The 58,399-nt window shown below is 44.7% G+C and overlaps 1 protein-coding gene and 1 long non-coding RNA gene across 4 annotated transcripts; one reads left to right on the top strand and one right to left on the bottom strand.

Moving 5' to 3' along the window:
• Positions 1-3,314: 3,314 nt before the first annotated feature.
• LOC130276794 (uncharacterized) lies at positions 3,315-28,517 on the bottom strand. 3 transcript variants are annotated; one of them, XR_008845247.1, is made up of 5 exons: positions 27,351-28,517; positions 24,434-24,767; positions 7,806-7,951; positions 6,946-7,107; positions 3,315-4,284 (listed from the first exon to the last, which is right to left on the bottom strand). It is a non-coding gene; the product is annotated as an uncharacterized LOC130276794 (long non-coding RNA). The 3 variants fall into 3 exon arrangements; XR_008845246.1 differs by lacking the exon at positions 3,315-4,284 and having other exon boundaries at positions 6,807-7,107; positions 26,971-28,517; XR_008845245.1 differs by lacking the exon at positions 3,315-4,284 and having other exon boundaries at positions 6,807-7,107; positions 27,351-28,516.
• A 569-nt stretch (positions 28,518-29,086) lies between these two features.
• Positions 29,087-39,362, top strand: ARL14EP (ADP ribosylation factor like GTPase 14 effector protein). Its single transcript, XM_056526669.1, has 2 exons — positions 29,087-29,235; positions 38,625-39,362. The coding sequence occupies exons 1-2, from the start codon at positions 29,165-29,167 to the stop codon at positions 38,848-38,850; spliced, it is 297 nt and encodes a 98-aa protein (XP_056382644.1). The 5' UTR covers positions 29,087-29,164; the 3' UTR covers positions 38,851-39,362.
• Positions 39,363-58,399: the final 19,037 nt, after the last annotated feature.

Below are 58,399 nucleotides of genomic sequence, written 5' to 3'. Positions count from 1 at the left end.
CTAAAAAAATAAAGATTTTGAACCCAATAGTGGTCTTCAACCTGTGGACCTCCAGATGTTGCAAAACTACAACTCCCAGCATGCCCGGACAGCCGTTGGCTGTCCGGGCATGCTGGGAGTTGTAGTTTTGCAACATCTGGAGGTCCCCAGATTGAAGACCACTGCATAGGAGGTAATACTCACGTGTCCCCGACGCTCCGGACCCGTCACCGCTGCCCTGGATGTTGCTCCATCGTTGTCTCCGTGTCCCTGTCGCTCCGGAACGTCTCTGCTGCCGGCCGGGTATCCTTGCTCTCCGTTGCCGCCATCACGTCGTTACGCACGCAGACGAACGTACGCAACGACGTGATGACGAGGAAGGAGAGCGCCGGCCATACAGGGGATCCCTGAATGGAGAAGACACCGAGGAGGCAGGTAAGGTCCCTCCTGGTGTCCTGTAAACACTAACCCAGCTATTCAGTCGAGCTGTTCGGGACCGCCGCGGTGAAATCGCAGCGGTCCCGAACCGCCCGACTGAACAGCCGGGTTAGTGCCACTTTCCCTTCAGATGCGGTGGTCAGCTTTGATTGCCGCGTCTGAAGGGTTAATACAGGGCATCACCGCGATAGGTGATGTCCTGTATTAGCCACGGGTCCTGGCCGTTGATGGCCGCAGGGACCGCCGCGATAGGGGTGTATTCGCCGTATAAGACGCACCGACTTTTTCGCCCCAGTTTTGGGGAAGAAAAAGTGCGTCTTATACGGCGAAAAATACGGTAATTCAGAAAAATATATTATTTTGCAATAAAATGTAAACATAATTAATATAGCTGTGCAACAAAATTAGAGGAAACACAGGCGCACATCCACCATTTGTATTTTGATCTACTTGCTTCTCAGCATAATTACAAAAACTAACAGGTTGTTAGTATACATTTTGATCAAAAAGTACAAGCCATGTCAAGCAATAAGTCTCTGGTGGGCCCAATACCATGTGCTACAAAGCTGGCCGAAGCAGTCCAAAGCCACAATACAGCTATGGATGCTGGAACACCACACCACCACTATAAAACATAATGAGGCACTACTATGTCATACAGATGTTTTTATCTGCAATATGTAAAATGAATACATCAAAATACAAGGAAATCCTGAAGTAAACCTGATGCCGACTGGAAAAGAATTGTACATTTTCCTATATGAGTCTAGATCTAAGTAAAACTAAGTATTTGTCAATGAATGAAACTATTGTTTTTGATTCATTCAAGCATTACATTTTTCAGAGCTTGAACAAAAATCGCAATGTCTGTGTTTGCAAAGCTGAGTCTGTGAAGAAAGTTCTCTGTGTGCCTCAGTCTAATGGTATGGTTACATGGCAGAATGTCCATGCGGAATTCTGCATGAACCTTCCGCACAGACTTTCCACAGCAGCAGAGTCCCAATGATTTCAATGGGATTCTGCTGCTCTGTTCACAATGGCAGAATTTCCATGACAGATGTGGCTGCTGCAGAAATTATGCCGTGTGAACAGAGCAGCAAATCCTAATTCTGTCATCCACAAAAACATTAAACATGCTCAATGATTTTGCAGATTCCGCAAGGAAATGCATTTCCATGCAGACATTTCATAGACAGCAGAGCGCTGGCAGAACATGCCAGCTCTCCGCTGTCTGTGGAATATCTGCACGGAAACTTTCTGTGTGGACATTCCACCATGTGAACATAGCCTAACAGTCTATGGGCACCTTATTTGTCCATAGTAATTTGCCGTAATTGGATGTTAAGATTCAGTGCCTCAGTTGACATGACATCACTGCTCAGATAACTGCCAGCATGGCAAGGAACATTGAAAAGATGCTTTTTTTATAACTAGCAGTGGTCTGGATCGGCTTGTAGGGTGTGGTTGCCAATGACATTTAAAGGGGGTATTCCGGGCAAAAACATCTTATCCCCTATCCAAAGGATAGGGGATAAGATGTCTGATCGCGGGGTCCTGCCACTGGGAACCCCAGCGATCTCTCCTGCAGCATCCGCATTCTATATCTTTTGACTGAAGAAATAGGATGCCATTGAGTTGCAATTATATAGAAGATAGTTTAAAAAGGCTAACAATTGAACCTTTATGATTTCAAAATGTATTTCCATAAAATTAAACAATAACTGCAAATTACTCCAGATCAAAAGTCACAACAAGTTAACTGTACAGTAATAAATATTTTTGTTTCATTTTGCTGACATTGTTTTTTTCAGGAGGCAAGCCTATACCTTCTGGAGTAACTTGGTCTAACAGCTTATGGCTCTGACAAAGAGCAATGGTCTTAAAGGGGTACTCCGGTGAAAACCTTTTTTCTTTTAAATCAACTGGTGGCAGAAAGATAAACATATTTGTAAATTACTTCTATTAAAAAATCTTGATCCTTCCTGTACTTATTAGCTGCTGAATACTATTGAGGAAATTATTTTCTTTTTGAATGCTCTCTGATGACATCACGAGCACAGTTCTCTCTGCTGACGTTATTATAATAATAATAACGCTTTATTTATTGTTGTCCTTAGTGGGATTTGAACCCAAGTCCCCAGTACTGTAAGGCAGCAGTGCTAACCACTGAGCCACCCTTAGCATACATCTGCTATTTTTAATAGAAGTAATTTATAAATATGGTTAACTTCTGCCACCATCTGCCACCAGTTGATTTAAAAGAAAAAAGGTTTTCACCGGAGTACCCCTTTAACTGTGTGTTGTCTCATTTGTCACAGTATTTATTTTAGCCCTGCCAGATGCAAACCTGGAGGACAGGAGCGCCAAAGTGAATTACAAAAAAGTACAAGATCGGTACAGAAGGCCAGCAGTGAGCAAGAACAAGCCAAGACTGACTGAGAGAACTTGTACTTAAAGGGGTACTCCGCCCCTAGACATCTTATCCCCTATCTAAAGGCTAGGGGGATAAGATGTCTGATCACAGGGGTCCCGCCGCTGGGGACCCCTGCGATCTCGGCTGTGGTACCCCAGACAACCGGTGCACGGAGCAAACTTCGTTTCATGCCGGATGACTGGTCATGTGGAGGCTTGTGATGCCGCGGCCCCTCCCCGCTCGTGACGTCATGGCCATGCCCCCTCAATGCAACTCTATGGGAGGGGGCGTGACATCCGTCATGCCCCCTCCCATAGACTTGCATTGAGGGGGCGTAGTCGTGACATCACAAGCCTCTGGCACTGCACTCGACACTCTAAACAAACCCGCGGGTGCAGCAGTGAGATTGTGGGGGTCTCCAGGGGTGGGACTACCGCAAATAGACATCTTATCCCCTATCCTTGGGTTGGGGACAAGATGTCTAGGGGCGGAGTACCCCTTTAATCTAAACCAGAGAAGATAGTCAACTACTATATGACCCTATATATGAAGGCAGTGAGAATGCTTGAATTGACCATCTAGTGCTGAAGGTTAGATAGTAGGTGTTGCAGTCAGTGGTTGCATGCAGGCCAGAAAGACAGGTATATAAAAATTATAGAACATTCTAGGCAGGGATGTTAGTAAAGACCACCATAAACTAATGACAGATGATTAGGATGAAGATGCAAATGAATTTTTGGTGCAAATGACCCAGAGTACAAGACAATAAATCAATAGAATGTGCGTTTCGTGATCCTGGCAATAGTTATGGTGGAAAAGCATAAAAAAACAACCACAAGTTTGTTCCTGGGATTCTTCAGTTTATACTGTTTCTTTTAGAATTTGTCCCCATGTTTCTTTTAGAATTCATCACCATACCACTGGACTAAAGTTGTCATATGTGGGTAATACCGACGACCAAGGGAGAAGACATAGTGAACAGCATTGATGAGTCCATATGTTTTATCAAGCACCAGTAAAACACTAACTTTCCTGTAATGTATCTCTCATTAAGTAGCCAGATGTGCTATATCACTTAAGTCAGCTTGGAATTAAGAATAGGGAGCTTGGAGCGGTACAAGGCGCTTACCCTCGACTGGACTCATTATCTGACTTGACGGATGGGAGTTCAAGGTCTGCGGCAATGCTAAATACTCTTCAGTCATGTTTAACAGGAGGAATTTGCATTTTGCACCAACCAACATCTGAATCCCTTCAGAATATGTGTAATCTCCAGAGAAACATTCAAAGCTCATTTACAGAGTTTAGAATAAACAAGAATTATTCAGGATGTACAACGTGCATGTCATTGATAAATGTCCAGGCCAACATAAGCCATGAAAGATGACGGTTATTTCCCAGGTAATGAACTGTGACTCTGCCTTCCAACGTGCATCCACATGAATCTTCTTTTACTATTTGCAACATGGGAAAAGATATTAGCGAAAACTGAAGTCTGATCCATTTTTAGTAACCAAGTTAGAAATATTTAACGTAATTTGATGGTTTTATTGGTGCAAGAGTTTACAATGCTATTAAGTTATATTAAATGGGCACTGTCAGATCCAAAAACTTTTTTATATGTTGCTACTGATAAAAATTAAAGACCTTTAGTAATATGGTTGTTAAAAAAATTCAAAATATGTAATAAAGAAAACAACCCCTGACAATCACACCACTAGAGGTCCCTATAACTACTGGGACACTAACCAGTCCTGCAGCAGCATCAGGCTTGTCCATGAGTCATAGACAAGGGATGACTCATGGACAAAGCTGCATGAGCAGACACACCAATCACCATCCACCACCACAAGGAAGGGACACGCCCCCTTCCCCTGAGAGGATTTCTAACACTGAGCTAATGAAAAGAGGTATTTTTTATAATATAGGTGATAGATAATTTTTTTTTTGTTTTTGTGGGATCTGACAGGTACGATTTAATGTCTTGGTGATAAAAAAAAAAAGGTATAATAGGAAACTGTTAACTAAAACTGTAAACTAAACTGTTGCTAAAGTAGAAACAGCTTGAAAGTCCTGAAAGGAATGTGTTCAACATACACTAGGCATATCATAGACTGGAAGATCTCATGGGCAGGATCCTCTTTTCTTACTTTGTGTCCCTTTATCAGCACAACATTTTTTGTGTTGTCTGGCCAACCTCTACCAGCCAACCATATTTGTCACTATCATATATGACGGCACATCTGTACGTTCTTGTATACAGAGGCACTGTCAGAGACACCGGATCTGCTGCTCTTTATGTGAGCAGGTGGCTTGGCTGCTTGATGCATGAGCCGAAGCTACTTCTGATCTCCAACAGAGCATATGATTGGTAGGAGCAGCACATACCAGTCACAAACAGGGAGCAGAACAGGCAGGTCTATGTGATGAGCAGCCAAAGCTCCCACACAAATACAGAGCAGCTGAACCTTTGTCTCACGCAGCATGTTTACATAGCAAGACATGCAGGACTACTGTCAGAGATGTTAGGACAAATGGGCAGTAACTATGACACAGCGGATGCTTTTCTATAAAACTACTAATTTTTTTTTTATTTAGTTTTTTGTTCTCCAATATCTTTGGGACCAGATGTATCGAGATGTAAGTGTGTAAGTTATGGAAGATCCTACTGATCTGTTTAAAAATTTGATAGAATAGAAATAAGCACACCACAATTGCAACAAGCATCGGCAACGCATTGCTGTGCAAGAATAGGCCACGACAGTTTTTTGATGAAATCCGCATTATGGCCACAATCAGGGTATGCTCCCATGGGTATGATTTGCTTGGAGAATTGCTACCTGCATTTGTGGATGGAAAATCTGCAAAAGGATACAGCAGCAGCAAATTGGAAGAGATTTGAACAAATCTTGTCCATACTCTGTAGAATTTTTCCACATTTAAACTGACCTGTGGTGTGGATTTTTAATACATACCTGTCATATTACAAAAAAAAAATACTAATAATAATGCCTCTAAACGTTACTCACTGGGTCATGCCAATGCTTTACGTGTCTTTTTATTTGTCTAGCTTCTGTATTTGGCTCATTTCTGCTGCTCACTCATTCTAGCATCCACAGTGTGTTCAAGGCAAGCACTGAGCCTGCCCTCACCATGCATTCACTACCTCCCTGAGTCTGCTGTGGGCCTGTTCATCCAATCACTGCAGGCTTCTCAGCAACCCCATCCTCTCTGTTTTCATGCTGCATTCTGATAGGTCAGGAGTAAGCACAGAGGAGTCCAGGGCTCAATCCAGCACAGAGCTAGTCCCACCCTCATTTACTGGTCCCAACCTGTACTTTAGCTGGGACAAAGATGATGCTGCAGCCCGTGTGAAGTGCACAACTGCGTCCTATGCAGTTCTGCATTCGCCCCTCCCCTCTGAACATACAGCGAGGGGAGGGAAGGCAGAGCTGGGCAGGACACAGCTTTGCATCTCTCTCAGCCCCATACACAGTTCTCTCCTCACACCTCCCTCAGGAGGAGAGGAGGGACGTAGATTTTCACAGCCCGACTCCTGGACATAGGTTTTCACAGCCTCCCTCCTGGACGTAGATTTTCACAGCTCCCTGGATGTAGATTTTCACAGACCCCTGGACATAGTTTTTCACAGCCCCCTGGATGTAGATTTTCACAGTCCCCTGGACATAGTTTTTCACAGCCCCCTGGATGTAGATTTTCACAGTGCCCTGGATGTAGATTTTCGCAGCCCCCAGGACATAGATATTCACAGCCCCCTGAACGTAGATTTTCACAGCTCCCTGGATGTAGATTTTTGCAGCCCCCTGGACTACGTCCAGGAGCGGGGCTGTGAAAATCTATATCCAGGAGCGGGGCTGTGAAAATCTATGTTCCTCCTGTCCTCTTGAGGGAGGTGTGAGGAGGGAACTATGTACAACATATAAAATTTTAATCATTACAATTTATGTTGCAGAAATGTCACAGATTTATTGTGTATTTTTCCTGTTAGAGTCTACAATAATACCAATATGTTGTGAATTTTTTAACCACATGAAACACAATATAGAGAACCTGTGGTCACTGATAAAAAAAAACATAAGATAATGCAACCTTACACAGCTTGGGGAAGGGAGAGTGGTTTAGGATGACATATCTTTCTATAGCATGTCAACTGGTATGGATTTTCTGGTGTGTTTCCATGCGGATTATGGGTCAGATTTTCTGTAGAATTACTTGGGAAAACACCGTAACCAGGCTTCCCTAGGTTCTTCTGTTTTCTGAATTCAGAGTAAAATAGTCCTCATTAAAAAAATTCTACCATTTAGCTGCTACTCAGTGAAACATAAGTTCTGCACATGGACATTCTGTTCTCTCAGAGTTAGAGATCAGGAGGGAAGGGGAGGAAGGTATACACCAGCTCACAGAGTGCACAGTGGAGGATAGCTCACATAGGCTGGAGAAAGACAGAAGAGCACAAAAAGGTAGTCTGAGGTGGATGATCGTATAGACGATTAAGTGAAGACATACAGAGTTCATAAAGCAAAATACAGAGGCTGTACAAGCAAAATTAATCATCATCTAAAAGGTCCAAGGTAAATATAGTCCGATTTAAGACGCATTGGGTCAAGTATTCCTACGTAATAGGAATGTAAAAATGCAGTTGCATTACAACCAAATGACAGTGGGCTAATCAAAGACCGTGATTTTATTAGGAATCCATTATTTTTCATCATCTGTTTTGATTTTAAAAGCCTTCATGTCTTTTATCCACAGTATTATTATTGGAGCAGTTTACAGGGCTCCGTCGTCTTAGTGACAGGTCCCTAATAAAGAAGCATTTCTAGTGCCTCCCACTTTGACATGAAATGTGCAATAAATTGGCCTTATTATATTTTAATTACAAGTCCTATAAGGACACTAAAAATCAGTGTACACTAAACCATTTTAACATGAACTGTAAGGATTAAAGTCTTACTTGTCTATTTTTAGCTTTGAAGTTGGTCTCCATGGTCACCATAAATCCTTTTCATATCTGTCTGTGAATTTACAAACCGCTATGTTTATTATCGCGTCGGTCATGGAAATCATCTTCTCCATATAGTGGCCATCTGGAATCTTCTGCTAATAAAGCAAAATGCCCATAAAAAGCTGTAATATCACAGATATGAGTCATTCATGTGCCTATTTTATATAGATTTTATGCATGTTATTTTATGCTTTACTCTTGATATACAAATAATAAGTAATTCCAATGAGTCATTTATGCGCTTATTTTATAAATATTTTATGCATGTTATTTTATGCTTTACTCTTGATATACAAATAATAAGCAATTTTATTACAGTATATGACCATTATGATTTATTGAAAGCATCTTAATAGGGTTTCTGTACACGTGCAGATTTAGATCAAGTTTTGTTCTCGTTTTATGAACCAATTTTCAAACCAAAACCAGGTGTGAATAATAAAGGGAGATTGTGTATACAGGACAGATAATACTGCCTCCTGGTTTTGGATTCCAAGGCTTATCACAAAACCTGATAAAAACCTGCATATGCGCGGGCAGCCTTATTGCAGCTATTTGTACTGATGTTATAAGTTACCTTTTCCACCTAAAACAATTAAAGTCTTCTCATCTTAGCGAAACCCAGAAATCATTAAATGGGCACTGTCAGATCCAAAAAATGTTATATGTTGCTACTGATGAAAATGAAAGACCTTTTGTAATAAGTAGGAAAACAGCCGTAGAGGAAAGTGAAGCTCACAACAAATTGGGGAAAAGATCGAGGTTAACTGTCAGGCACTATATACCCCAAGTGCCTAGTGGAGAATGTTCATAGGGTAAAAACAAGGAGGTGACAGTCCTCAAGTATTAACTTATAGGATATGCTGGGGGGTGGTGGCAAATGTCGGGAGTGGGGAGGGAATGATGAAACGGAGTGGATAAAGCAAATAGAAAAAAAGGAAAAGGAAAAGGGAGGCGTAAGCAATGCAGCACAAATACAGGAGAGGGGGGGGGCGGAAAGGTTGGAGAAGAAAAGGAAGCTAACCACTGGGACAGTAAAAACATCCCCTATCCCTGACTACAAGCATTGGACCTCTAACCTATCCAGCCATTCTAACCTATCCAGCCATTATCCGGCACCACTGACAAGCTAAGCAAGCGCTTCTCTCTACAACTGATACAGCAGAGCAGCGCCTTCCCGCTACAACGCACCCACCACTTTCACACATGGGGACTTCATATAACGCACTGTGAACGCTCGCTGACTACTGCTGTCTGCCTGACAGCTGCCGCATATAAGCTGGTAGTGCCGTAGTTTGAGCATCGGCTACAGGACATCACACCACATCAGATCGGGTGAGTGAGGACATAGTCCCCAGTCCATGTCATTCTCTCCCCAGGACACCAATGCATTATATAACTCTGCCTATGTCACATTGAGTTTACACCCACAGGAGGATTGATTTAGAGCACACAGTGCTCATCCAGTACATAGTACAGTTGATTGTTGGAACTTTACTTTCATATCCTTACAGGACCATTCCAGCTTTGGATTACTAGAAAATTGTTGTTTGACGACCACATATAAAATTCCTGGTTATATGCCAACCTCAATAATAGTCTTTCCCAGCATACATCAAAATTATAAGTGCCCCTTACACCTAACCCCACACCCCGTGGCTCACCACAATCTTTGGCGTCACAAACAGGATATGGGTGTGTGCCATATGCCACAAAGCCACAAGTCCTCCCCCCTAGTCTGAACTGTGTCTGAGAAAAATTGCATGCCGGTGCGAAAAAGTTTGTGCCAGAAAAGTGTACAGGACTGTTCTATATGCAATGTGTTTTACTAAAGGCGCTAGTGAGGGAGGTGAAAAGGAGTCCATTATCTGTTGTTGAAAGTAACTTTGGAGTAGTGAACATTATGTGCTGCAATATAAAGAAGCAATGTTACGCGCCAAAATGTCTGCTATTGTACCTGAAAGGGTTAATCTGCTGGTAGAGAAGCGTGCAAAAGGTCCCCGCCTTGAAGGTCCGCCCCTTGTTGCCGGGGGGTGGAAGAGGAGGATGCACCGCTGAGTCACTTCCGATCCCAAAAGATATATAACTAGTGTTCTGGGGAGAAGTGTGTAATGCCAAGGGACCCCAGTAGCCAAGGCATTGGGCAGAAAGCCTCCGGCAACCCAATCTGCCGGTGTCATGTCTTAGTCATATGTATAAAGTGTTGTTATATACATAGACAAATGTTATATGCATAGTCAAATGTCATAATATGCATAGTCATAGTCCATAAATCATGTTTATACTATAGTCATTGGTATGTTGTCATTGCTATAAATAGTCCTTATTATCCAATAATCCTAAGGTTATTCAGTTATACAATTTATCAGAGCATGTATGGACATTGATACAGAGTCTCTTTTGTATTATCAGTTTTTCACAACAACAGCCTGGAAATGGACGTTAATTGCAATGCCCCAGTACTGCATGTGGCCTGTGGCCGTTTCGCTCCTCAAGCCTTCCAGGACGGACGTTGAGGGTAACTTTACTTAAGTAAGGGGGTTTGTGATGTCCCAGTATGGGATATGTTCCTACAGTCCTGTCAGGTTGAGTCCCTGTATGTCCTCAGGGCTCTCCTGCAGTGTTCCCCCATAATGTGAATAGGTTGTATATTAAGTGCAAAGTACCTTTTGAAGTGGGTCACATGATTGTTAGTAACATGATAATGTTAGTCACATGTTTAAGTCATATGTTTGTTACCCAGAGAGCACCTGGTGACCAGGTGACCCGCAGTCGGCCTATGGGCTCCTTGCTCATCCCCCCCCCCCTTTATAAGAGGGGGAGGTTCTACAATCTCTCTCTTGTGTTTCACCTTCTGCTAAGGTCGAGTCCAGTCCAGATGTCTCAGGGTCAGTGTCCAGCACATCTGTAGGCCTCAACCTAAATTGCAACCACAAGACAGTCAAGTCATCTTTATCTGCTGTCATAATCTTCAGTCAAGTCAAGTCAATTGTAGTCAGCGTGGCCTGCACCTATGGTCTCTCAAGACACTGCAAGTCCCAGCAAGCTGCGAGGTCCCCTGTGTTACTAAACATCTCTCTGGTATCCTGGCCAAACTGTATAGACTGTACCATCTGTCTACCTCAGTAAAAGCTACCGTTAACCTTAACCTGGCCATGAACTATTATTTGCCCCTGCCTAACCTAGGACTAGCGGTACTACCTTCGGGTGGTTACATAGGCAAACTACATGGCTCACCACATAAGGAAAAAGGGAAGTGCCTAAAACTTACTATTTATTAGTATACATTAAAATTAACCCAAAATGAAAAGGTGTAATCCCATCCAGTGAAATAGATATAACATACTAATTAGTATATCACTGCTTTGCATAGAGTCATGATAGACATAGCTATGCTATAAGAGATGATAGTATTAATAAGCAATTATATAGAGTACTTATCTTGCATCCATATGATGGTATCTGTATACCTTACAGTACGGGGAATGGCGCCATGCGGGGAAACTATACCTGGTGTCATGCCACTGCAGGATCACAATGGATTAACACGGATATCCTGGCGGTATGATTGCCTTCCACATGCAATACAGGGTTGAGAGCTTCGCCTATATTGGAGCTACCTAGGACAAAGGCCTGCTATACTCTAGAAGTGACCTGTACTCACTGGACTGTGTCTATAGTGCCTCTCTGTCTGCTCTGGTTGTAGCCCTTTTCGATATGGGTGTCTCTCGTAACAAGACTAAGAAATCCAAATTGTATGCTGAGGCCTCTCCGCCAACATCTCCTCCTCTGATGATGGGTCCTCCCGCTCCTGTGGCCCTTCTCAGTGGAATCATGGTGCTCAGACCCCGTTTGCTACCAAGGTTTCTATCAGGTTTATATCACGGGACTGTCCTGGGAGTGACCCTCCTGATCTGCCTCTGTCACTGTTTGAAGGGTCTCTGTCTCTCCAGCAGCCACGTTCCCCTGACAGACCTGTCTATGATGCTACAGCTATGGATCATCGGTTCTCGGAGCTTTTGGCTGCCTTTACTTCCTGCCAATCTGTCATGGTAACTAAAGTTGATGAGTTGCGGCAGGAGTTTTTTATCTTGAGACATGAGACCCAAAAGATCCGCGAGTGCACTGAGGAAGTTGAACGCAGGGTTTCCACGGTGGAAGACATTCTGCATCCTCTGCCGGAGCGAGTTGATTCTCTGCAGCGTCAGGTCACAGGAGTCTTCAGTCGGATGAATGACATGGAGAAACGCTTAAAGGGGTACTCCAGTGGTTAAGATTTTTGGCTATATTGCATCTTCTTTTAACCCCTTAAGGACGCCGGGCGTATCCATATGCCCCCGTTTTAAAGTCCTTAAGGACTGAGGGCGTATGGATATCTATCAGCAGGCACCCTGTGCAAACCCCTGGGGGGGTCCCGGGACCCCCCTCCCCCCCATGTTGGTCAATTCAGACCAACGATTTGTGGCTTTTCCAGGTCAATCGGGTCTCTGGTGACCCGGTGACCCGGAAAAAAAGGATGAATGGGGCTGTCCGAGACAGCCCCATTCACCCTTACCCAGCAGGAGTGAGGTGGCACAGGTGCTGCCTCACGATCACGCGATTGATCTGTGGGAACGACCAATCAATCACGACCCTGCTGGGTGGCGATCGGGACGGCGAAGATGGCATCGGGATGGGCGTCGGCGGGGTCTCCTACCTTGCATTGGTCCGGCGGGGTCCCCTCGGGATCGGTTGCAGTGACAGGAGCAGCAGGATCGGCAGCAGCAGCGGTGGCGTCCCAGTGGAAGGCTCCAGCAGGAGGTGAGGCCTAATCACTTCCTGCTGTTGTTTAGCAACAAATCGCAGCATGCACAGGCAAAGGGCATGCTGGGAGTTGTAGTTTTGCAACAGCTGCAGTTCCAAATACAACTCCCAATACAACGCCCTTTGGTTGTCTGTGCATACAGGGGGTTGTAGTTTTGCAACAGCTGGAGGCACTTTTTTTCTATGAAAAAGTGTGCAGCCAGCTGTTGCAAAACTACAACTCCCAGCATGCAGAGACTACCAAAGGGCATGCTTCGGCTGTCAATGCATGCTGATTGTTGCAGTTTTGCAACAGCTGGACAAACATTGGTTGTGAAACTGAGTTTGTTGGCTAACTCAGTGTTTTGCAACCAGTGTGCCTCCAGCTGTTGCAAAAATACAACTTCAAGCATGCACTGAGACTGTACATGCTGGGAGTTCTAGTTTTGCAACAGCTGGAGGCACACCGGTTGCGAAACACTGAGTTAAGTAACAAACTCTGTGTTTTGCAACCAATGTGCCTCCATCTGTTGCATAACTACAACTCCCAGCATGTATGGTCTGTCAGTGCATGCTGGGAGTTGTAGTTTTGCAACAGCTGGAGGTTTGCCCCCCCCCCCCCCCCCCTGTGAATGTACAAGGTACATTCACACGGGCGGGTTTACAGCGAGTTCTGCTGCAAGTTTAAGATGAGGCAAATTTTCCGCCGCAGCTTAAACTCCCAGCGAGAAACTCATTGTAAACCTGCGCCTGTGTGAATGTATCCTAAAAACTAGGGATCGACTGATATCCCTTTTTTGGGGCCGATACCGATAATCTGTGGAGGTTAGGGCCGATAGCCGATAACTTATACCGATATTCTGGTATAAGTTATCGGCTATTTATCCCCCCACAACACCGCTGCAGATCATTGATTTAAAGCGGCGCTTTAAATCAATGAACTGCAGCGGCTTTTGCGGTGCCATAGACCGCCGCCGCCACCCGCTTCTCTCCCCCTGCCTGTCCGTGGGTCCTCCTGAATCCTATCACCACCACCACGACTGCTCCCCCCCACCGCCGCCACCCGCTTCTCTCCCCCTGCCTGTCTGTGGGTCCTCCTGAATCCTATCACCGCCACCACGACTGCCCCCCCCCACCGCCGCACCGCTCCGCGCCCCCTACCGCCCAACCGCACAGCGTCGCACCCCCCACCGCACTGCCCCGGCCCCATTGCCTCCCCCAAACCTAGTTTTATAATTACATGTTCCCGGGGTCCACTCTACATCTGGCTCCAGTGGCGTCCTCCTGAGCTGTCACTGTGCGCACTGACGGTGACGTTGCGTCACTCGTCATTGCGCACAGCGTAGCGCAGGACGCAGCAGGAGCCAGAAGTAGCGTGGACCCCGGGCCCCGAGAACAGGTCATTATAAAACCGGGGATGGGGGAGGCAATGGGGCCGGGGTGGTGCAGTGGGGGGGTGCGACGCGGTGCGGCGGGTGGGTGGGGGGACAGTCGCGGTGGGGGCGGTGCGGGGGGCGGGGCATTATCGGCAAGGTAATTGCCGATACCAATAATGGCCAAAATCGTGATTATCGGCCGATAATATCGACCAAACCGATAATCGGTCGATCCCTACTAAAAACACTAAACTAGCACATAATAAAGGGTAAAACACTACATATACACATACCCCTAGACCCCCCCCCCTCCAATAAAAAAATTAAAAAACGTATTGTACGGCAGTGTTTCCAAAACAGAGCCTCCAGCTGTTGAAAAACAACAACTCACAGTATTGCCGAGAGCCACTGGCTGTCAAGGCATGCTGGGAGTTTTGCAACAGCTGGAGACACCTTGTTTGGGAAACACTGTGGTGGATTCAAATACCCTATTTAGCGCATGGCGCTCTCTTCTCCCGTACTCGGGAGAAATTGCGTTACAAATTTTAGGGCGCTTTTTCTCCTTTTACCCCTTATGAAAAGGAAAAGTTGGGGTCTATACCAGCATGTTAGTGTAAAAAAACATTTTTTTTTTACACTAACATGCTGGTGTTGCCCCATACTTTTAATTTTCACAAGTGGTAAAAGGAAAAAAAGACCCCCAAAATTTGTAACACAATTTCTCCTGAGTACAGAACTACCCCATATTTGGGCATTAAGTGCTCTGCGAGCGCACAACATGGCTCAGAAGTGAGAGCGTGCCATGTACATTTGAGGTCTAAATTGGTGATTTGCACAGGGGTGGCTGATTTTACAGCGGTTCTGACATAAACACAAAACAATAATAAATAAATACCCAGATGTGACCCCATTTTGGAAACTACTCCCCTCACGGAATGTAATAAGGGGTCCAGTGAGCATTTACACCTCACAGGTGTCTGACAGATTTTTTGAACAATGGTCCGTGAAAATGAAAAATAAAATTTTTCATTTGCACAGCCCACTGTTCCAAAGATCTGTCAAACACCACGGGGGGCTTTGTAAACGCACATGGCCCCTGACTTCCATTCCAAACAAATTCTCTTGCCATAAGCTCAATAGCTCTCCTTCTCTTCTGAGCATTGTAGTTCACCCGCAGAATACTTTACATACATATATGGGGTATTTCCATACTCAGAAGAAATGGGGTTACAAATTTTGGGGGGCATTTTCTCCTATAACCCCTTTTAAAAATGTAAAAGTTGGGGGAAAACCAGCATTTTAGTGAAAAAAAATAAATAAATAAATTTACACATCCAACTTTAACAAAAAGTCGTCAAACGCCTGTGGGGTGTTGAGGCTCACTGGACCCCTTGTTACGTGCCTTGAGGGGTGTAGTTTCCAAAACGGTATGCCATGTGGGGTTTTCTGCTGTTCTAGCACCATAGGGGTTTCCTAAATGTGACATGCCCTAAAAAAACATTTCAGCAAAATTCACTCTCCAAAATCCCATTGTTGCTCCTTCCCTTCTGAGCCCTCTACTGCGCCCGCCGAACACTTGACATACACATATGAGGTATTTCCTTACTCGAGAGAAATTGGGTCACAAATTTTGGGGGACTTTTTCTCTTTTACCCCTTGTAAAATTTGAAAAACTGGATCTACAAGAACATGCAAGTGAAAAAAATTAAGATTTAGAATTTTCTCCTTTACCTTGCTGCTATTCCTGTGAAACACCTAAAGGGTTAACACACTTACTGAATGTCATTTTGAATACTTTGAGGGGTACAGTTTTTATAATGGGGTAATTTATGGGGTATTTCTAATATGAAGACCCCTCAAATCCACTTCGAAACTGAACTGGTCCCTGAAAAATTCCGATTTTAAAAATTTTGTGAAAAATTGGAAAATTGCTGCTGGACTTTGAAGCCCTCTGATGTCTTCCAAAAGTAAAAACATGTCAACTTTATGATGCAAATATAAAGTAGACATATTGTATTTGTGAATCAATATATAATTTATTTGGAATATTCATTTTCTTTACAAGCAGAGAGTTTCAAAGTTAGAAAAATGCAACGTTTTCTAAATTTTCATGAAATTTGGGGATTTTTCAGCTTTTGGCTGTCCGGGCATGCTGGTAGTAGTAGTTTTGCAACACCTGGAGGCACCCTGGTTGGGAAACAATGGTGCATGCCCTATAGAGGTGTGGTGAACTACAACCCCCAGGAGACTACAGAGGCAGCATGCTGGTGTTATACCACAGACTGAAAACTCCTGAATTACACATGCTGGGAGTTGTAGTCCCTTTTGTGTGTGTATGCCAGTGTATCCCAACCAGGGCTGATTATATGAGTGTGCTGTGTATAAGGGGGCGGACCCGGGAAAATAGTAGGATAGGTAAAGGGCGGAACAAAAAAAAAAAAAAAAAGGATCCGCCCCAAACCAGCAAGGCCTGTGGCATGCTGGGATTCGTAGTTTTCAGCACAGCAAGAAACTGGAAATAGAAGCAAAGATAGGAAAACAAAGTGGGGGATAAAAAGACAACAAAGAAGGGAAATAGAGTTGCCTAAACAACAAGAATATAAATGAAACAAAACAAATAGGGCAAGTCAAAAACGGGAAAACACATTGACCACCGGAGTACCCCTTTAAGGTGCATAACATATGCCTGGTGGGCCTCCCTGAGAGGGTGGAAGGGAATGACCCTGTGCTGTTTCTTGAGAGTTAGCTGTACGAAATTCTTCCTGTGGACACGTTTTCTCCTTACTTCTCCGTTGAGCTCCGGCTCTGACCCCTCCTCATGGTGGCCCTCCACATCCTTTTCTGGCCAAACCTCTCCACTTCAAGGACAGAGAGGCTATTCTCCGGGAAGTGTGGATCAAGGGCGAGGTCATCTGTGATGGAAGCAAGGTGTCCTTTTACCCTGATTTTTCTGTGGAGCTTCGCAAGCAGCAGGTGCAGTTTACGGAGGTCCGGACAAAGCTGCGTGCCAAGGGATACCACTACTCCATGGTGTATCCTGCTCGCCTGAGAGTGGTGGATGGATCCTCTATTAAGTTCTTCACTTCACCGACTGAGACTCTTCATTGGGTGGATGCGGCCCCTCCTGTCGGGCCACCGGATTGAATTGCCCTGGACAGCCTTGATAAAGACTGTTCTCCGTGAATGTTTTTAGAAAGAGGTTAGGGAGCTAGATTTTGTTTAGGGACTCCATAGGTTTTAGTTCCCTAAGGCCTCTCTGGTAGTTTTCCTTAGTTACCGGCCATTTTAGTGTATTGTGGGGGGGTGGGAGGGAGCTTTAGTAACCATAGTTGTAGCCTTTCGGCATTCTTTTAACGCCCCGTAGTAGTTGTATTTAGGGTCTAGGTCTGCAATGCGTTAGGATATAGTAGTTTGCTATATGTCCCGTTTAGTGTTAGACAGGGGTGTTCTTGGGATGTTTTTGCTATACTTGGTTGCCTTTGTTTCTCTATTCTATGTCTGTGCCCTGTTTGTCTTTCTGTTGGTTGTATGTGGTATGTATGGTCCTGGTGCCCTACCCTTCCCCGTCCTTGTCCTCCTGTGGGTTTTCCTGTGTGCATGCACTGCTAATTTTTATGAAGGGGACCCTAAAGGGGATTAGTTGGAATGTACAGGGGTCAATTCTAAGTATAAAAGTGCCTTATGTCTGGACTTTGTGAAACATCAGTCTCCTCACATAATTTGCTTACAGGAGACTCATATTACGAGTCAAAAGGTTCTTGCTCTTAAAAGGGCCTGGATAACGAGGGGCTACAATTCATCTTATTCTAATTATGCTAGGGGTATCTCTGTGTTAATCCCCAAGTCTCTGCCACTGGCATTCTCACAGGCGGCCTGTGACCATTTTGGGCGATATGTGATTTTACATTGTTCCTTGGATACTTTCTCCTTTGTTCTTGTCTCTGTTTATGTGCCTCCTCCTTCTATTCAGGTCTCAGTACTGGAGCTAGTTACTGACAAACTATTGTCTTTTCCCTCTGATCCTGTCCTTTTCATAGGTGATTTCAACGTAGCTCCTGATCCACTGCTCAATCGCACCACCGCTGCTGACCATGGTTCCTCATCCTTTAGCACCTGGCGTTTGGCGTTAGGCCTGACCGACCTCTGGAGGTGGAAGTACCGACTGCTTCTTCCTTTTCCTTCTACTCTGCGGCCCATAAGTAATTCTCTCGCATTGATCTTGCGCTGGCATCGGAGGACCTCCTCCCGATGGTAAGAGATGTTTCCTACATCACTAGGGGATCTCAGATCACTCCGCTGTATTGGTAGTTCTGTACTTAGGCCCTAGTCCCCCTTCCCGTATCTGGCACATGCACCCTGGTTGGCTGCAGGCAGGGGCAGTAGTGGAGGCTCTGGGAGTTACGCATTCTGATTATTGGGAGCATAATGCCAATTATCCTGATCCCCTGGTTCAATAAGATTCATACAAGGCCATGGTTAGAGGTGCCTTTATTGCGGGAGTGGCGGGCCGGAGGAAACTTAGGTCGGAAACGGAGGGTAAGCTGTTGCAGGTGGTGGGAGTTTTGGAGGCGGAATATGTTAGGAACCCCTCCCCTGTGAATGAGAGGGCATGGGCCAAAGCTCAGTTGGTCGTTCAGAAAGATAGGGTCCAGTTGCAGTTAGCGGATAGGGAGGCTGCCATATTTGCGTTCCGAGATAAAAATTGTAAACTGTTGGTGTATTTGGCGAGGGCTAGTTGCCCAGCTGCCTCTATTCCCTGTATTAACGGTAGTAATTGTGGTGGTAGACCCCCGGTTGGTCAACTCTGTCTTTTGTGACTTTTACTCCTCTTTGTATGCTGCCCCTTTTTTGCCAGTGGGAGATTTTGTTCTTTTTGCATGACTTGTCCCTTCCCACACTTAGTCGTGCCCAGACAGGGGCATTAGATGCCCCTCTTACAGTTGAAGAGGTGGAACAGGCAATACGTGCTCTTCCACATAGAAAGACCCCCGGTTTAGATGGGATGATAGGTGATTGGTATAGAATGAATGAGGAGCGACTGGCCCCTGTACTGCTTAGATTGTTTCACTCGATAGTCGCTGCTGATGCTCTTCTAGACTCTATGAGGGAGGCAATGATTGTTGTGCTCCCTAAGCCTGGAAAGGATCCGTTGCTACCCGATTCTTATAGACCTATTTCCCTTCTGAATGTTGATATTAAGATCTTGGCTAAAGTGTTGGATACTCAACTGTATGCGATCATTGAGGCTATCATTCATCCTGACCCAACTGGGTTTACGCTGAGTAGGGGCACTGATGTCAACGTGAAGCGCAACTCAACATAGCAGTGGTAGGGAAGACTTTCCAACTGGTGTGGTGGTTAGTCTGGATATTTACAAAGCCTTTGATTCGGTGTTGTGGCCTTATCTGTGGGAGGTCTTAGGTGCGTTTGGGTTCGGTCCCCGATTCTGTGCTTGGGTTCGTTTGCTATATGATAGTCCTAGGGCCTGTATTCGCACTAACTTGGATGTTTCTGCTCCCTTTCTCCTGGGTCGTGGAACATGGTAGAGGTGCCCATTATCTCCTTTCCTATTTGCGCTGGCGATGGAACCGATGGCAGCGGCCATACGCAGGGACCCTGCTATTTGTGGTATTCTTAGGGGTTGGATTGTAGAGAAGGTTTCCCTTTATGCGGATGACACCCTAGTATATTTAGCGGACACTGGGGGCTCACTACTTTCCCTTATTAATCTACTTTACCGGTTTAGTTCGATTTTGGGCTTGCAGATCAATTGGACTAAGTCATCCCCAATGGCCCTTTTCTCAGGAGTCCCCCTCCTCGCCTTTCTCCTGGCAGGGGTACAGGTGGTTTTCCGTTTTAGATATTTAGGGGTGGAGGTCACTGGGTCCCTAATGGATTATCTGCCCCTAAACTTGGAGCCGCTTTTACGTTCTACTGTGGAGCGGCTGACTGTCTGGTCCTTTATCTGCTTCATTTGGCTCCCATGATTTCCCCTAGGAAGTATTTTAACAAACTAAGTGGTGCTCTGGGATCCTTCTACTGGCAGGGAAAACCTCCCAGACTTGGTTGGGCTCTTCCACAGGCTCCTAAGCGGTATGGCGGCTTAGCTGCCCCTGATGTCTATATCTATTTTCTTGCCTCCCAATTGGTCTATGCAGCGTGGTGGATCAATCTTGATCTGTCAAACTCAGCAACAGCCTTGGCTGGAGCGATGATGGGTTCCTATGAAGCTCTTACTAACACACTCTACAGGTATCACTCTCGCTTTTCTTTTCCTATTCCTCTTCAGACTATAGCTGCAGTGTGGTCTGTGGTGTCGAGTAAATTCCCGCAGCCACTGGTATCTCCCAGGGCACCCTTGTGGGGGAATGTACATTTACCTCACCTGCATGGATTACAGGAGGCCAGGTTCTGGGGTTCTAATGGGTCAAATTTGTGATCCACTTGTTGGGAGAGGATCAGATTTTCTTATCCTTTTCGGACATGAAGGAATGTTTTGGCATCCCTATAAATGCCTTTTACGGGTTTCTTCAGCTTAGGCATGCAGTTCAGGTGCATTTTGGCTCCCTGACGTTTACTCCTGTTTTTCTGAAGTGGAGCTTCTCCTGGGCACCCCAGACCTCTCTAAGCCACTAACTCACTCTGGCCTATGCTCTCCCCCAAACTCTTGGGCCTAGCCCGTTCACTGAAGCATTTTATAAACGGGTGGCTGTTATTCCAGATTTGTCTGAGGATCAATGGAAATAGGTTGAAGGCTCTTATTACTTCACAGCAGTCAGTAGTAGAGATATGCTGATCCAATCTAGGTATGCTTTGAGGTTGTATTATACCCATGCTAAGCTGAAGCGCATTGGTGTCTCTCAGATTTGTGTTTCCATTGTTCTTGTGAAGTTGGTACCTTTTTGCATGCTGTGTGGGAGTGTCCCGTCATTGCTCTCTTCTGGAGGAAGGTGATGAGGTTTCTGGCTGATAATTTAGACTTCCCTTTCCTACTTACCCCTACGGTATGCCTGCTGGGAGTTATTAATGAGGTGGTCTTTAGTTCACATAGATGCCTATTGATTCGATTTTTGCTGTTCTGTGCCTGCAAAGTGGTAGTAATGACATGGAAGGATACCTCCTCCCCACCGCTGTCTCGTTGGCTCACTCTAGTCAACAAGTATGTCCCGTTATATCAGGCTCTTTATGTGAGTCGTAAGTGCCCTGACAAATCTGACAAGGTATGGGCCCCCTGGCTTTTGCTGGATGAGCTAGCCTGTCTCTGTAGTTTTCTAAGTGTACTGTGGTTCTTTGTGGGGGGGGGGGGGGGGGGTTACCGGGATGGATGTGTGCTTGTGGTGTGTAAGTATGTGTGTCTGTGTTGGGCTTTGTCCGTTTGGGTCTCATACTCTCCTTGCCTCTTAACAAGAGCTATTTTTCATATGTTATAATTTTGATTATGTGCTGGTGCTGGTCTCTGGGACCTTCAGGGTTTGTTGTATATGTTTTCTTTCGTTCCACACTGGTGGTGCTTGTTCATTATATTGCAAAATTTAAATAAATATTTTTTTTTTATAATTTTCTGGACATTTATTCTGATGCTTTACAATAAAAGGGGTTTTATATGTTTATTTGTATTTTTATCTTCTTATATGAATTTACTGTCTTGGTTTGTACATTGAGTGGGAGGTCGGCTGCACGGGCCCTGCGGCCTATCCACCCACTTGATATTCAGTTTAAATTTGAATAAATATTTTTTACTGTCCCAGTGGTTAGCTTCCTTTTCTTCTCCTATCTTTCTGCCCCCCCCCCCCCCTTGTCAATCTCTCCCTTCCCACCTTTTTTCTGTCTTTTTGCTGCCTTTCTTCTGCCCCCCCCCCCCCTTTTTTTTCTTTTTTCTTCATCCACTCCGTTTCATCATTCCCTTCCTATCCCCGACATTTGCCATCTCCTCATCCCAGTATATCGCATAAGTTAATACCTGAGGACTGTCATCCCCCCGTTTTTACCTTTTTTAATATGATTATTTAACATTTTTGAAATTTGTAATAAAGAAAACAATGAAAATCCCACCACTAGGGGTCCCCATGCCTACTCAAACATTAACCAGTTCTGCATCAGCATCAGGCTTGTCCATGAGTCATGAACAAGAGATGACTTGGACAAGGCTGCACAAGGGAGGGACAGGCCCCCTTCCCCTGAGAGGATTTCTTACACTGTGAGCTAATGAAAAGAGGTATTTTTATAATAAAAATAGGTGATAGAGGCGGTTGGAATGGGTACAGTGTAACATATTAAGTTTTTTTTTTTTTTGTGGGATCTGACAGGCATGCTTTAAAGGAGCTATCCAAGCAGGATGTAGGGCATACACCTGATATTTTCAATATTATGTTTTAAATAGTAAGGAAAGGAAAGGAAGAACAGAAGGAAAAAGTAAATGAGAAGGGAATGCAGGAGGTCAAAAATGAGAATGAAGATATAGATAAGACAACCTCAAAAAACATTTATATGCTACAGGTAGAGGCATAAGATGCCTGTCCCTACACCTACCTGGTTGCAGAGTCCTGCCAATGTCAGAGCAATGGCCATCCAGTAGTTTATAGCATACATGAACACAATAAGTGGGCAGGGTCATAAAATAGGGGGCCCTAGTTATCTGACACGTTTTAAGAGCCCCATGTATTGGAAGAGGCCTCCGGTATTGTTACATGACAGGAGCAGAAACTTCAGAAAGATCTTCCAAATATGAGACAGAGAATGCATTACCCTTTCCTCATGTTCAGGTGGCCTCATGGATCATTGGTGTCACAGGATATTTCACCAAAATGTTCCCCTTTTTTTCAGCTTTAAATGTGCTGAGAATTCTAATTATTAGTATGGGAAACAGAGATTTTCTAGGGTGATAATAACACTGATGTTATATAGGATAACTACCGGAAGATACTACAAGCATCTAAATGATATTGGAGACCACTTTTCAGGGGTTTATTTCAGAGGTCACTCTTTGGTCAAGGTCTCCAAAAAATGTATGCTTCCTGCATTTCTTTGATTAATCACCAATAAAGCAATACAATAAATAAATCAGTGACAAAAATAAGCATACACAAAAAATACTATCCTTGGGTAACTTACAATGTCAAGGGAAAAAAAACTGTGCATTTTTTCAATCAAGAAGTAAAATTGGAGTAAATCCCCACACACACAAATAGCCGGGTAGTTGGGATGTCCACCTTCCTGGAGCAGGAGGAGAGTTTTCCCATGTTGGAGAGGGTTTAAAGGGAAACTAAAGAGAAAACATATGTCACCAGATGAAGCAGAGAATAGTGATAAAGGATGGGTGGAACGTGCGGGAGATAGCGGTGTAAGTGTCACTAAAAGCACAATGGGAACGTCCCTATTGCTAGTTTTCATTAACACTAGACCCTCTTGTCAGTTTCCCTTTAAGTAATTTATACAGGAAACCTATGGAGAATGGATTGCGTTTAGCCATGACTGAAACTAGGTTTCAGCCAGAATGATTCGCAATACTAAACCTACATAGTGTCTAAGTTAAATATTGTGACTTACAATAAAAATTATTTTAAGATGGAAGAAATAAGTTCAGGGTCCACATAGAACAGAGATACTTATATTATTGGGGGCTCATTACATCTCTTGCTATTGTTTTTTGCTATTTTTGTCTTTCTTGATTTTTTGCCAATGACAATAGTCATACTGGGACCAATTTCGAAAAAGAAAACATGAGTAATAGAAGAAATATCACATTGCTAAATTATTTTTTCTTTGAGGTCTGCTTATCTCCATGATTCATTCTCTTTTTGTAGGCCACACAGGAATAACATAGAGGTCAAAATGTTAGCAAGAACCTGGGGGGACAGGATGGTAATGTGCTATCTAGGGGAGCAATGAGGTCCAAACATATACCCCAGAGATGCAGTCATGTGGCAGTTTCTCTGTCCTGTTCTTAAAGGGGTTCTCCGGTGCTTAAACATCTTATCCCCTATCCAAAGGATAGGGGATAAGATGCCTGATCGCGGGAGTCCCGCCGCTTGGGACCCCCGAGATCATGCACGCGGCACCCCGTTTGTAATCAGTCCCTGCTGGAGCGTGTTCGCTCCAGGACTGATTACCGGCGACTACAGGGCGGGCGGCGAGACGTCACGCCTGCGCCGACGTGTGACATCACGCTCCGCCCCGCAATGCAAGCCTACGGGAGGGGGCGTGATAGCTATCCTGGGGGGTCCCCAGCGGCAGGACTTCCGCGATCAGGCATCTTATCCCCTATCCTTTGGATAGGGGATAAGATGTTTAAGCACCGGAGAACCCCTTTAATGGTCTGATTATTATTGATAGACTGATCACTTGGTGGTTACTATTAGGAAAAACAGGGCATTATACTATATGGACAATTGTATTGTGACACCTACACATTATACTTACAGGAGCTTGTAGGACATCCTATTCTAACTCCATGGGAATTAATATGGAGCTGGTCCCCCCCCCCCTATGTAGTTATAAAAGTTTCCACTCTTCTGGGAAAATATACTAGAAGATTTTGGAGTCTGTGTGAATTTTTTCTCATTTATCCAGAAGACCATTTATGAAGTCAGATGTCGACGTTGGGGGTCTGGCCCGCATTTTTCATTTTGGTTGTTCCCAAAGGTGCTTGATGGGGTTAAAGTTCGGCATCTGTGAAGGCCAGTCATGTTTTACAACACCAAATTCAAAAACATGTTTTTATGGAACTTGCTTTGTGCATTGGAGCACAGTCATTCTGGAACAGTAAAGAAAATAAAAATATTTATCAACCCCCTTTTTTCAATTAAAAAAATATGTAAAAAAAAAAAAAAACTACATATTTAGTATTGCCGCATACATAAATTTCAAAATTATTAAAATGTAATGTTAGGTATACCGCACAGTGAACAGCGTAAACGGTGTTAAAGATACCAAATGCCAGAATTGCAGATTTTTGGTTCATTTTATTTTATTTTTTTATGAAAAGAGATCAAAAAGTTCCATCAAAAGAAAAATCAGACCAACAAAAACTGCAGATCACGGAAAAAAAACTCATACAGCCTTATATATGGAAAGATAAAAAAGTTATAGGGGTCAGAATATGACAATAAATAGTTTGACCTCTCATCAAAAAAACTTTTGATATATTATAGATTAATGTATGCAGAATAACTTCTTTCTATTTAATTTTCCACTTTGAAGAAATGACCACTAGGGGTCTCCCTACCAGTCATGGCAGCAAGCATTTCAGACTCATGCTGGAGTCCTAAACACTACGAGCTGCCAGTCTGCTTTGTTCACAAAGGAGAACACTCAGAGCTGTCAGCCTGCTTTGTTCACAGCCTGCTTGGCTGTGAACAAAGCAGGCTGGCAGTTCTGAGTGTTTAGGACTCCAGCATGAGTCAGAAATGCTTGCTGACAGGACTGATCGGGAAAAATACAATAGAAAGAAGTATATTTTTCATTAACATGCTATTGGAAAGTTATTCAACATTCATTCATCTAAAATATATCAAAAGTTTATTTGATGAGAGGTACCCTTTAACTCCTTCCTGACATGTGACAGATCAGGTTCGTCACGCAAAAACATGTTGTTGTCTACATGTGACGAACCTCATCCATCACACAGAGAAAGCGATCAAGGATCGCCTTCTCTGCACTTTCAATGACAGGATCCGTCTGTCGATGGGATCCCGCCGGAGCTGTCTCGGGAGCATTGAACCCATAAATGCTGTACTCACAGGCTTCCATACTTGCCAGACAGGAGGCCATCAGCTGGTCTCCTGCTGTCATGGCAACCATCAGGCCCCCACTATCAAATTGCAGGGTCGCCGATGGGGGACAAGGGGAGCCCCCTCTCTCTGTCAATCCTATAGATTCCATCATTAGTGATTACAGCATTTATGGGTTCAATGCTCCCGAGACAGCTGCGGCGGGATCCCATCGACAGACGGATCCTGTCATTGAAAGTGCAGAGAAGGCGATCCTTGATCGCTTTCTCTGCGTGATGAATGAGGTTCGTCACATGTAGGCAAGGACATGTTTTTGCGTGACGAACCTCATTCATTCTCTGCACTTTCAATGACAGGATCCGTCTGTCGATGGGATACCGCCGCAGCTGTCTCAGGAGCATTGAAAACCATAAATGCTGTAATCACTACTGATGGAATCTATAGGATTGACAGAGAGAGGGGGCTCCCCTTGTCCCCCATCGGCGACCCCGCAATGTGCTAGTTGCCATGACAGCAGGAGACCAGCTGATGGCCTCCTGTCTGGCAAGTATGGACCCTTTGAGTGCTAGTAATATTGACAGTTATGCTATGCTGCAGTACAGATGAAGTGCAGCATAGTATAACAGGTAAAAGGTAAAAAATATAAAAATAAAAATTTCCAATAAATATATTAAGTGTCAAAAAACTAAATAAAAAATGCCCCTTTTTTCAATAAAGCCCTGTATTATGGGGAAAAAAACATCATACATCATACAATGGCGTTGGACAAAAAATAAAAAGGATATGGCTGTCGGAACCACGGCAACACAAAAAGGGTAAAAAAGGAAAAACATAAAAAGCTATATAAATTGGGGATCGTACTGACCCACAGAATAAAGATAACAGAACTTTTACCACACTGTGTATGGGAAAAAAATAATTTGCCATAAATGTTATGGTAAAATGGAAAAATAAACGATTGTGCAGTACAATTGGTTGTGCAAAAATAAAAAATAAGTACAAGCCTCATATGGGGCTGTGGATAGAAAATAAGAGTTCTCTTAGAAGGTGAGGAGGAAGAAACATAAATGCAAAAATGAAAATTGGCTGGGGGTAAATGAAATTTACACGTTTTTGGGACACCTCGTTGTCAACTCCTTTCGAATTTGGAGCATCCCAGTGTTTTTGTTTTCTCGATAGATTTGATAAAGTTACATGAAATCGAATTTTTTTTTCACCATACAGTACTTGGGTTACGGGTCCTAAGGTTGCCATGGAAACGCCTTAGCAACACCTTGCAATCATGAAGACTTTCACAAAGCACAAACCGCCCCGTCCTTTCTACACCCCGGCTCCGCACTTCCGCGTCTCTATGGTCTTTGTTTTGCAGCTGCGTCACAGGAGGCGTCTTCCCTGTAAATGGCGGCAGCGCGGGATGCTGGCGTCAGTAATACGGGAATGCCGAGCAGGAAGACACAGGCGAAGTAAGTGCGGCCATAGAGGCGTGGAACATCGCGGAGGTTGCTGTGTGAGAGCGGGTATTGGAAGGGCGGGAGCTGGCTGTGCACATAGAGATACATGGGGGGCCATGACAGGTACCGGAGAGGGGCGCAGTAGAGGTTTATTACCCTGTACAGGACATATTGTAGCGGCCTGAATAGGAGCCGCCGCCATAGTCTCTGGTTCTAGTGTGAGCCTGGCCACCAATCACGTGACGGCCTTCATCTCCTAATAGAGCAGGAATGTGGTTGCACGTGATAGGAGACAGATCAGACCCTGTTATAGTGAGGACATTCATCATCGGTTTGTGCAATAGTTTACAGCTAAGAAGGACTTTACACTCGCATTATTTTTGTGTTGTTTCTGTGTTTTTAGAGTTTACCATTGCTTTGTCAGTTGTATTTTTGCACTTTGAGGGGGTGTGGTATAGTTTGCGCAATTTGATCAAATGCATAAAAAGTAAACTCCACGCCTAGGGGGTGCTGGATGTGTGTAGTTCATGTTTTGCCCCACCCCCATTGTCCATCCATTAAAATAAATAAATCTGCAATTATGTTGTGTGCAATTCCTAAAATAGTACCTGTCACACAATAAAATGAATGAAAAAAATGCAATGTTGTAGAGACTTTTTTTTTTATCTGTGGGGTCTAAGTGTCAGCGCCTGAATGATCCCGAGAGGGAGACAGGATAAGTGTGCATGGTACTCCCTGGTCAGTGTTTGGACATTAATGTTCCGAATGCTGTTTTCGCGCTGTGGGTGTCAGACACGACCATCACATCCCTTCCCATAGACTTGCATTGAGGGGGCATGGCCGACCTCTGCAGCGGTAAAACAGCGTTTGGAACATTTATTTCCGAACGCTCGCCAGTGGATTACATCTTTAACAAGCAAGGAGAGGAGTGTGTGGCTCTCGCTACTTGTTCTCATAATTGGTCGGGGCTAGATTTAACCCTGTATCAGGCTAGCATGGACAGACAGACTTCCCCCTTATTTTTATTTCATTCTGTCGTAAGGCGCAGGCACGGATGCAGACTTTCGCCGGATACTGCGCCACCAGTTGTGCCATATTTTTTTTTTTTTTTTACTGGCTTCTGGCCACTCGCACCACATTGCACCCCCAGAATCCCACCCCCTTCATACTCACCCGCCGACCAAGAGCCCCACAGATGCACTCAAACACACCCGAACCAAAACTACACCTTCCAGCGTGTTACACCGTAACCTAAACTGTAGAACTATAAAGTCTAACATGCTGGGAGTTGTAGTTTTAGTTCGGGTCAGCTGCAGAGCCATAGGCTGCATCAGGGCATGCTGGGTGTTGTAGTTACTAACTGTAATTCCCTGACACAGCCCATGGCTCTGCAGCTGACACAAACCAAAACTACAACTCCCAGCATGTTACACAATAACCTTAACTGTAATACTATACAGTGCAACATGCTACAACACCCACACAACCATAGGCTGCATCAGGGCATGCTGGGTGTTGTAGTTATCTAGTAACTAAATGCAACTTCCAGTATTTTCTGACACATAGATTAGAGTGAATAAAATGCACCTTATAAACTGGAGAAGCAGAACACAATCCCTCCCCTCCCCTGAGGGGGGAGATTTATCAAAACCTGTCCAGAGGAAAAGTTGCTGAGTTGCCCAAAGCAACCAATCAGATCGCTTCTTTCATTTTAGAAATGGCCTGTGAAAAATGAAAGAAGTGATCTGATTGGTTGCTTTGGGCAACTCAGCAACTTTTCCTCTGGACAGGTTTTGATAACACCAAGGTGTTTCTAGTACTGATCCTTGAGTGTGAACATCTCTCCTGCAGTTTGATAATGTAGTCATGTGGTGGTGGTGGTGGTGGTATTTATGTATAGTTCTTTCTTTCAGGGACGGGCTGCAAAGCCTTGAAGTCGCTGCAGTTTGCCAACCCAGGGCGGCAAACTGATGTTTACACCAGAAACCAGCACAAGAGAAAAGAGACGGCAGACAAAGACCTCAACAGCAGGGTCAGAGAGGTTTGTGTTTTGGGTTTTATGACTTTTAACATTCAATTCCTATTTGTACAGCTTATGTGTAAATGCTGGGCACTATAACTTTGAGTCCTGGCCTTAGTATAAGGTCAGGTTCAGACTACGAATTTCCGTCTGCAATTCCTCTTTGAAATTGCAGGCGGAAATTCCGCTTGCTAAAATGTCTAGTGTAGTGTGAATGGTTTCCGTCCACAAATTCAGACTTCGGAATTTGTGAACGGAAAATCCGCTTGGAAATTTTCCGCCTGAAGAAAGGGGTTGCTCTTTCTTCAGGCGGAAATCCGTACGGAACACATTGCAGTCTATTGGAGACTGCAGTGTCCACGCGGTCCTAGCGCCGACTGATTCAGTCAGCACTGGCCGCACTCGAAATCTCTGGGCGGAAATTTTCTGCCCGGAGATTCCGTAGTCTGAACCTAGCCTTACAGCGTTTGATAAATCATTTTGAATGTTAAAAGGCAAATCTGTGTTTGTCACCTCTGAACACTGTCACTGTATCCTTCAGTCACCAGAAGGTAGAAATCTTTTATGGGAACTATCAGGCAACTTGCTTAACACTATTGACTTTAATCAGAGTTGCGCAAATTGTGTAGCTCTCAGGGCTATGCTGTTTGCTTGGCTCCTGTTAAAGTCAATGGAAGTTACACAAAACGGCTGGAAAAATCCAACTGACAAGATCAGCACACAATCCAACATATTATCAGTGACGATCTCCATTATAGTCAATGGTGTCTTTCTTCTCCAAGTGTCCAGTCAAGAAGTGCTACTGTGTGCTTCACCCGGCTATAACTAATGAAAGATAATGGGGGAGATTTATCAAAACCTCTGCTGAGGAAAAGTTTGAGTTGCTCATAGCAGATCGCTTCTTTAATTTCTAGAGGCCTTTTCAAAAATGAAAGGAGCAATCTGGTTGCTATGGGCAACTCAGCAACTTTTCCTCTCGATAGGTTTTGATAAATCTCTTTTGACGTGTCTGTGCATCATGTCAAAAGTTAATTTAAATGAGTTAAACTTTAACACTGCTTGTTTCTTGTCACTTTTTTTTTTTCCAGCCCTCACATGGGTAATTTCTGTGTTGCAGTATTTTTTTCAGCAGATATAGCATATAGTTTTTTTAGCCAGGAGAAGTAACTTAGTAATAACACAATCTAGTAGTGCATATGCCAAAAGGTTTAGTACATAGATGGTGTTGGTTGCACTGTTCTGCAGTTGTGCGTAGCCTGATGTCATCTAGTAGCATTGGGGGGGGGGCACTTATTGTGCAGGAACATGTGAAGGGACTATGTACCATATACTGTGTGTACCTGTTGCAAGGGAACTCTACTCCCATTTTAACTTAACCTGTTCAGGACCCATGACGTATGCATACGTCTTCACACCCTGGGTCTTAAGGACCCATGACGTATGCATACGTCATGGCGTTTTCCGGTCTCTGCCGCTCGCCGGGCAGAGATCGGAACTGGATGCCTGCTGAAATCCTTCAGCAGGCATCCAGGGCAAACGCCGAGGGGGGCCATGTAGGCCCCCCATGTCGGCGATCGCCGCAAATCGCAAGGGAAATCGCCCTTGCGATCTGCGGCGATACCGGGCTGATCGGGTCTCTGGGACCCGACCGCCCGGTAATTTCGCATGATCCCGGCTGTCGCAGACAGCCAGGACCATGCTGGAGTATCGGAGCGAGGTGGCAAGCCTGCCACCTCCTCCGATCCCCTGCGATCTGTCGGTTAGTTAACCGACCAATCGCAGGAGGGGGGGCTGTTACTTCCTCCCGTCCTGCCCGGCCCCTGAAAGTCCGGAGAGGACGGGAGGAAGACCGGGGGACGGGGGAGTGCTGGGGACCGGCCCCGGTACTTACCTCGTCCCTGAAGACCCGGATCCAGACGATGAAGACGGCGGCGGCGGCGACAGGTGAGTAGATCTTCAGCCGCGGTCGGGCCCTTTACAGCAATGCACGTCGCCGTAAAGCGACATGCATTGCTGTAATAGGACCCTGTAAACTACAACTCCCAGCATGCCCAGACAGCCCTTGGCGTCTGGGCATGCTGGGAGTTGCAGTTTTGCAACATCTGGAGATACAGTTTGGAGACCACTGTGCCCTTCCAGATGTTGCAAAACTACACATCCTCAGCATGCCCTTACTGTCCAGGCATGCTGGGAGTTGTAGTTCTGTAACATCTGGCCCTTCAGATGTTGCAGAACTACAACTCCCAGCATGCCTGGACAGTTTTGGCATACTGGGAGTTGTAGTTTTGCAACATCTGGAAGGGCACAGATTGGGAACCACTGTATTAGTGGTCTGCAAACTGTAGTCCTCCAGATGTTGCAAAACTACAACTCCAAGCATGCTGGGAGTTGTAGTTCGGCAACATCTGGCTCTAAAGATGTTGCCGAACTACTACTCCCAGCATGCCTGAGAATGTTTGGGAGTTGTGGTTTTGCAACAGCTGGAGGCACACTGGTTGGGAAACATTGTTTCCTAACTCAGTGTTTCCCAACCCGTGTGCCTCCAGCTGTTGCAAAACCACAACTCCCAAACATTCTCAGGCATGCTGGGAGTTGTAGTTTTGCAACAGCTGGAGGTCCCCCCCCTATGAATGTACAGGGTACATTCACATGGGCAGGGGGCTTACAGTGAGTATCGGGCTGCAAGTTTGCGATGCAGCAAATTTTGCGCGGCAGCTCAAACTCGCTGTAATCCCCCCGCCCGTGTGACTGTACCCTAAAAACACTACACTACACGAACACAAAATAAAATAAAAAGTAAAAAACACTACATATACACATACCCCTACACAGCCCCCCGCCCCTCCCCAATAAAAATGAAAAACGTCTGGTAAGCCACTCTTTCCAAAATGGAGCCTCCAGCTGTTGCAAAACAACAACTCCCAGTATTGCCAGACAGCCGTTGACTGTCCAGGCATGCTGGGAGTTTTACAACAGCTGGAGGCACCCTGTTTGGGAATCACTGGCGTAGAATACCCCTATGTCCACCCCTATGCAAATCCCTAATTCAGGCCTCAAATGCACATTGCGCTCTCACTTTGGAGCCCTGTCGTATTTCAAGGCAACAGTTTAGGGCCACATATGGGGTATCGCCGTACTCGGGAGAAATTGCCTTACAAATCTTGGGGGTCTTTTTCTCCTTTCACCCCTTATGAAAAGGTGAAGTTGGGGTCTACACCAGCATGTTAGTGTAAAAAAAATAAACTTTTTACACTAACATGCTGGTGTTGCCCTATACTTTTCATTTTGACAAGAGGTAAAGGGGGAAAAAAGCCCCCCAAAATTTGTAACACAATTTCTCCCGACTACGGAGATACCCCATATGTGGGCGCAAAGTGCTCTGGGGGCGCACAACAAGGCCCAGAAGGGAGAGTGCGCCATGTACATTTGAGGTGATTTGCACAGGGGTGGCTGATTGTTACAGCGGTTTTGACAAACGCAAAAAAAACAAAACCCCACATGTGACCCCATTTCGGAAACTAGACCCCTCACGGAATGTAATGAGGGGTGCAGTGAGAATTTACACCCCACTGGTGTCTGACAGATCTTTGGAACAGTGGGCTGTGCAAATTAAAAATGTTGTACAGCCCACTGTTCCAAAGATTTGACAGACACCAGTGGGGGGTAAATGCTCATTTTATGCCTTGTTACGTTCCTCAAGGGGTCTAGTTTCCAAAATGGTATGCCATGTGGGTATTTTTTACTGTCCTGGCACCATAGGGGCTTCCTAAATGCGACATGCCCCCCGAGCAAAATTTGCTCTCAAAAAGCCAAATATGACTCCTTCTCTTCTGAGCATTGTAGTTCGCCCGTAGTGCACTTCAGGTCAACTTATGGGGTACCTCCATACTCAGAAGAGATGTGGTTACAAATTTTGGGGGGTATTTTCTGCTATTAACCCTTGTAAAAATGTGAAATTTGGGGGGAAACACACATTTTAGTGATTTTTTTTTTTATTTTTTTTTACGTATGCAAAAGTCGTGAAACCCCTGTGGGGTATTAAGGCTCACTTTATTTCTTGTTACGTTCCACAAGGGGTCTAGTTTCCAAAATGGTATGCCATGTGTTTTTTTTTGCTTTCCTGGCACCATAGGGGCTTCCTAAATGCGACATGCCCCCGAGCAAAATTTGCTCTCAAAAAGCCAAATATGACTCCTTCTCTTCTGAGCATTGTAGTTCACTCATAGTACACCTCAGGTCAACTTATGGGATACCTCCATACTCAGAAGAGATGGGGTTACAATGTTTGGGGGGTATTTTCTGCTATTAACCCTTGCAAAAATGTGAAATTTGTGGGGGAAACACACATTTTAGTGACATTTTATTTTTATTTTTTTACATATGCAAAAGTCGTGAAACCCATGTGGGGTATTAAGGCTCACTTTATTCCTTGTTACGTACCTCAAGGGGTCTAGTTTCCAAAATGGTATGCCATGTGGGGGATTTTTGCTGTTCTGGCACCATAGGGGCTTCCTAAATGCAACATGCCTCCCAAAAACCATTTCAAAAAAACGTACTCTCCAAAATCCCCTTGTCGCTCCTTCGCTTCTGAGCCCTCTACTGTGCCCGCCGAACACTTTACATAGACATATGAGGTATGTGCTTACTCGAGAGAAATTGGGCTACAAATATAAGTATACATTTTCTCCTTTTTCCCCTTGTAAAAATTCAAAAATTGGGTCTACAAGAACATGCGAGTGTAAAAAATGGAGATTGTGAATTTTCTCCTTCACTTTGCTGTTATTCCTGTGAAACACCTAAAGGGTTAAAACGCGGACTGAATGTCATTTTGAATACTCTGGGGGGTGCAGTTTTTATAATGGGGTAATTTGTGGGGTATTTCTAATATGAAGACCCTTCAAATCCACTTCAAACCTGAACTGGTCCATGAAAAATTGTGAGTTTGGAAATTTTGTGAAAAATTGGAAAATTGCTGCTGAACTTTGAAGCCCTCTGGTGACTTCCAAAAGTAAAAACACGTAAATTTTATGATGCAAACATAAAATAGACATATTGTATATGTGAATAAAAAAAAAATTATTTGGAATATCCATTTTCCTTACAAGCAGAGAGCTTCAAAGTTAAAAAAATGCAAAATTTTCAAATTTTTCATAAAATGTTGGGACTTTTCACCAAGAAAGGATGCAAGTTACCACAAAATTTTACCACTATGTTAAAGTAGAATATGTCACGAAAAAACAATCTCGGAATCAGAATGATAACTAAAAGCATTCCAGAGTTATTAATGTTTAAAGTGACTGGTCAGAATTGCAAAAAATGGCCGGGTCCTGAGGTGTAAAATGGCTGGGTCCTTAAGGGGTTAAAGGGGTACTCCGGTGAAAACCTTCTTTTTTTTTTTTTTTTTTTTTTTTTTTTTTCCTTTTAAATCAACTGGTGGCAGAAAGTTAAACCTATTTGTAAATTACTTCTATTAAAAAATCTTAATTCTTCCAGTACTTATTAGCTACTGAATACTACAGAGGAAATTCCTTTCTTTTTGGAACACTGATGACATCTCTGTCCATTTTAGCAACCATGCATAGCAGATGTATGCTAAGGGCAGCATGGTGGCTCAGTGGTTAGCACTGCTGCCTTGCAGTGCTGGGGACTTGGGTTCAAATCCCACTAAGGACAACAATAAATAAAGCAGTATTATTATTATTATTATTATAATAGCGTCAGCAGAGAGAACTGTGCTCGTGATGTCATCAGAGAGCATTCCAAAAAAAAGAATTTCCTCTGTAGTGTTCAGCAGCTAATAAGTACAGGAAGGATTAAGATCTTTTAATAGAAGTAATTTACAAATATGTTTAACTTTCTGCCACCAGTGGATTTAAAAGAAAAAAGGTTTTCACCGGAGTACACCTTTAACCTCTTAAGGAAACAGGACGTATGAGTACGTCCTGGGTCCCGGTCCTGCGATATAAAGCAGGGTCACACGGTGACCCCGCATCATATCATGGCGGGCCTGGCGTCATAGTTAACCCTTTAGCCGCGCGCTCAAAGCTGAGCCACGCGGCTAAAAGTGAAAGTAAAAAGTGACGGTTAGCTAAGGGAGCTGTTCGGGATCGCCGCGGCGGTATAATCGCAGTATCCCGAACAGCTGTAGCACAGGAGGAGGTCTTCTTACCTTCTCCTGCGCTGTCCAATCTCCGGATGAATGCTTCAAGCCTGAGATCCAGGCTTGAGCATTCAATCGCCGAAAACACTGATCCATTCCTATGGAGATGGATGAATCAGTGTTAAAGATCAGTTAATGCAATGTTATAGCCCCCTATAGGAGCTATAATATTGCATAAGAAAAGTGTAAAAAAAAAAAAGATAATTAACCCTTTCAATTATCCCTTCCCCTAATAAAAGTTTGAATCACCCGGCATTTCCAAGAATAAAAAAAACTCAGTGAAAATAAAAATAAACATGTGGTATCGCCGCGTGCGGAAATGTCCGAATTATAAAAATGCTGCTTTTTAAACCGCACGTTCAATGGCGTACGCGCAAAAAAATTCCAAAGTCCAAAATAGCGCATTTTTGATCACTTTTTATACCACTAAAAAGTGATCGAAAAGTCTGATCAGAACTAGGGATCGACCGATATCGTTTTTTTAGGGCCGATACCGATAATCGGTGCAGGTTACGGCAGATAGCCGATAACTGATATCGATATTCCGGTATAAGTTATCGGCTATTTAACCCCCTGCGACACCGCTGCAGATCATTGATTTAAAGCGGGCGCTTTAAATCAATGATCTGCAGTGGCTTTTGCGGGGCCATAGGCCGCCGACGCCACCCGCTTCTCTCCCCCTACCTGTCAGGGTGGTCCGGGCCATCCTTCCTTCCTTCCTTCCTGTAGTGTCCGGGGGAAGAGTGAACCGGTCCGGGCTGTCCTTCTTCTCCGGCGGTCATCTTCTCCACTCCGGGCAGGCTCCGGCCTAGTACGCTGCATAGACGCCGCTGCAAAGTGACGCCCGTGCGCAGAGACACACCTGACGTCACAGCGTAGCGGCGTCTATGCAGTGTACTAGGCCGGAGCCTGCCCGGAGTGGAGAAGATGACCGCCGGAGAAGGACGGCCCGGACCGATGCACCCTCCACCCGGAACGCCGCCGGACACTACAGGAAGGAAGGATGGATGGCCCGGACCACCCCCATTACGGATAAGTTTAATTTTTTTATTGACTCGGAGGGTGGGGGAGGGGCCCGACCGGTATAGCGGTATGGGCAAAAATCCATAACGGTATACCGCCCAGAATCACGGTGGGGGGGTGCGACGCGGTGCAGTGGGTCGGGGGGGGGGGCGGTGGGTCGGGGGGGTGGCGGTCGCTGTGCGGTGGGGGCAGTGCGGGGGCGTGGCATTATCGGCTTATCGGCAAGGTAATTGCCGATACCGATAATGCCCAAAATCGTGATTATTGGCCATACCGATAATCGGTTGATCCCTAATCAGAACAAAAATGGTACCGCTTAAAGCTTCAGATCACGGCACAAAAAATGAGCCCTCATAGCGCCCTGAACCCAGAAAAATAAAAAAGTTATAGGGGTCAGAAGATGACAATTTTAAACGTATAAATTTTCCTGCATGTATTCATGATTTTTTTTCTGAAGTGATACAAAATCAGACCTATATAAGTAGGGTATCATTTTAACCGTATGGACCTACAGAATAAAGATAAAGTATCATTTTTGCCGAAAAATTTATTGCGTAAAAACGGAAGCCCCCAAAACTTACAAAATAGTGTTTTTTCATCAATTTTGTCGCACATTGATTTTTTTTTTTTTCCCGTTTCACAGTAGATTTTTGGGTAAAATGACTGTCATTACAAAGAATTAGTGATGCAAAAAATAAGCCATCATATAGAATTTTAGGTGAAAATTTTAAAGTTATGATTTTTTTAAGTTAAGGAGGAAAAATTGAAAATGAGAACGCAAAAAGCCCGGGTCCTTAAGGGGTTAAGGACGAGAAAATAAAGTGTTTGATTTTCTCATCAATAGCATAATCCTGAGACCAACCTGGGACTTTCAATCCAGAGAAAAAAGATACAGCTCAGTTTCAGTGGCCTTTGATTAACGGGGAAGTGCAGGGTGGACCTATTTAGTCTCCCACAGCTTTACCTTCACACACACTCAGTAGGACTTTCTCTGTTTTAGCCCATATTCACATGGCTATAATATGGACACCAGTCCCAACCAATAGTCTAAGTGACCCAAACGGAAATAACTGATCTGTGATACTTTCAGTTTGGAACATTAGACCTTTGTTTGGACTGAAAGGTGTTTCCATATTAGGACTGAGTGAATTCAGATCTATGGAGGAACTGTATTAATGGCTTTATAAACAGGAACAGGTCCAGTTAGGAATATAAAATATTATAGAACTCCTGGAACTGGGCTTGTGTATGTAGAAATGGGAAATCTGGCGGCATAACAAGACTCTAATAAAAGTACTTCTCTAAGTCTATGTAAACCTGCAATTGGTGTCTGACCATGAATTCAGCAGCAGTATGCTCCCCAGATAATGTCCTACTTGATATACTTGTACAGAGCTGATTATTATTATTTATTTTTTACACATCTTTGCCCACATTTATTGGTGTCGGCAAAGCCATGCTATTGGGGCAACTTAGACCCCCTAGGCTACAGCCTTTGGACTCATACATGTGGATATGGAGTTATGCAGCCCGTTGTATGAAATGGGAGGTATATGCAGGTACTGTAACATGTCTGCATGCACTTAGATGGGGCAGGCCTTACTGTTTAGGCAGTGTAGGTTTTGTTCAGTACATATATTGTCTTTTGTTGGCTCTGTTACTTGTGCTATGTGCTTTGTTCTTAATCTCCGTGCAGTTGGGCGCAGTATTGTTTTACTCCACTAGATGGCAGTATAATATAAGATAAATGTTGCTCTCTGCAACTGGCTAGACAGTATTCGGTGTGTTAAAGAAGGTCTTTGCTTTTAAAAGGGGAAGATGGGGCTTCCTTTCCCAACTATTTTTATTGTAAATACAAAATGGCTGAAAAAATAAAGTTCTATCATGGAGATTAACAAATCTGTAAAAGTCCCATAGTTAAACTGTGTGGTTAAACTTGCTGTGGTATGTGATGTGCCAATCTTTATTATATCATAATAAACGGTGGCACTCGCCCAAGTCTCCTTTAAGTCTAGTGCTCATACACAAAGTGCGGACATCCAGTACACATGGTTTGTTCTTTGATTCCTCTCGGCATAGCACCACCGTTTATACCCAGTCCCATGTGCATATAAACAGTTCTGAACCTTGATCTGCTGCGCCAACTTACTTTTCCCTTCTATTTCGGATGGTTATTTATTCTGTAACTCCAGAGACTTATTATATGCTAATGTTTGTGTTTTTATAGACAGACTATACCATCAAAGAACAAAGTGTACAATAGCCATGGGATCCTTCTAGCAAATGGGATGGATCTGTGCGATTGTTTGGATGAAGATTGTATGGGCTGCTTCTATGCCTGCAGGAAATGCGGCTCCAACAAATGCGGTGTTGAGTGCAGGTGCGACCGCAAATGGCTTTATGAACAGATTGAAATAGAAGGCGGTGAAGTCATCCGAAATAAACATGCTTGACAGAGCTCTCTGCTTATAAAACATTTCTAGTAAACAACCTCAGAAGATATTCTTCTCGCTGATCTCTGCTTCCTACTGAAGACATTAAAAGATGTGGCAAGGTCTCTTCTATACAGACTGGGGGAATTCAGATGAATTCAGGCTTCTTGGCCATTGGCAGAGGGAGCCAACTATGAATTGTTCTTCATGAGTTTGCTTAAGCCATATAATTCCATCTGATCTTTGGAGTTCACAGGACTATTTTCTTTAAAACTTTGAAAAAAAATCTACAAAGTGTCATTTGAGTGTCTACATTGGCCAGTAGCAGGCAGTAGTACACGGCTATAAATGCACCACACTGCAACTTTGACAGTCACAAAGAAACAACTTGCGCTTGTCATAGTTTTTATTTATTTTTTTTAGCATAAAAAATGTCCCAAAGCTTGTCATCGGTTTTGTTTTAGTCCTGCAGTGCTGATATCTGTGGATTTGTTGCATAGTATGCAAAATAAATTCCTGATGTATAATCTTCATGATTTTTGTTTTTTTTTGTTTAATAAGGTAATAGTAAAGTGTTACAGAGCTTCATGTAGGGATTGTAGTTACTGGACAGAGGAGCAGTTCACAAATGGAGGATGTCATGCTATTAATTTTGCTATTGTATTTTCCAAGACATCTCACAAGTATTAGGATGCTTTTCAGCAATGTCACTTGATTTAACTTTTTATTTTTATTGTTTTTTTGTGCCTTTTTAATTGATCTTTCCTGTTTCTGTAATGAGCTGCCTGCGATAATTAATTAAAAAATCTGCAGCATTTGCACCATTGGTGGCCGTACCCTAATGTTTGTGTAATAATAAAAAAAAAAAAAAAAAAAAAAACTTTTGAAATGTCCTAGTTCTACCTGGGTAGTCTGTAGAAGGATTCCAACTTTTGAGCTATATCTGAAAGATTCTTAAGGTGCTATTCCCGTATGTCCCCTAGCAGCACGAAGGAACTTTTAACATGAAAAGTCAATTAAATGAATTCAAACATCCCCCCACATGGTACATACTCGAGTATAAGCCAACCCGAATATAAGCCGATGCCCCTAATTTCACCCCAAAAACCCAGGAAAAGTTATCGACTCGACTATAAGCCTACGGTGGGAAATGCATCATCCCCCCCCCCCCCCCCCCCCTGTCATCATCCAGACCCCCGTCATTAACAACCTCATCATCATCACCCTGTCTTCATCCCCCCCCTTCATCATCACTGCCTGTCATCTTCCCCATCCTGTCATCATCCCCTCATCATCCCCTTGTCATCACACTCCCCCTTCATCATCACCACATGTCGTCAGCCCCCCACCCCTTCATCATCACCACTTGTCAATGTCTGATACAGTGGTCTTCAACCTGCGGACCTCCAGATGTTTCAAAACTACAACTCCCGGTCAGCCCATCGGCTGTCCGAGCTTGCTGGGAGTTGTAGTTTTGAAACATCTGGAGGTCCGCAGGTTGAAGACCACTGCGGCCTTTGACATCATTCAGCCCCCCTCTCACCCCCTTTAGTTTTGTACTCACCTCCGTTTGGCGAGACGTTAGACGGTGGGGAGGGATAGTCGTTCCGGGCTGTATATCTTCACTGGGGGGAGCCGCCTCTTTGGGCCCGGGATAGAGACGTTGCCTTGACGACAACGCACAGGGACGTTACTCATGAACGTCACTGTGCGTCATCGTCAAGGCAACGTCTCTATTCCAGGGCCGGGCTCGAAGCGCAGAGAAAAGGGCCCCCCCCCAGCGAAGATGGGACAGCCCGGAACGACTATCCCTCCCCACCGGACAGTCCCTGCAGCACAGATGGCCCGGACCAGCTCACCCTAATGTCCCGCTGAGGGGAGGTGAGTACAGAACTAAAGGGGGAGAGAGAGGGGGGGGGGGTGCTGGATGATGTCGAAGGCCGCCGTGGTCTTCAACCTGCGGACATCCAGATGTTTCAAAACTACAACTCCCAGCAAGCCCGGACAGCCTCCGGGCTTGCTGGGAGTTGTAGTTTTGAAACATCTGGAGGTCCGCAGGTTGAAGACCACTGAGGGCGGAGAGTTCACTCGAGTATAAGCCGAGGGGGGTGTTTTCAGCACGAAAAATTGTGCTGAAAAACTCGGCTTATACTCGAGTATATACGGTATGTTTGGCCAACCACAAGGGCAGTAAGGTATTTCTTGTCTTTGAGTTAAAATTTGACATGTCTCTTTAAATGGTAATAACCTTAGAATGCTTTTTCTGAGCTGAGCGATTGAGATTGTTTTTTTTTTTTTTTTTTTTTCATGACATATTGTAATTTATATAAATGCTGCATTGTTGACACATGCAGCATTTTTTTTTTGAAAAACTCAAATATCGTGAAAAACTGCAACATTTCTGGTGGTTTTTATTTCATGGTGTTCACTGTGCGATAAGTGATGTCATGTTTATTCTGTGTGTTGGTACTAGAGATGAGCGAACTTACAGTAAATTTGATTCGTCACGAACTTCTCGGCTCTGCAGTTGATGACTTTTCCTGCATAAATTAGTTCAGCTTTCAGGTGCTCCGGTGGGCTGGAAAAGGTGGATACAGTCCTAGGAGACTTTCCTAGGAATGTATCCACCTTTTCCAGCCCACCGGAGCACCTGAAAGCTGAACTAATTTATGCAGGAAAAGTCATCAACTGCAGAGCCGAGAAGTTCGTGACGAATCAAATTTACTGTAAGTTCGCTCATCTCTAGTTGGTACCTTTATGGCGATACCCATTTTTATATAACTTTTTATGTCCTTTTTTTCCCTTTTCTGAGCAAAATTTTTTTTTCCCTTTTTCGACAGCCGGGAGTCCCGCCGGCAGGTATTACAGAGGTGCAGTAAGCTGCCTGCACTCTCCGCTCCTGAGCTATGCAGGTCTCTCCACAGCTGAGCGTGCGTCATAGCCGGGATCTGGATTAACACTTTAGATGCCGCGATCAACTTTGATCTAAAAGTCCTGAAGTTAACTGCCGGTTAGCTCAGGGATGCTGTTCCGGTTCCCAATAAAAATAAAATAAAATTGAATCACCCTTTTTTCCATTAAGCGTATTTTACGCTGCAGATCCGCTGCTGAAGGACTGCTACATGCAATGTGCCTTAAGTGTATTGCTGCTCCAAGCAGGCACATGTAAAGGCACCATGTAGCGGTCCTTCAGTGGCTGATCCGCAGCATAAAATACACTGTGGATCCACCTGTGTACCCTTAAGGAAATAAAAGTATCAGTAATTGGTATCGGCGAGTACTTAGTGTTTAAAAAAAAAAAAAAAAATACTTTGTACATTGATCATTTTTGGAATACATGCTACCTTTTTTTTTAATTTTTTATTTCTGCTATTTGTACCAAAATTGCCGACTTTTTTGCTCTTTTACGATGTTCACCGTGCGGGATAATTTACATTATAGCTTTATAGTACACTTCATTACGGACGTGGCAATACCTAGTATTAGGACTATGCAGTATGACCAAAAATGTATATCACGGTATTGTTCTAAATTATGGCGGTTTCACTGTATTTAATTGTATTTCGGGGGGGGGGGTCCTCAGTATAGTGTCAGGTGATTGGGGGTCCTCACCATGGTATCCAAGGTCTCGGTCAGGCTGCCCGGTAACTCTCAATGTCTCCTCAGTTTAGCTCGAGTTTCCCGTACCCGCCCAGAAGTCACGTGCCTGCCGGGAGTTGTAGTCACCTCCCAGCACCTCACAGTCAGTTCAGTGCGGCTCGGACTAAACTTCCCAGAGACGCTGTTCGGACGTCACGAGGGGTGGAGCTGTGACTTAACGATGCTCCGGCCCCTGTATTGCCCGTCATTACGTGCAGAGCGATCTCGCTCTGCGCCGTAATGATAGCGGGGTGCTGCAGGAGCGGACCCGACCTGTTGCCGGGGTCGGGTCCGCGCTGCTTCAGGCCTCCGGCGTGCGTCCCCTGCTTCGTTGCTATGCACTGCACGGCGTGGCGCACTGACGTCATGCGCCGCGCAGCACATAGCAACGACGCAGGGAACGCACGCCGGAGGCCTGAAGCAGCGCGGACCCGACCCCGGCAACAGGTAATTATGCCACCGGGGATGGGGGGAGGCAACGGGGCAGCGGCGCCGGCAATGGGTGCCGCTGCCCCTTCTCTCCCTCTGGCTGTCGGAGCCGCTTCTCTCCCCCTGGCTATCGGGGCCGGCACCGATAGTCAGGGGGACAGAACGGGCAGCGGTGCCGATAGCCAGGGGGAGAGAAGGGCCGGCAGCAGGGCTCTAGATCCCAGGAAAGGCAGGGGGAGAGAAGCAGGCAGCGACGGCCTCTCTCCCCCTGCCTTCCCTGGGGGTGTATAACACGCACATAGCCTTAAGGCTAAAAATTTTAGCCTAAAAAGTGCGTGTTATACAGTAATTTTTTAAAATTTTTTTAAAATAAAATGTGAAAAAAAAGCAGAATTTTTTTACTTTTTATTTTTTACGTTTATGCCATTCACCGTACTGGATCATTAACATTATATTTTGATAGTCCGGACATTTGCGCACGCGGCGATACCAAATATGTTAATAAAAAACATTTTTACGCTTTTTGGGGGTAAAATGGGAAAAACAGACAACTTAAATTTTTATTGAGGAAGGGGATTTTTAACTTTTTTTTTTACATTTTTCAACTTTATTTTTACACTTTTTTTATGTCTCTATAGGGGACTATCTATAGCAATTATTTGATTGCTAATACTGTTCAGTGCTATGCATAGGACATAGCACTGATCAGTATTATCGGTGATCTTCTGGTCTGCTTGATCTCAGACCAGAGCAGGAGACCCTGGGAGACGGCGGAGCCAGGTGAGGGGACCTCCGGCCGCCATGCTGGATGATCGGATCGCAGCGGCAATGCTGTGGGCGATCTGATCATCCATTCAAAATAACGCACTGCCGCAGATGCCGTGATCTGTTTTGATTACGGCATCTGATTACGGCGCGATCGCGGATGTCGGCCATTATGGCAGGTCCCCGGCTGCTGCTAGCAGATGGAACCTGCCGTGTATGACGAGAGCACCGTTCTGATGCTTGCGGTCATACACAGGACGTAAATGTACGTCCTGGTGTGCGAAGTCCCGCCAAACCAGGACGTACATTTACTTCCGTGGTCGTTAAGGGGTTAAATTCCCCCCATGGTACCGATAAAAATTACAGACCACGGCACAAAAAATGAGCCCTCATACCGCCCCGTATATGGAAAAATAAGTTATAGGGGTCCAAAGAGGGGAATTTTAAACATACTAATTTTGTTGCATGTAGTTATATGTTTTTTTTTTTTAAGTAGTAAAATAAAATAAAACCTACATAAATTGGGTATTCTTGCAACCGTACAGACCTACAGGATAAAGATATGGGGGGGAGATTTATCAAAACCTGTCCAGACAAAAAGTTGCCCATAGCAACCAATCCGATTGCTTCTTTCATTTTGCAGAGGTCTTGTTAAAAATGAGAGAAGCAATCTGGTTGCTAAGGGCAGCTGGTCAACTTTTCCTATCGCCCATGATGGCACCTTTGGAGAGACCGCCTCCTTCCCCAGGACAGGAAACAGGAACTGGAAACAGTTTGCATATAAGGAACATAGGAGCTGCTATTCCCCAGTTCTGTTTCCTGTCCTGCGGATGGTAACCGGGACGGGTCCCGTACTAACCGGGCAGTTTGTATGTGGACTGTAGGGGCCCTGGTCTAACTGAGACATACAGAGTACCTGCAAGCAGCTTAAAGTCCTTCGTATGGGGGCAGCCGCTAAGTCTGGGCGACCTCTCCCCGTCTTGCGCATGGCACGTGTCTCCCGGTCCCTCTCGCTCCCTCCGGCAACGGCATGCGGCCTCCTCTTGCGAGCGCAGCCTAGCGTTCGCGATCCAACGGCATTCGCTTCCAGGAAGAGGGGGGGCGGAGTCTGTGTACGCACGCACGTTGCGTGGCATGCGCACGTTCGCTTTCGCCGGGAGGAGAAAGGGGGCGCTACGGCCTATTCTAAAGTACCCAGAGAGAGAAGTCCTTGCGGCTTCTGACCGGGAAGGGAATCTGGCGGGGGATTTAAAAGGAGGGGCGCCCAGCCAGTCCAGTACCTCTCCAGGATCCAGGAGAGGTGCTTGCTCCAGGTCAGTGACTTGAGGAACAAGCGACCCGAATTGAAATGGAGCCTGCTGTGACAGCTGAACCGGTACTATGGTGGGGTAAGGGGACACCTGTCCCAAGAAGTCTTTTTTTGCAACCTTTTAATGGTAGTTTTTGTTCATTTGTTTTAGGCTAAGGAAACGCCTAGGAAGGCTAAATATAAAAGTAAAGAGTGTGTTCTTTGTAGAAAGAAGCTGGATCCAAATTATTTAAGTTCACATTGTGAAGCCTTTGTTAAAAGGATTGTGGAGGATGTGTCTCCGTCTTTCTCCAAAAGTATGCAGGAGGTAGTCAGAGAAGAGATTAAGGCCTGTATGTCTACTTGGTCATCTGTGCAGCCAGAGCCTAGTTATTCCACTATAGCCATCCATTCTTCTGTACCTGGTTGTTCAGAGCAAAGAGATTTTTTTTGAATTTGAAGAGGGTGATTTGGATGAAGAGTCAGAAATTTTGGAGGAAGTTCATAGCGGTGCTCTTTTTCCTACTGAAAATGTGGACGGTCTAGTCTGAGTGGTTAGATCTACCATGAAGCTTGATGATAGGATTGAGCCTTTATCTGTGCAAGATTGCATGTATGAAGGCCTTGCACCCCGCAAAATGATTGGTTTTCCAGTGCATGACTCTTTGACCTCTATTTTAAAGTCTGAATGGCAAACACCAGATAAGAGAGATGCTATAGTACCGAGCATTCTTAAGAGAAAATATCCTTTTCGAGGAAGAATTCACCGTCAATTGGGATAGGTCCCCTAGAATTGATCCACCTGTAGCTAAGATGTCTAAAAAAGCAGCCCTGTCTTTTGAGGATGCTGGCTCTCTAAGGGAGCCAATGGACAGAAGGGCTGATGGATTTCTTAAAAGAGCCTGGGAGGCAGCAGCAGGCTCCTTCAGACCAATTATTGCTACCACATCTGTGGCAAGATCTTTAAAGGTCTGGATTAATCAGCTGGAGGAGCAGATCAGGGATGGTGCTCCTAGAGACAAATTGCTTCAATCAATCCCTACCTTGGCAGCAGCGGCAGACTTTATATCAGATGCTTCTGCAGACACCCTAAGGCTATCCGCTAAAGCCTCGGCCTGTGCCAACTCTGCCAGACTGGCTATTTGGGTTAAAGAGTGGAAAGGAGGTGATCTTACCTCCAAATCTAAATTATGTGCTATACCCTGTGAAGGTTCCTTTCTTTTTGGTACTGATTTAGATCTAGTCTTAGAGAAAGCAGCGGATAGGAAGAAGGCCTTTCCCTTAATCCCTTCCTTCCCTATCCAGAACAAGATGCCCTTTCATGGAATAGGAAGGGTGGAATTTCGGAGAGGTTCATACAGGGCCAGGCAGTGGCGAGGCCAGAGAAGAAGCAGAGGTTTCATGTTCACTACCCCTGAAACCTCTAAGAAGTCCAGTCAGCAATGACTTAAGGTTCCCAGTGGGGGGCAGGTTGTCTCATTTTCTTCCCCAATGGGAGAAAATTTCTGCAAGCCACTGGGTTTTGTCCACAGTAAAAACCGGTTTACAAATTGTTTTTTCAGGTCTCCCGACTACCAGATTTGTTCCAACAGATCTCCGAAGGTTTCCAGAGAAACAGGCTGCCCTGGAGAAAGAAGTTTTCTCCTTGATTCAAAAGAGAGTTCTGGTTCAGGTTCCGGAAGAAGAGTGAGGTCTGGGATACTACTCCACGCTCTTCCTGGTAAGAAAGCCCAATGGCTCCTTCGGCACTATAATAAATCTCAAGCTATTGAATCGTTTCCTGAAGTACCACAAATTTTGGATGGAAACGATTCAATCAGCTATCCTGAACCAGAACTGTTTTATGGTCAGCTTGGACTTGAGGGACGCATATTATCATGTCCCGATTTTCCAAGGTCATCAAAAATATTTAAGGGTGGCAGTAGTCTTGGGAACCTGTCTGTTCCACCTCCAGTTTGTGGCGCTTCCCTTTGGCCTATCACAGGCTCCCCGAGTCTTCACCAAACTTATGGCCGTGGTGATGGCCCATGTAAGAGAACAAAATATAGTCATAGTTCCTTACTTAGACAATTTCCTTTTGGTGTCAGACTCGGAGGAGCTCTTGATTCGGCATGTTCTTCATACTCAAAAAATTCTGTTGAACCTAGGGTGGGAAGTGAATCTAGACAAATCCCACCTGGTCCCTTCTCAGGTATGCACATTCCTGGGGATAGGCCTGGATTCCACCTGTCAAATCTCCTTTCTTCCCCAATCCAAGGTGATTTTGGTCAGGCAGAAAGTGTCTCAGCTACTGAAACTAAAAGAGCTCCCCATAAGGGAGGCCATGTCTGTCCAGGGCCTGTTAACTTCGTGTATCCCAGCGGTTTTATGGGCTCAATACCATTCAAGGAGGCTACAGGGACAATCCTGAGCCAGTGGGATGGAGTCCCCCATTCATTAGACACTTACATGACCCCTTCAGCCCAAGTAAAGAGGTCCCTTCTCTGGCTGGTAAATCCGGTGAATCTAGAAAAGGGCATTTATTGGGTAAAAAAAGAACGAATTTTGCCTTACTACAGACGCAAGCCCCTGGGGGTGGGGAACCCACGGAGAATCCTTAATCCTTCAGGGTCAATGGAGTCAGGAGATTTCCAGGGAATCTCAGAACCTAAGGGAATTGAAGGCAGTCCTGTCCGCCATCTCTCAATCCATTCCTCTGCTTGGCAGAAAGGACCTAAAAATTCTGTCAGACAATTCCACAGTAGTTGCCTACTTAAATCATCAGGGGGTACCAGATCCCCTTCCCTCATGAGGACTTGTCATCACATCTTCAGACTGGCAGAGATGCATCTCAGCTCCTTGTTTGCTCTCCATCTAAAGGGGTCCCAAAATCAGGTGGCGGACTACCTCAGCAGACATCGCCTGAACCAAGGTGATTGGAAGTTAGATCAGACGATTTTTCTCCAGATTTGTCAACGTTGGGGTACTCACCGCATAGATCTGTTCGCCTCAAGGGCCAACAGGAAAGTAAAAGATTATTTCTCCCTGTCACCAGCGGATCACCCCCTGGGGATAAACGCTTTTTCACAGAGTTGTTGCAGGGGACTTCTTTATGCCTTCCCTCCGGTCAGGTTACTTCCCAGAGTCCTAAGGAAGATCAGAGAGGACAGGGCGAGAGTAGTGGTCATTGCCCCATTCTGGCCCTGCAGGGTATGGTTCACCCGGTTGAGGAAGATGTCAGTGTCAGATCCCTGGATCCTTCCAGAGTCCCCAAACCATCTACATCAAGGTCCAGTTATGCTTGCCGAGACCTCCAATCTGCATCTGACGGCATGGTGGTTGAGCGGGGCATCTTAGAACCAAGGGGTCTTTCTGATCGTGTTATTACTACTCTGTTGGCGAGCAGAAAAAAGGTAACTTCTAAAATTTATTTAAGAACTTGGAAAGCCTTTGGTAGATTCATGCAAAACCCTATTGATGTTCTTAAAACTCCTGACATCACAAAAATATTAGATTTTTTGCAAGCGGGTCTAGATAAACAACTTAGACCCAGTACTTTAACCCCTTAATGACCAAGCCCATTTTCACCTCAAGGACCAGGCCAATTTTATTTTTGCGTTTTCGTTTTTTCCTCCTTGTCTTCTAAAATCCATAACTCCTTTATATTTCCATGTACAGACCCATATAAGGGCTTGTTTTTTGCGTGACTAATTGTACTTTGTAATGAAATCTCTCATTTTACCATAAAATGTGCGGCGAACTCAAAAAAAAAATATTTTGGGGAGGAAATTTAAATGAAAACCTAAATTTTGCACATTTTGGAGGGTTTTGTTTTCACACTGTACACTTTATGGTAAAAGTGACGTGTTCTTTATTCTGTGGGTCAATACGATTAAAATGATACCCATGGCTATATACTTTTATATTTTTGTACCACTTAAAAAAAATCTAAAACTTTTTGTACAAAATCAGTAATCTAAAATCGCCCTATTTTGACCACCTATAACTTTTTCATTTTTCCGTATATAGGGCGGTATGAGGGCTCATTTTTTGCGCCGTCATCTGTACTTTTTTTTAGATACCACATTTGCATATATAAAACTTTGAGATCATTTTTTATTAATTTTTTTTTAATAAAATGTGACAAAAAAGCAGCATTTGTGTACTTAAAAAAATTTTTACGTTTACGCCATTCACCGTACGGGATCATTAACATTATATTTTGATGGTTCAGACATTTACGCGCACGGCGATACCAAATATGTTTATTTTTAAAAAAAGTTACGCTTTTGAGGGGTAAAATGGGAAAACGGACAATTTTCATTTTTATTGGGGGAGGGGATTTTTCACTTGTTTTTACTTTTTATTTTTACATTTTTCTACTTTTTTTTTACACTTTTTATGTTCCCATAGGGGACTATCTATAGCAATCGTTTGATTGCTAATACTGTGCAGTGCTGCTCGATCTCAGACCAGAGCAGAAGACCCCGGGAGTTGGCCGGGGCTAGGTAAGGGGACCTCCGGCTGTCATGCTGGATGATCGGATCCCCGCGGCAGCACTGCAGGCGATCCGATCATCCAATCAAAGTGCCACAATGCCGCAGATGCCGTGATCAGAATTGATCACTGCATCGGAGGGGTTAATGGCAGACATCCGCGTGATCGCGGATGTCGGCCATTAGGGGCGGGTCCCCGATGCTTGCGGTCATACACAGGACGTAAATGTACGTCCTGGTGCGGGAAGTCCCACCAAACCAGGACGTACATTTACGTCCGTGGTCATTAAGGGGTTAAAAGTTCAAGTGTCAGCACTTAGTGCTCTTTTTGATTATAAACAAGCGGAACATCCCTGGATTAAAAGATTTCTATCAGCAACAGTTAGGATGTCTCCGGTGGTTAGACCATTGGTTCCACCTTGGGACTTAAACATTGTCCTAAATAGTCTCACTAAAACTCCCTTTGAGCCATTAGTTGAGGTTCCCTTAAAGATTCTTACCTTTAAGCTTGTGTTTCTTTTGGCAGTCACGTCGGCCAGGAGGGTTGGGGAGATTACTAGTTTCTCTATTAACCAGCCCTATTTGTCTGTCTTTAATGATAGGCTGGATCAGGAGACAATACCACTCTTTCTCCCCAAGAGGGTCTCTGACTTCCATAGAACTCAAGTTGTGATTCTACCTTCCTTCTGTGAAAATCCTAAAAATGACAAGGAAAAAGAATTCCATTGTCTAGATATTAGGAGATGTCTTTTTCATTATTTGGAGATATCTAAAGATTGGCGCCTATCGCCTAAGTTGTTACTTCAATTCCAGGGGCCGAATAAGGGTAGAGCAGCTGCTCCTAGCACTGTGGTGAGGTGGATAAAACAATCCATCCAGCTAGCATACACTTCTGCAAATCTAAATCCCTCTTCAGGGTTTAGTGCTCATTCTACCAGATCAGTTTCTTCATCCTTGGCAGAGAGAGCCTCAGCTTCTATTCAGCAGAGCAGCCACCTGGAGTTCACCACATACCTTTTACAAACACTACAGGTTGAATCAAATGAGAGATGAAGAGCTTTCATTTGGTCGTCGAGTTCTCCAGGCAGTAATCCCCCCCCCCCCCCCCCCCCCCTAATTATTAGTCTAGTCTACTCTCCAAAGGTGCCATCATGGGCGATAGGCAAAACATAAATTACTCTTTCCGGCAATTGTTTTTTGTTGAGCCCATGATGGCACCTACTAATTCCCTCCCATGTTATATGAAAAAAAAAAGGGAAGATCTATTAATATTTCCTAGCTATGTATGTAGGTTATGATTGATTATTATTCATTGATAATTCCTTTTGGGTTGTTACTCCTTGATACTTGCTTAAGAACTGGGGAATAGCAGCTCCTATGGTCTTTATATGCAAACTGTTTCCAGTTCCTGTTTCCTGTCCTGAGGAAGGAGGCGGTCTCTCCAAAGGTACCATCAGGGGCTCAACGAAAAACAATTACCGGTTAGAGTAATTTATCTTTTTCCTCTGGACAGGTTTTGATAAATCTCCCCCATTGTGTCATTTTAACCGAAAAGGGCACTGCGTAGAAATGGAAGCCCCCAAAAATACAAAATTTTAAAAATTTCTCCCACAAAGAAGTTTTTTTTTTTTCACCGCAGATTATGTCATAAAATAAGTTATGTCATTACAAAGTACAATTGGTGACACAAAAAACAACAACAAGCCGCATAATGGTCTTTAGGTGCAAAATGAAAAGCATTATTTTAAAAAATGGAATAGGAAGAAAGGAAAATGCAAAAACGAAAATTGGCCTGTCCTCAAGGCCAAAATTAGCTGAGTCCTTAAGGGGTTAACCATGTACTGTGATGTCACTGTCTATTAACCCTGCATTGTAATGTCACTGTCTATTAACACTGCATTGTGATGTCACAGTGGGTATTAACCCTGTACAGGGATGTTACTCGGCATATTAACCCTGTACTGTGACAGTACAGGGTTAACATGTACAGTAACATCACAGTACATGGTTAATATGCAGAGTTATGTCACAGTACAGAGGGTTGGGTTTTTTACAGTATAGTATACCAAGATGAGGATGAGGATGATGATGATAGATCATGGGCTGACCCAGCCAGCTAGGGCACGGTCGGTGTAATTATCATGTAATGTTTTTACAGACGGCCAGTATGTTCACTGACTGGCCGCTGCTGCATGGTTGTGCCTGCACTGCTGTATGGACTGTGTCCGGTGGACGCTCCTGAAGGAAGCAGGCAGATGCAGACATGGTGAGGCTGAGAGCCGCCACTTCTTCTTTCTCCACTGCACTCCAAAGGCAGGGCAGGGAAAAAGGTGACTGGGCACACTCCCGGCCCCAGCTTAAAGTGGTATAGGGGCTCTGATGCGGTCGCGGATCTTCTATTAGGCTGGCCACGGCCTCGGGCTGATCTGGTCTTACTTATGGTGGTCGGGGCCAGTGCGAGGCCTTAGGCGGTGGCCTAATGAAAGAGCAGCCTCTGCTTAGGTGATCTATAAGTATATGGAAATAATTGTACCCGCCATATATGGGTCTATTGGATAGTGACACAACCGCACCTAGAACGGTCTCTCAGGGCCTTCATCTTGGCATACCCCCCCCCCCCCCCTTGAGGCAGGTGGAGACGGCTTACTACCTCATGACATCTTCTGGTGTCCTCTGTTCCCATCACCGCCCTTACTTCCTGTCCCCAGGTGCTTTTATGATCTCTTGCTGTCAATCAAGTAGACCCCGTGGTACGGACTTCTTTACCAATGGGAATAAATGCCCCCCCACGCTTGACAGCACTGTGCAAATTCCCCTGCAGATGGTGCTATGCAGTACCCATCTACAACAAAATTCAGTGACCACACAAATATGAGAAATGGGACCTCCACCAGTATGTCAACAACAGTCATATATTTTGGCTTTGTTATGGGCCAACTGGTCTCATTTACCGTAATATTTGGCCGTAACCTTTAGATTGTTTTCGAACGTTCTCATTATCAGCCTTTTGTTATTGTAGAAATGGGAATATGCTGGAATTGATGTCAGCATATTCCAGGTTACACAATTGAATGTTTTTTTTTTGTGTGTGTTCTCTGAGCAGTTTAAACTTCATATAGAGATGACTTGTCCGAGACAAAATGGGCTAAGTCCCATAGTGGATCGCTCCACCACTATGGAAGGGGGGGGGAGGGTGATCCATCGCACTAGACCACCAGGGATTGTGATAAGATCCCTTTAGATCGCCGCTGTCAAAGCTGACAGTAGCGATCTAAGGGGTTAATAGCCAGCCGCAGCCTACAGCAATCAGCTGGGGGCTCTGGGTATGGAGCGGGCTCGAGTCAGGAGCCTGCTCCATACACCAACAGCGCTGCGGTCTTAAAATGTCCGGTGTGAGATGTGAACCACGTCCGTTCTGCGCCTCACAGGCCCTGCTTGCATGATGCAGAGCTAAACGCATTAAAACAAAACAGAGACTCGTACGGCACTGCGGTGATTCAGGAGATCTATTGTACGGGCTTGGGTGGTTCTTGCAGTTAGATAGTGGCGGTGCTCAGGCTACCAGCAGTGTGCAATCGTAGACATTCATAAGAGGAAAGAAGAAGCCGGACACTCACCAAAGTCCATCTTCACACTTTTATTACAGCATAAAATACTCACAGATACAGAGGGAGAGGGAGGGAGCGAAGGGTATAAAGGCCTAAACGAATAAAAAATTTACCTGCCCGGCGCCCAGAACTTCATGTCCCGGGTGTTGGGCGATCGGATTTCCACATCCCTAATAGCCCATTCTCCACAATATTACATGCTCGACCACTGATTAGATTATGCTCAGTCTACTTACTATTCGACTACAGTAGTTAATCTGGGCCATGGTTTTGGGTTGTAAGCAATGCCTCCTTTATCAGATGCTGGGAAGAAATTGTCTAATACTCATAATAAATTATGCATATCAGATTTGGTACAAATTATACTAGAATTGTTGAATCTGCTCTAATTTTTGGACATTGCACCTGCCAACACCTCACCCATGGCATTAGGTTATACACTATTAGGCTAGGTTCACGTTATGGAGTTTCAGAGTAAAATTTAGCTTTAACCCCTTCAGGACGGAGCCCATTTTGGCCTTAAGGACCGGAGCGTTTTTTGCACATCTGACCACTGTCACTTTAATCATTAATAACTCTGGAATGCTTTTAGTTATCATTCTGATTCCGAGATTGTTTTTTCGTGACATATTCTACTTTAACATAGTGGTAAATTTTTGTCGATACTTGCATCCTTTCTTGGTGAAAAATCCGTAAATTTGATGAAAAATTTGAAAATTTAGCATTTTTCTAACTTTGAAGCTTTCTGCTTGTAAGGAAAATGGATATTACGAATAAATTTTTTTTTGGTTCACATATACAATATGTCTACTTTATGTTTGCATCATAAAATTGACGTGTTTTTACTTTTGGAAGACACCAGAGGGCTTCAACGGTCAGCAGCAATTTTCCGATTTTTCACAAAATTTTCAAACTCAGTATTTTTCAGGGACCAGTTCAGGTTTGAAGTGGATTTGAAGGGTCTTCATATTAGAAATACCCCATAAATGACCCCATTATAAAAACTACACCCCCCAAAGTATTCAAAATGACATTCAGTAAGTGTTTTAACCCTTTAGGTGTTTCACACGAATAGCAGCAAAGTGAAGGAGAAAATTCACAATCTTCATTTTTTACACTCACATGTTCTTGTAGACCCAATTTTAGAATTTTTACAAGGGGTAAAAGGACAAAATTTTTACTTGTATTTGTAGCCCAATTTCTCTCGAGTAAGCACATACCTCATATGTCTATGTAAAATGTTCGGCGGGCGCAGTAGAGGGCTCAGAAGGGAAGGAGCGACAAGGGGATTTTGGAGAGTACGTTTTTCTGAAATGGTTTTTGGGGGGCATGTTACCTTTAGGAAGCCCTTATGGTGCCAGAACAGCAAAAAAAAACCACATGGCATACCATTTTGGAAACTAGACCCCTCGGGGAATGTAACATGGGATAAAGTGAACCTTAATACCCCACAGGTGTTTCACGACTTTTGCAAATGTAAAAAAAAAAAAAAAATTTTACCTAAAATGCTTGTTTTCCCAAAAAATTTTTATTTTTAAAAAGGGTAATAGCAGAAAATACCCCTAAAAATTTGAAGCCCAATTTCTCCCGATTCAGAAAACACCCCATATGGGGGTGAAAAGTGCTCTGCTGGCGCACTACAGGTCTCAGAAGAGAAGGAGTCACATTTGGCTTTTTGAAAGCGAATTTTGCTCTGGGGGCATGCCGCATTTAGGAAGCCCCTATGGTGCCAGGATAGCAAAAAACCCCCCACATGGCATACCATTTTGGAAACTAGACCCCTCGGGGAACGTAACAAGGGGTTAAGTGAACCTTTATACCCCACAGGTGTTTCACGACTTTTGCATATGTAAAAATTTTTTTTTTTTTTTTACCTAAAATGCTTGTTTTCCCCAAAATTTTACATTTTTAAAAAGGGTAAAAGCAGAAAATACCCCCCAAAATTTGTAACACAATTTCTCCCGAGTACGGCGATACCCCATATGTGGCCCTAAACTGTTGCCTTGAAATACGACAGGGCTCCAAAGTGAGAGCGCCATGCGCATTTGAGGCCTAAATTAGGGATTGCATAGGGGTGGACATAGGGGTATTCTACGCCAGTGATTCCCAAACAGGGTGCCTCCAGCTGTTGCAAAACTCCCAGCATGCCTGGACAGTCAACGGCTGTCCGACAATACTGGGAGTTGTTTTGCAACAGCTGGAGGCTCCGTTCTGGAAACAGTGGCGTACCAGACGTTTTTCATTTTTATTGGGGAGGGGAGGGGGGCTGTGTAGGGGTATGTGTATATGTAGTGTTTTTTACTTTTTATTTTATTTTTTGTGTTAGTGTAGTGTAGTGTTTTTAGGGTACAGTCGCACGGGCGGGGGGTTCACAGTAGTTTCTCGCTGGCAATTTGAGCTGCAGCAGAAAGTTTGCGGCAGCTCAAATTTGCAGCCAGATACTTACTGTAATCCTCCGCCCATGTGAGTGTACCCTGTACGTTCACATTGGGGGGGGGACATCCAGCTGTTGCATAACTACAACTCCCAGCATGCCCGTTGGCTGTCGGTGACTGCTGAGAGTTGCAGTTTTGCAACAGCTGTAGGCACACTGGTTATGTATCACTGAGTTTGTGACCTAACTCAGTGTTTCACAACCAGTGTGCCTCCAGCTGTTGCAAAACTACAACTCCCAGCATGTACGGTGCATGGTGTAAGGTGACTGCTGAGAGTTGTAGTTTGCAACAGCTGGAGGCACACCGGTCGTGAAACACTGAGTTAGGTAAAAAAAAACTCTTGAGTTTCACAACCAGTGTGCCTTCAGCTGTTGCAAAACTACAACTCTCAGCAGTCACCGACAGCCAACGGGCATGCTGGGAGTTGTAGTTATGCAACCAGCAGATGCACCACTACAACTCCCAGCATGCACTTTAGCTGTTTGTGCAAGCTGGGAGTTGTAGTTAGACAACAGCTGAAGGTACACTTTTCCATAGAAATAATGTGCCTCCAGCTGTTGCAAAACCATAAGTCCCAGCATGCCCATAAGGGAATGCTGGGAGTTGTGGTGGTCTGCCTCCTGCTGTTGCATAACTACAGCTCCCAGCATGCCCTTTTTGCATGCTGGGAGCTGTTGCTAAGCAACAGCAGGAGGCTGTAACTCACCTCCTGCTGTTGCTTCATCGCTGGACTGTCCCTCGCCGCCGCAGCTGCTCCTGGGGCCCCGATCCCAACAGGGGCGCCGGGGATCGGGGTCCCCAGCACCGGGGGTCGTCTTCCCGCACCCGCTCACGCCCTCCGGAAGAGGGGCGGAGCGGGTGCGGGAGTGACACCCGCAGCAGGCGCCCTGATTGGTCGGCCGGTAATCCGGCCGACGAATCAGGGCGATCGTGAGGTGGCACCAGTGCCACCTCACCCCTGCAGGCTCTGGCTGTTCGGGGCCGTCAGAGACGGCCCCGAACAGCCAGTAATTCCGGGTCACCGGGTCACCGGAGACCCGATTGACCCGGAATCGCCGCAGATCGCTGGACTGAATTGTCCAGCGATCTGCGGCGATCGCCGACATGGGGGGGCATAATGACCCCCCTGGGCGATATGCCGGGATGCCTGCTGAACGATTTCAGCAGGCATCCGGCTCCGGTCCCCAACCGGCTAGCGGTGGGGGCCGGAATTCCCACGGGCGTATGGATACGCCCTCGGTCCTTAAGGACTCGGGATGCAGGGCGTATCCATACGCCCTATGTCCTGAAGAGGTTAAAGGGGTATTCCAGGCAAAAACTTTTTTTTATATATATCTACTGGCTCCGGAAAGTTAAACAGATTTGTAAATTACTTCTATTAAAAAATATTAATCCTTCCAATAGTTATTAGCTTCTGAAGTTGAGTTGCTGTTTTCTGTCTAACTGCTCTCTGATGACTCACGTCCCGGGAGCTGTGCAGTTCCTATGGGGATATTCTCCCATCATGCACAGCTCCCGGGACGTGACATCATCATTGAGCAGTTAGACAGAAAACTTCAGAAGCTAATAACTATTGGCAGGATTAAGATTTTTTAATAGAAGTAATTTACAAATCTGTTTAACTTTCCGGATATATAAAAAAAAGTTTTTGCCTGGAATACCCCTTTAAAATCCCACTCGGAAATTTTGGTGCGGCATAATTTCATTGCTGTCAATGGGATTCCTGGCACTTTGCATAATTTTGACTGCAGCAGTGGTCCCAAATCTATTTTTTACTAGCTATTAAAGTGGGTGGAAAGAGAATCGAATACATAGAGAAGTTATCATAATATAATTATAATATATCTGTGTGGGACATGGAATTAATAAGAGTACTAAGTCAAGGAAAGGCAGGACCTTTCTAAAATCCTGTCTGGGTAAAAACATATCCCGGCAATAATTGGGAGTTTTTTTAGGTGGTGTGGTTGCTGGTATATTATATTCTATACAAGTTTTTTTTCAGACCAGTGTGCTTGCAGCTTTTGCAAAACTACAACCCCCAGCATGCCAGGACAGCCAAATGCTGTCCTGGCATGCTGGGAGTTGTAGATTTGCAACAGCTGTAGGCACTCTGGTCAGGAAACACTGCCCTATACTAATGCCCATGATTTAGGAATGAGAGGTTCAGGTTTGGCTGAACAGTGTATTCCACCTGTTCCTTGTTGTTTCCGAGTAGCCCAGCAGAGGGCAGCATCTGGTAACAACGAAACATAAGAGATATTAATGTGAACAATGCTGCCCATAAATGAGGATTTCAGTAACCCATGATACGTATCAATGTGTAATAACATTTCATATGGCAGAGCAAGCTTTTGAGGGATCATCGCTCTGTCTGGCCAAGCTCTCCTGAATAGCTGGAGAAATTATTTAACACAAACGTACAATGACTCATAGAGTAAACCGAAATCCTCAGTGGGAATGATGAAGAAAATGTTGCTGTATGGTGAAAAAAGTAATCCAGCGCCATCTAATACTTTAGCACCTTTTATGCACACAGCTAAAGTTTCATACCTGTTAAGATTTTCTTTTCCATGAGTATTTAAAAGTCAATCTGATATTAAGAAAAGCGGTCTTCACTCTTACCCCCACTACATTAACCCCTTCAGGACCAAGCCCATTTTGGCCTTAAAGGAGTACATTAGTGCAGAGTACTCCTGCTCCGTCCTGCCCGGGCTACAAAATAAATGAAAATGAACCATCACTCACCTCCCTGAGTTCTTGCGGAGCGCCACTACAGCTGATCGGTCCTCCGGTGCATCTCCTTCATACTTCCGGGTGTAACGAAGCGTCACATGGCGCTCAGCCTATCACCGGCCGAGGCTGAACATCGCGGGAACCCAGGGAGGTGAGTGATGGTTCATTTTCATTTAATTTGCAGCCCGGGCAGGACGG

Source organism: Hyla sarda, chromosome 6 (assembly GCF_029499605.1).
Source record: "Hyla sarda isolate aHylSar1 chromosome 6, aHylSar1.hap1, whole genome shotgun sequence".
Taxonomy (NCBI): domain Eukaryota; kingdom Metazoa; phylum Chordata; class Amphibia; order Anura; family Hylidae; genus Hyla; species Hyla sarda.
The sequence above is the reverse complement of the archived record's forward strand: the minus strand, read 5'-3'. Positions and strand labels throughout refer to the sequence as shown.

Excerpts from the sequence above, each read along its gene's own strand:
- ARL14EP (XM_056526669.1), top strand. The coding sequence starts at position 29,165 with ATGTTTACACCAGAAACCAGCACAAGAGAAAAGAGACGGCAGACAAAG. Across the intron at positions 29,236-38,624 it reads TCAACAGCAGGGTCAGAGAG|ACAGACTATACCATCAAAGA; the intron begins GTTTGTGTTTTG and ends GTGTTTTTATAG.